This window comes from Epinephelus lanceolatus, chromosome 6, assembly GCF_041903045.1.
Source record: "Epinephelus lanceolatus isolate andai-2023 chromosome 6, ASM4190304v1, whole genome shotgun sequence".
Classification (NCBI taxonomy): Eukaryota; Metazoa; Chordata; class Actinopteri; order Perciformes; family Serranidae; genus Epinephelus; species Epinephelus lanceolatus.
The window spans coordinates 31,216,298-31,288,386 of NC_135739.1; the positions used below are offsets into that span (position 1 = coordinate 31,216,298).

A 72,089-nucleotide genomic window follows, 5' to 3' on the forward strand; every position below is an offset into this window, starting at 1 on the left:
TCAAACTATTGTGTGGGTTATACTTAGTATATTCAAATTAATATGTGTGAACACAGCATTAGAATAATCTCTTTCTGGAATGCAATTACCGTAAATCACACACAAACAAAAGTTCCTATAATGACAGCAAAGTTGAATCAACATCTGTCAAACCAACACATTCTCACTCTAACCTCATCACATATTGATGTCTGGTCATGGACCTTTCACTTCCAGATACGATGTGAAAGGAACCCTGGGTGCACTGGTTATTGACATTCTGGGATACTGTGTTAAGTTCTGCCTGTTACATGCATTGTCTTCTTTCAAAATACGCTTCGATTTTCACAGGAAATGTACTGTTTACTACTTATTTCAAAATAAGCGCACTATGTCAGTACAACAACTCAAACTAATGTTTTTTTTTGCTCCAACAGCGTAACGCACGTGGTTAGGTTTAGGAAAAAAGAACAGGATTTGGCATCATAATCTTATGGTACACAAACACAGCTCTCCCGCGTGAAACTGGATGTTTGTTGGACGTATCCACCACCCCTCCAGCCCTCCCCACGCAGACTTTCGCCGCCTTAACTTTCGTTCTTGTCCTGCTGCATTTCACCCTGACGCCGCTTAGTGCCCTTAAACTATAACACCTACCAGGCGCATATCATGCCAGCGTTTAAGGACGACATTTTTCATCAGTGTCTGACGCTGCAAGTCACTGCCCTGGTGCCAGATTTAGCTGACTTTGGACTGAGACCAGGTTGTTCAAACAGACTCAACATTATGACCTTCATGAAGGTGGGATTTATTGCAGGTATGTTGTATTAGACTATTAGACAACATTACTGTATGTTTGTTACTGAAGATGATTAATGTTATGGAAGAAAATCTTGCCATCTGCTCTAACCCAGACCTTTAGGGAGTTGCCCGAGCACTACAAGTTAACTAGTCATGAAGACTACTTCTTAGTCTGTGAAATAAGTTTTATAATGTCTTCTGTGGCTCTGGAGAAGCTTCGTCAAGTCTAAGAAAACAATCACGATGGTGTTATCTTATTTTGGGCTTAAACACAGGGGCCCAAATTTTCAGGACCCCCAGACTAACGTCCAAGAACACAAAATTGAATCCACAAAGTATACTGAACAAAAACATAAACGCAACACTTTTGTTTTTGCTCCCATTTTTCATGAGCTGAACTCAAAGATCTAAAAAATGTTCTATACACACAAAAGACCATTTCCCTCAAATATTGTTCACAAATCTGTCTAAATCTGTGTTAGTGAGCACTTCTCCTTTGCCGAGATAATCCATCCCACCTCATAGGTGTGGCATATCAAGATGCTGATTAGACAGCATGAATATTGCACAGGTGTGCCTTAGGCTGGCCACAATAAAAGGCCACTCTGAAATGTGCAGTTTTGCTTTATTGGGGGGGTCTGGGGGGGTCAGAAAACCAGTCAGTATCTGGTGTGACCACCATTTGCCTCACGCAGTGCAACACAACTCCTTCGCATAGAGTTCATCAGGTTGTTGATTGTGGCCTGTGGAATGTTGGTCCACTCCTCTTCAATGGCTGTGCAAAGTTGTTGGATATTGGCAGGAACTGGAACACGCTGTCGTAAACACCGATCCAGAGCATCCCAAACATGCTCAGTGGGTGACATGTCCGGTGAGTACGCTGGCCATGCAAGAACTGGGATGTTTTCAGCTTCCAGGAATTGTGTACAGATCCTTGCAACATGGGGCCGTGCATTATCATGCTGCAACATGAGGTGATGGTCATGGATGAATGGCACAACAATGGGCCTCAGGATCTCATCACGGTATCTCTGCATTCAAAATGCCATCAATAAAATGCACCTGTGTTCGTTGTCCATAACATACGCCTGCCCATACCATAACCCCACCGCCACCATGGGCCACTCGATCCACAATGTTGACATCAGCAAACCGCTCACCCACATGACGCCCCACACACTGTGTGCCATCTGCCCTGAACAGTGAAAACCAGGATTCATCCGTGAAGAGAACACCTCTCCAACGTGCCAGATGCCATCGAATATGAGCATTTGCCCACTCAAGTTGGTTACGACGACGAACTGCAGTCAGGTCGAGACCCCGATCAGGACGACGAGCATGCAGATGAGCTTCCCTGAGACGGTTTCTGACAGTTTGTGCAGAAATTCTTTGGTTATGCAAACCGATTGTTGCAGCAGCTGTCCGGGTGGCTGGTCTCAGACGATCTTGGAGGTGAACATGCTGGATGTGGAGGTCCTGGGCTGGTGTGGTTACACATGGTCTGCAGTTGTGAGGCCAGTTGGATGTACTGCCAAATTGTCTGAAACGCCTTTGGAGACGTCTTATGGTAGAGAAATGAACATTCAATTCACAGGCAACAGCTCTGGTGGACATTCCTGCAGTCAGCATGCCAATTGCACACTCCCTCAAAACTTGCAACATCTGTGGCATTGTGCTGTGTGATAAAACTGAACATTTTAGAGTGCCCTTTTATTGTGGCCAGCCTAAGGCACACCTGTGCAATAATCATGCTGTCTAATCAGCATCTTGATATGCCACACCTGTGAGGTGGGATGGATTATCTCGGCAAAGGAGAAGTGCTCACTAACACAGATTTAGACAGATTTGTGAACAATATTTGAGGGAAATTGTCTTTTGTGTGTATAGAAAATTTTTTAGATCTTTGAGTTCAGCTCATGAAAAATGGGAGCAAAAACAAAAGTGTTGCGTTTTCACTACGGTCTTTTAGCAAAGGACAGCCCAACATGTCTGAAGACTTTGAAATTGAGGAGGAACAGCATTTCTTTGTTGAGCCGTTTTTGTTTGAGCCTGAGTATACGGATGGACGGAACAAAGCAATGCCAACAGATGAGGAAAGTCTTTGCTGCTCAGACTGGGAATTGGCGATGCCTGCACTTGAGAATCTGAACATCAGTACTGACAAGACTGCTGCTCTTCAGAGACCGTGCATCACCGATCACCCTGAGCGCACACACGTGAGCGCGGAGCACAGAGAAACAGTCAGAGCTACAGGCTACAGCGAGGCTAAAAACAGAGTTCAAATGATGTTTTTCTAAACAACTTTTTATGTTGGGGCTTCAGGACACTTGGATCACTACAGATGAGCATGTTGGAGATATTTTGTGGTTTCAATTTTGTGTTCTTGGACGTTAGTCTGGGGCGCCGTCAGCCATTAGGTGTGCTAGCCGCTCCTCCCGCCGATCTCCGCAAGGAATGTGAGGACTCTAAAACTTCATCTGATCCTCTGTCGGCATATGGGTGAGTAGATAATGGCTGAATTTTCATTTTTGGGTGCACTATCCCTTTAAGCACGACAAATTTTAACATGGAGCCTGTAATATACACAGGTAAGCATGAAATGTGACATTTACAGGTGGGAAGACTTAAAGGGGAACACCACCTAAATTAAGAACTCCATTTCCATAGTCTAGGAACATTCAATCAATATCTGTAAGAACTACGTCTTATGGAGCTGCTGCACAGACAGTAAATGAGAAACTGATTTTGTTGACTCACAGAATGTTTTTCGTCATCATAGCCAAATGACTTTTATGACAGTATAATGTTTTCAGTTATGAAACAGAAAAGGTGCCCAAATACGAAGAACATTGTAATCTAGAACATCTTTACCTAATTAGTGTCTACGGAGCAGCTCCAGACTTTATACGCTATAACATTACATGTTTGAGTTTTAGCTCTCTAGTTTTTGGATTTGGGAGAGAGCTGTTCAGGTTTACTTGTATTTCTTGACTCTCTCAGACCATAGGAATAACATGTATGAATTTTGAAAATGGGTTTCCCTTTAAGGACAATATGGTACTGGTTGCATTTTGGTAAATGACCCATAATTAAGAAAAAAAAAATTGGTTTCAAATTTGACAAGTCTAAACTGTATCTTGTGAGTCTCCAAACTTTATGAAACACTAAATAACCGACATATTACTTTAAGATGTTGTCCACCTACTGATTTATTTATGACTACACCACAGTTAGTGGCTGTTTCCTGAAGGTAAACTGAATTTGTCCTGTTTTTAGCTGCTTTGTAAAGGAGTGTGAAGAGAAAAAAAGAGTGTGGAAAAAAGAGCGAAAGAGTGACATAGAGGTAGGAGACTGAGGAGGTGTAGAAAGACTGAAAGCGTGAGAGTGAGAGGGGAGACAAACACAGAGGGAGACAGAGGGACAGAGACAAATAGAGAGATGTGATTAAATGCCTGGGAGCCAGGAGGGTAAATCCATTTCACTTGTCACCAGACAGTCACACGGTTCTGGCCAATGAGAAAGCAACACATGCTAATTGCCAGTTAGGGAGCCTGTCAGTCATCTGAAAATGCCGCCTGAACCTCATTTGCATAATTTCCCATATACCCTGCCAGCCGGCGCTGGATAACACTCAGCGGCCAAAGTGGAGGTTGAGTTTTCGTTGTCACATTTGACTTCGTTGGACAGCGATTACCCTCCAATCCCAATTTCCCCGTTTGAAATATTCTCATCTTCTTGTGTCTCGTTTGCATTTGTGCCCGCATGAGTGAATATGCATGTGTGTATGTGTCAGTGTGTGTGTGTTATAGTGTGTGCACCCCAGTGACTAGTGGCTGGTAATTGAGAGGAGGGGGCTAATAACAATGGTGTCAGACAGGCCTGAGTGGACTCCATTATTAGTGTCTTGTTACACTGGCTAAATGCTGGGCAAACACACACACACACACTCATACACATCCCATTCTAGTTGTTGTTGTTGTTGTTGTTGTTGTTGAAGATAGCGAGGGGAAGATGAAAAGAGGAGGAAGCAGAGGAGGAAGTGAACAAACTGAGTGAGCAAATTGACTCTGGGCAAGTTCTGTGTGTATGTGTGTGTGTGTTAGTGGTTAAACACATCAAGCTGTGTGTGTCTGTGTGCATACATTTTTGAATTATGCTGTCGTCTGAGTGTGTAGCAGATGCCTGCAGGTGCAAATGTGCCCTATGCTTTTTTTCCCCCTGGTTTGACAACTGCAACAAAGGCATCCGCCCCAACAGCTCCCTGTCTGCCCATCAAATAATGTCACCTCATTCTTCCCTCGTGACCTCCACTCTGCAAAATCACTGTCAACACCACCGTGACAAATGTTTCTTTAGACATCCAGGACTGGCTAACTATGATGGGTACACCCTCATATCATAAAGGAGAATGAACCAATCTTAAACCAAATGGACTTAGGGGGGAGGAGATGAGGCAGAGCCATAAACACATTCACAGCTAACTGGTTAAATTAAGATTTTTTTTCTGCAGGCCTCTGGTAAAATTAACATTTAAAACACATCCACACAGGGAGGAGAGGGAGAGAAATTTAAGTAATGTGTATGACCAGTGTCTCAATTTACTCAGTGGTTACACTGTCACCTTATGTTTTTTATAACTGATATGTGGGGGTGACTCCTTCAATAAACCTAAATAACCCCTGATGGTTAGGGCAGTGTCTTGCATGGTAACCCTGACTTCATCAAGAGGCAAATTTTACACCCCTTTAATAAAGAAGTACATATGTGTACACCATTCTTCCTGAAATGTATTTATCAGTATATACAATATCCAACCCACACACCCCTAACCTGAGGCAAACAGACACGTATGGAGGACACTATGAATGACACATCATCTATGCAAGCATAGAAAATACAACAAGAAATAAGATTTCATGAGCCTACGTACATACATACACACAAACACACTCACACTTTCATTCACCAGAAGCAATATTATAACACATATCTTAAGAAAGCTAAGCCTTTTTTATAGGCCTCTGCTCGAAAATTGCATACCCATAATGAAATGAATATATCTCTGCAACCACAAGGTCTATCTGAATACTTTTGGTGTCATTGTAAAGGGAACACTTGTGAGATTTGTTAAGATGTGTAAATATCAGCATATGTGTTATATGTGAAGAGTAAATGAAGATGGCACACAGCACAAATGAAACATTTTGAGGTTCGCCTAAAAAAAAAAAAAGCATTTTCAGGATGAGTATCCCTTTGGAATGATGCAGCTGCAGCTCTAAACCTCTATCACATCATAATACAATATGTGAACATTAATTCTGCAAAAGTTGATTCTGATAAAGTGAAGCAAAAGAATATTAGAGAGGTTTTAGTACAGAAAATTCAGACGAGTTCTCCAAAATTGCACCATGTTTGCATGTGATTTTTGTCACGTACAATCCTATATCTTTCATTTTTTTGTTTCTGTAAATCCCTACTGATGTTTAGGGTATACACATAGAACTGTCTGTTTCCTTTTTTCCTCTCACTCCAAACTGACCAATACACACCTACTACATTTGAAACTGAGTTTCTATTCTGAGCTTCGGAGGCCCGTATCTCCGTGACGGCTTGGCCGATTTGCGATAGAATGACGCTATACTCACCAAAATGAGATTGACAACACTGTAAGCCAATCAGAGTCAGCAGAACGCATTGTGGGGAGATGTCAGCTGCTGTGTGTGATCATTGTTATGCTAACCCCCGGAACCTCCGGCCATCAAGTTTTCCGCCCAGATTCATTTGAATGACAGACAACATGTCGGTCAACGGGAATGAAGCGTGAATTAACGGCAGAATGAGCTTTTCACGGCAAAAACAACAAGGTAGGAGAAATATTACAAATATATTTTGGAGAAAAGGTTTCTGTTGTTGTTGTTCTTTGGCCTCTAGCTCTCTGGTGGTTTGTGGTAGAGTGATTTGGCGCATATGTGTGGAAACAGCAGGAGTCTCAGTCTCAGCGGCGTGTGTTTTGAATAAGGTGTAGTCAAGTTAAATATATTGAGTGGGTGGGATATTGGTGCTGTATGGAGTTGGATTTGTTTTTGTTTATTTAGTTGTTGTTTGAGCTGTGTTTGGGGCATGTAAAAAGGGTTTTTACAGCCTTGTAGCCCAGGTTCTGCTGTTTAATTTGATGTGCAACATCACTATATTCTTCGTGATCAGTGCATTGTTTCACACTGTGTTTGCAAAGTTACTCTCAAAGTCCCCCGACATGGGGTTCCTGAACCCCTTAATATGACTGAATGTGGGAGTGTTAGCTGAGACACATCTAACACTTCCCAAGCTGTACAACCAACAACAAAGCTACTAAACCATCCAAAAAAATACATTACCACAAGGCTGATAAAATGGGTGTTTTCCTTCTGGGCCATGAGAAGATGACATCCCGGAAGGGCATGGTTCTCATATGACGACTACAACATACATATATAACTTCATGCATACAAACACACATACTACATACAGAGTTCAATATTGATATTCATGTACTTCTGAAGCCCAATTTGTAGTTTCTCTTCTATACTAATTAAGACTGGCTGCCAGGTGAGCAGGTAATGGACCATTTTGTTTTTATTTATTTATGATAACCTTTCAAGTGGAATTAGATTTGGATTTACGATTTTTTAAAACCAGACTGAAACATCTGGAGATTTATCACAGTGAGAGCAAAGCTGGAATATTTGAATAGGAAAGTGATGATGCAAACAGGAAAAGAATCTAGGCACTCCAAACAAAAATGAGAATGAGGAAGGAAAGATTAGATTAAAAAGCCTTTAATATAATTGCCAACTCATTAAAAAGCCAACATGTTTTGACCACTGTTGGTCTTTTGAAGACCAACAGTGGTCGAAACATGTTGGCTGTCGCCTAAAGTTTTGGGAGGCACGTTCCGAGCTAAAGTAAGGGAAATGAGAAAGAGCCGCAGCAAGGATGCACACACACACACACACACACACACACACACACACACACACACACACATTTGAGAAGAAGTGCATGCATCAAGAGCAGGGGCGAAAATCCCATTTCATAGTTGGGGGGGACAATAAACAGTAAAATTTTAGAGAATAATTCCAGGGGGGGGACAAGGAAAAAAAGTTGTAGCCTGTACAGCATCTTTTACCGCAATTTGATGCTTTAATCTTCTCTCTATCTCTCCAACAGGCAGAGTGAATGTCTATACTGACTAAACTAAAACTAAAACTAAACATTTCCTGCAATTAAACTGGTAAAGTGGTTTATAAACAGTGTGCTGTGAGATCTGCCGCTGCACATCTCACAACCGTGCGTAATAGTCGCACGCAATGACCGCTCCTCGTCTGCACGTCTTTGATGTTTGTCTCACTGACAGGTGGAGAGCCTACAGACAGGTACCCATTGCTCCGCCACTGACTGCTCTTGTCCTGTCCTCTCCCTCTTCTTTCTCTCCTGTCCTCTCTATCACTAAACTCTGAGCTTAATCATTAGCTTTTAGCTTAGCAGCACTCGTAATTGAGTAGGCTTTTGAACAATGCAGGAGAAATGTTGCAGACAGTTTATATTATCAGCCTGGGCCTGGGGCTTGTTGTAACAGTAAATGGGATGTGTTGTAACATGTGTAGCCTAAGTTAAACTGTGTCTGTGTGAGTGAACGTCTTACCCTGCGATGCACGATGTGGGCAGCGGTTCCAGCCACACGCTGCTACTGCTGCCAAGCAGCCCCGCCCGTTGGAAAGAGTGTGGGATATACCACTACTAGGAATGGGAGGGGGGGACCAAATCTTTTAAGATTTAAATAGCACATTATTGCGCGATTATAATGAGCACTGCTTACATTGTGCTTTTAATAAATACTATTGCATTGTTCAAAAATTATTAATTGTGTCTCAAATGATTCTAAGGGGGTACAGCTTTACTGAAGGGGGAGTCATGTCCCCCCTGCCCCCCCAAACCCCCCCCCCCCCGGGATTTCCGCCCCTGATCAAGAGTGTTTTGAATTGGATACTATGTTCTCTCTTCTTCTACCTTCAGATGAAACTGGTAGTTGCCTGTCTTACCCTGTTTACTTTAAACACAAGGACTCACCATCATTCTGGTGATGTTGGTACATGTACACAACACCCAGGAAAAATTAAACTTTCCAAGTAATTCTCTAAACAGAGGATGAGGCATAAACACTTTTAAGGCTTCTCCACTGACACAGATGCCAGTGCTGACACAAGTGCTGGGCCATGGGACCACATTGTGGCGACGTGACAGTTTTTGCATGACAGCATTTCTCCTCTTGTCAAACTTCACAACTCCTCTAGTTGCACAAAACACTTCTGGTTGTTCAGCAATGAGGTTTGACATTGTGATGACATTCGTCTGATGTCACAGGTTTCTTGTTGTCATGACCATAAGGGATAAGGAGCTGGAAAAGAGTTGATATTTCTGGGATGTGAACCAGTTTAATTGCAATAAAGATATTTTAAATGGTTAGTTATTTGATTTAAGCACAGCCACTCATTTGAAAAACCCAGACAGACCTAATGATTGATGACAAAGGGCAGCTCATCATATATGTGGTTTCAGGGCATCAGTGAACTCCTGGACAGTCTGTGGCGGTACTTGGCAGCGTTGGCACCCACAGGTGCTCAATTGGATTTAGGTGAGGGGAACGAGAGGGCCAGTCAGTGACATCAATTCCAGGAGCTGCCTACACACTCTGGCAACATGAGGCCAGGTATTGTCCTGCACCAGGAGAAACCCAGGGCCCCACTGCACCAGCATAAGGTCTGACAATCACCTCTTGTTATCTAACAGCAGTCGGGGTACTGTTGGCTATGACATGGAGGTCTGTGCAACCCTCCAAGGATATGCCTCCCCAGACCATCACTGACCCACCACCAAACCGGTCATGCTGGATGATGTTATAGGCAGCATAAGGTTCACCACGGTGTCTCCAGACTCTTTCAAGCCTGTCACATGTGCTCAGTGTGAACCTGCTCTCATCTGTGAGGATAATGGGGCATCAATGGCGGACCTGCCAATTCTAGTGTTCTCTGGTGAATACGAGCTACACGGTGCTGGGAGACACAGCAAACCTTCTTGCAACCACACTTATGGATGTGCCATCCTGGAGGAGCTGGACTACAAGTGCAACCTGATTGGGCTGCAGGTACCACCTCATGCTACCAGTAGTGACGAGGACACTAGCAGAACACAAAACTAAAGCAGAATCAGTCTGGAAGTATAAGGAGAGAGCAACTGTCACATGCAAATCCATTCCCTTTTTGGTGATTGTCTTGCTTTTTCCTCCATTGCACCTGTCTTGCTAAATGGACAGATTGATATCCCTGAAGTTTCCTTTCCTTTCTTATACCGTGACTATTAAGTGTTCCCTAAAAAAAATTTTTGAGCAGTGGGTATAATAAATAATGTTGTACTATGCCTTTGGCTGTATGGTAGATGGTGTCAGCTGAAGAGACAGAGCGGTAGAAACTCACATCTTCAGCACCAAAAAAAAGGATATAAATATGTAAATTATGTAGATAAAATATGATACATGGAAGGCTTCCTTTGGAAGTACAGTCATTACAAGGCAACAACTGTTGCAATATACAAGTGACAGCACGCTGGTCATAAATGTCCTGAGGGATATCACATCTCAAAGTAAGAGAGTCAGGACTTTGTCTCATAGATCACAGTCAGAGGCAATCTCAGGCTCAGCACTGAAATAATAGCTTTCTTGAAAACGAGTCATTTTTCTTTCCTTTCCCAGTAACTCAGTTTTTTTTTATTTGTCTGTGAGACTTGTTTGAGACTGTTAGTAGTGTGCATTTGAACTTTGTGTTTGTGTGTGAGTTAGATCATGCCTGTAGGGGTGCTGTGTTGAACATGACTTACCACTGAACTGGAAAATGAGTCACCTTGTACAAACATGCAGCCTGGTACACAGAGTCATGGGTGTCCCTGTGACTTTTAGTCTGTTATACATTTCTTTCTCCATCCCCCTTTTTAAGACAAACACAGACATGCAAATACACTCAATATTACCCTCCTTACTTCAGCCTCCATCCCTCCTTCTTTTCCCTATTTGCTACTCGTCTCTTCTTTTTATCTTCCTCACACAGTTTCTCTTCTATCCAGTGTGACAACTAATAATGAATTGTATTTTCAGTATTTTAATACTTAAAAATATACATACAACTTGATTTAAACAAATAATGCAGATGCCATATTTGAAGTGGAACAATCAGGTAAAAAAAATCCTATTGTTACAATGCCCTATCACTACAATAAGGTAACTTATGGACCAATAAGTCAAAATATTAGTCAATATTGCCAGATAAATGGGTTATACTTGTGTTTGGTTTGCTTTAAAATTACATTTGGGAACTCGAGAGATTTCTCTGCAGCAAAAAAACAAGATATTCTGACCCCTTAGCGCTACCCCTTGGCCCTACCCCTTGGCCCTACCCCTAGATTTGCACGTTCCTGTGAGGGGTAGAGGTGTCCCGATTCCTTTTTGCATGTAGGGGTAGGGGGCATAACGAGGGGTAGTGGGTATGAAACTAGCCCTTCGGAGCGAGGGATTTCAGATGCTGACTTGCCAGCGAGGGGTAGACGTCACCATGGTTTTTATTGCTATTCACGATGTCTAGATTGGAGTTGACAGAAAGCTGGCCAGCTAGCTAACGTTACCGTCGTCAGGTTGCGTGTTAGCTAGCTAGCTATCTCGCATTATCTGGCGTACATATCTTATTAATCTAATGGTGCGTTAGTAGCAAGCGTAATAGTAGCTGACGTTACCATTACATTGTAGATGCCAGTTGGAAATGTAGATGGCTCGCAGCTTCCTGTTTAAAATAGTTACGTATGCGTGAATGTAACCGACATGGTGACGTAGTGAGTGGTGTCCCAATTTCTAGGGAAAGATTTCCACCCATACCCCTCATTGCTTCATTTCCAGAGACACGTTGGATCCTACACTTCCCATAATACAGCACAGAAGTGTGTCTTTGTCCCTGCGTGTTAAAAACACACATCTAATAAATATGTTCTTCTTAAGCACCTCAATGTACAATTATATATCAGCTGTAAAGTTTATTTAAAAACATTCTTAGGTATTATGTATTGTCATTCACTGGAGGTCAGCTCTGGAAAAACTCAACTGATTTGCTTCATCAGGACTGTGTGGGTGTGATTAAGCCAGATTTAATCAACAGCAGCCAAATGTCATCACATTTTGATTCAAATTTTGCTAATTCCTGACTGGTGCATGTGTGCGCTAATCCCATGGGAGTGCATGACATCACCTTTTTCCAACCAAGCCCCTTTTTCATCAAACCAGTGAGAAACGCTCACACAACACAGACACAGAAACCTCTCATGTGAAATAACCAAAAGTGTTGTAACTTTGGCAGAAAATGTCATGTTCATACAGTATCTCATTGCTCATGCTAAGAATGTGATGTAGAAAATAGGTTTTTCAGTTCCTTTGAAATTTGCTGTCTTCAAGCCCAAACCCACATAATCCCAATTAAACCACTGTGGTTAGTCTGTCAGACTTGGGAAAGCCTCCTCCAGAGACACAGAGGACATTATACCACAGAGTTCTCTCCATGATTAAACCAGTAAACTGATGTTGATGTGTTAAACTGGGGTGTTTCCCATTCATATGATATTCTACATTAATTTAATTAGCAATATTTAATATGCTACAATCTCAATCCATTAGAGGGATATATAATGACTTCCCAGTTACAGTATTACTTTATCCACACCAGCAGCTGCTATACTATCATAGCCTTCGTCCTCATCTATGCAGCTTTAACCGATTTCCAATTCCTCCACTCCGTGCATCTGTTTTACCCTTCCTCTCACCATCCATTCACAGTAATTACCCTCCACTCCATCCGTCACCATTCCTCATTTCATCCTCACCCTACTGTTCCCACCTACCCAAGTCTCTCTAATGGTATTTATGAGTGGACTGCAGTTCTTGTCTTATCCATATTTCAGCGGCGCCAACTTGTCCAAGTTATTAGCAGGCCATTACAGCCTCCTCCTCGAGCAGTTCAACCACCAGCCTCAGCTTCAAGCCCCTTCATCTCTCCATTCTTATCATTTTCTCTCCCTGTGGATTGCCCCTGCTCTGCTAGTCTCTCAATTTTATAGCTCTTGCCTTATTTTCATTGCTTTTTGTTCTTCTTTTTTCCTCTGCGCATTAAAGATGAAACAGAAAGCCTGCGATGGGATCAGTACCATATATCAGCTGGTCCAATGTCTTTGCTGAGGCAACATTAGCACATAAATACTTTATTACATATGTATGTAACACTAATACAGTGTTAGCTTGTAAATGTATGCAAACACAGCATACACAAGTAAACTCATGTATGTTTGAATAACACTTCAGTTTAATCCTCCCTATATCAGCTGTATATAAACAATTTATTAATAATTTTATAACACATTATAGGGAAGATGTAGCAGGTATATGGACATATTGAAGTCTTTATGAATACATTTGTCAACAACTGTAACTCTTGTAACAAATCTGCTCTATAAATAGGGAATGAATGGTTGAGAGCTTAAAAGCCACAAGATGCAGGTGAAAGAATGCGAGTAACAGATCCTTCAGTAAAGAATAGGAATATTTTACATATATACACATAAAAAAAGATAAATATTAAGATATAATATTATCTATATTTCGTCATGCGTTTCCCAACTCATGAATAACCCAGCCTGTGAATGATTTGTACAAGTGTATAAACAGTTCATCAATGCTTGTTTATTCTGTAGGATAACAGCTGTGTTTAGTGTGTCATCAATCATTTTTTAATTGTCAACAAACTAGTTATGGCTGCTACAAAAGGAAAAGTTTTAAGGGCTGTCAAAATAGTGAGTTAATTTCGATTAATTAATCCCAGAAAAAAATAAGAAAAAATGACGCTGATTAATCGCGTTCCATGGTGCCCTTTGACCTGGTACGTTACTGTAGGCCACAGTGGCTTTGTCACATGATGGAAGCAGACAAGACGCCACTGCTCGGCCCCATAAATGGAAGGTTCTCATTTAAAAAATGCCGAGATGAAACTATTGATAGGGGCACTATCTCTTTAATTTCTGCAGTAAGGAATTTTTGTGCCATTGGAGTAAGCCTGAAATATCATTTCAAATATCAGGTCCGAACTACTACCTCCACTTGCAAAATGGATTGCAGTGGACTGCAGACCAGATTCGGTGGTAAAGGACAGGGGGACAATTATGTCCAAAATCCAGCAGCTTTACTACGACACGTCTGCCAAAATTCATTCAAATTGAAATTTTAAATACTTTCACAGCAAAAGCTGATGTTTGTGATTAATTTAGATTAATTAATCACAGAGCATGTCATTAATTAGATTGATTTTTTAAACTGTTTGACAACCCTACTTTTAATTGTTGACCAAGACATTAATAGTCACTTAATTATTTTCTAAAATCTACTTTCTAACTTATGTAAAGTGTCTTTGAGTACTATTAAAATCACTCTATTATTATTAATACATTAAAATGTTTTTATTAATGTGAGAAGATAATTTTATTTCTAACATTTCTTATGTTCATTTATTTATTTAGTTTGTTATTCACTTCTATTTGATTGCCACTTTTTGTGTATATTTTATTTTTTTAATATTTTAATATTTCGTATTTTTAAAAATATTTTATATTTTATTATATTTAGTATTTCATTTCAGTCCTTAAATAATAAAATAAAAACATGAAAGAAGCAGGGGATTTTATTTTGACAAAATTAAACACAATATCACCCTAATTGATATATCAAGCAGATTTTATGGAACAAGGTGGGTATTTATTGATGAATTGGATAATTTTTAGAGCAGTTTTGTTTCTCATTTATTTTGTTTTATGTGATGTCTTTTTTCCCCCTCCTAATTACTGTATGTATTTTTAGTCTGAGATTGTCTGCATCTTGTTTATTTTTTCTTGTGTGTAAACACCAAGGACCATGCTGGAAATAAGTATTTTACTTTAGCATGTCATCCTTTGGATTACTGTCTTATCGTCTTCCAGAAATCAATCAATCAATCAATCAATCAATCAGTCAATCAATGCAGAAAACACACAAATCAGTGACTAAAAATTCACCAGAGTGCAGGATATTGAAAGTGTTTCATATTCTAAATCTCCTGGGGGAGCACCCCCACACCCCCCTTCCATATGATTCTCCCCGCCAGTGTTGAGACAAAACCCATGTCCTTGTAAAATGCTGTACCATTGTACCTTCCAGGCCCCATTGTCCTATGTCTCGATGATGACGGGGTGTTAAACAGTCTGTATTACCGTGCAACATAATGGATTACAGTCCTGCATATCCTCATACACACAAACTGACATTCTGTCACTAATAATAGCCAGCCATGTCTCTCCTGATGAGGAGTGGCCCACCCTTCCTGCTGCGTTCCTGATAGAATAAGCCACATCTATCAACTATAATATCTCCCTCAACAGAGCTGTAAAACTTTATTTAAATGCTAATGTCTGTATGACAGATTAGCAGACGTACACAGGTGCAATACATTCTCCACTGTTTGACTTGGCTCACAGCAGGGATATTTCAATCAGCAAAGATTCACTCTAAAGCAGCAGCTCGGCTGTCTGCGGCTTCATTTGAATAGAATGACTTTATATTTGTTGTGTGATGATCCATTACTGCTTGTGGGAGCATTTCATTGAAACCATCCCATCTTTGAGCAGGTCAGAGGTCAGGTTCAGCCACTAAATTGTAGGAATTCAGTGTATCAACTAGAATACAGTCTGTGAGCCAGTTTAATATCTACACAAATGCACCTGCATTGCTGCATGTTCATTTAATTATGAAAAGCCAAAACTGTGAGCCAGGATTATTGCCAAATTATTCCGTATCATAAATAAATACAGAATTAAGTGATGAATAGTTGATGAATCTGTCTCTCCTGGTTGAAATAACTGACGGGGATATGTATGTGTGCTGTAGATGTACTTGTGATCTGTCTAAGTGTGGGTGAATTAGCTGTTGAGCCAGTTGGGAATATGAATCTAACATCAGAAATAAAATAGTGTTTGATGTCTACTTACGATTGAAGTATTCACTTTTAAGGCAGTTAAAGAGTCTTGAAAGATCGATAAAGCTCACCTCAACTACTTCAAACATTATGAAATTGTGATGAAATTGTTATTGTCTCTTTATTTGCCAGAATCCAGATCAACCCATATTATCCCCGAGATTCTGATGTCTTTGAAACCAGGATCCATCAAAGGCCCTTGAAGGCCTCCATGCAGCTTCTAAGCCAAACACCTCAGGTAAGGCTTTTTTAGCCAGGCGGGGCAAACTGTGGCCAGGATGGGGGAGGGGCAGGAGTGAAGGGAGTAAAAGCAGAGGTGCAGGTGCATTAACATTACGCCATCAGTGCTGTCTTCTTGTGATGTTTACAGAGTGCTGCTTGTACAGAGTTGTCTCCTGTTTACCATTTTGAGTAATTTAGATGTGCCAAAGTTGAAGTCACCTGGTTAAACAGGACGTGGTTATGTAGGCTATGAAACATTACTCATTTTTACCGTAACACCCAATAAAACTCATATTAACTGCATTAGAGACCCAGGTTCAGCTGTGGGCATTTACCCTGAACAAAAATTTAAATACAACACTTTGTTTTGGTTCCATATTTCAAAGGTTTAAAGTAAAGATGTAATACTTTTTAATGCACATAAAGGACCTATTTCACTAAACTTCTGGTTTCAAATTATAGGCACTTCTCCTTTTCCAAGATAATCCATCCACCACAAAGATGCAGCATATCAGGTGGGCCAATATTCCAAAGGCTACAATCAAACCTTGTCAACTCTAAGTGAAAGAGATGTTTAGTTTAGTTTAGTTTATTTACTTTATTAATCCCCCTGAGGGGAAATTCAATGTTTTCACTCTGCAGTCACACTGCATGAGGCAAATTGTCATAAAACAGTCCAGGGAGGACCCAAATACAGACTAACAGGCAGGTTGAAGTTTTCACGAAAAGCGAGCTTTAATGCAGCTGATAAAAAAAAAAAATCATCCAAAACAAGCAGGTAACTGAAAGTTACAACAAAAACTAATCTGAAAACCAACCAAGATAATTTGCTGAACTCAGGTAAAAAAAAGGTAGGATATTGAGCATGGAACAACACCTGGAACAACACCTGGAACACAGGGATGACTCCAGGGATGTACCCAGGACGAACTGATAAGGAACAAAGGGACACACAGGAATATTATACACAGAAAACTAATCACAAGAACGAGACACAGCTGGAGTAGAAGGACACAGGCAAAAGGAGGGGAATGGGGATTGGCTAACAACAAGGGTGTGAAGGGAAACACTAGGGTGGAGACTAATTCAGAACAGGTGTGAAGGGAAGGCTCCTGGAACAGGGAAGAACTAACAAGACAGGTGGGATAGAAAACAGGCGGGAAAACACACAAAGACAGGAAGTAAAACCAGACACAACACATGAGGAGAGAATTCACAAAATAAATCAGGAAGCAGATTAATCATGAATGACATGAAACAAGAAACAGAAACCTCCAAAACAAAGTCCATCGGATAGCAGAATATAAACAAAAACCCAGGATCATGACACAAATAGTTGTCACGGCAGATACTGACCAATTCATTGGGGGAATTTGGGACCAAAATAATGCATTTCTGTAGTGCTAGTCATGTAAAATGCTAGGAAATGTTGTTTTGTCTTGATATACTGCACATTTAAGAGTGGCCTTTATTATTGTGACCATCCCAGGGCATACCTATGATGGTGTTCAGGTGGATGGATTATTGTGGAAGTGCCCACAAAGATGGATTTAAACAAACTTGCAAACAAAATTTGATAGAATTAAGTCTTATGTGTACATAAAAAGTCTTAGATCTTTAACTTTAACTAAAAATATGAGCAAAAATAGTTATAGTAATAGTTTTCAGTGTAGTCTACTTCTCTGTGTAGTATCTAATGCTGCTCCAAAAAAAAAAAAATCTAACTAAATTGTAACTGTAGCACTGTCACATTATAAAAGTGATTAACAGTTTGGGGCAGTACCTATAAATGATGTCGTCCTGTCACTGGAAATACCGCTGATGTCTTGCTAAAAAATAATGGGTTTTGTGCTCTGCAGCTTTGTAGCCATAAGCCACCGTCTTGCATATGTGTCACACCATCCACCATCTCCTCCACCCCCTGAGTCAACTCATATACACATAATCAGAACTACGTCACTTTAAAAATGTTGATATGATATGTATGAAACGCACAAATGTAAATTATCCGTGGTGTCGACTGGGTTGTGCTGACTTCTGCTGGTAGGTCAGGTATAGATGACAAGAAGAGACCAGTTGCACAAAACACCTTAATTTTTTTCCTTAAGTATGACACTTAAGGCTTAATGTCTCCTTAGCTGAGGGACTTACACGGTTGCATAGAATTCCTTTAAAGGTTTTCATAGTTAAGGAAAAATGTTAACTCATTCCTGTGTTGAAAGACATTTTGTAGCAGCATAAGTGTCCATGGAGATTGTAGCTTGAACTCATGCTCGTGATGCCTGTTTTTGTCTCACAAAGTTGCCTTAAAGTTAGATAGAGGAAGAAATAGCAGAAACAAAAGAAGACAAGAAAGCCATATTGGTCAGGGGAGGAAAAGATTATATTTCTGGAGGAATACAATCATAGAAAGCACAAACTACAAAGTAAATTTGAAAACAGAAAAACAGCTGTAGGTAGATTCAATGGAAACGAATGCAGTTACGTATATAGTGTAAAATCAAAAGCGTATCCATTGGATTCTCCTGGCCTCAGAACACTCCTCTCAGGATACATTAGTTTTTTTTATTTATCACCATAAAGTCGGTCATGTTGCAGTTAAGAAAAAGTCAGAGGTACAATGAGTTTTTTTTTTTTCCTTTTCTTTTTACCTTGCTTTGGTTGCTAAGGTCTTTTATGCAATGGTCTATGAATTCCTTAAGTATAATACTAAGAAGAGGAGAAAACCAAAAAATACGTATGTGAACATTTTAAGGAATCCTTAAGGAGAAGACCTAAGGGTGTTTTGTGCAACCAATTTTATTTTGAAGAAACCTTAACTAGGACTTAAAAGAAAATTTCAACTTAAGGGGTTTTGTGCAATCAGCCAAAGATGTGGCGTAGCATGAGTTTCTGCAGGCATTACCCCTTCCCACTGAAGCTCCTCTCTAGCTGCTCTTTCACCTCCATATTTTATATTCATCCTGTACTTTGATACAAACATCAGCAAAAAAAAAAAAAACACTCAAGAACCTTTAATTGACATTTGAGTCATGCACTTTTAAATGACAGAAGAAGAAAGCATGCAACTGAAGGCAAAAAAAGTATATTTCAGTTCACCTCCCAAACCTCTACATTCTGTTTTCCACTGTAGCGTACAGTACACACCCGCTGCATGTAAATTCTTAATGCAAAATATTTGCACATGAAGGAAAATTGTCAAAGATGTTGTTGGTTTGATGCATTAGCTTCTGAAGCAACTTACAGAGAGAAAACATTAACCAGACTTTCATATTGTTGACACGAAAATGGCGATTCCATTTCTAATTTCAGTTGGACTTAAACATCGGACACACCATCTTTTGACAAAGACAGGGACTGGAGATGTGATGTAAAGGGCATCTACAGACTGAAATGTATAAAAGATGCATTAAAGCCCAAGTGGCTCTTTTTATAGTGGGAATGCATGCAGTGTTGTTTTTGGCTCAGTTGACACCTATCATATATTTATTACTTCATTTCTTTTGAAGCTGGAAGAATCCTAGCGGCTCCGGATGAGTCCCGTCTGTAGCCATCTTCAAAGTAAAGTGCTGTGATGTCCAATCCTCTATGTCTTACGCCATATTTATTCCATTTCTCCTCTCTGTCTCCTGCTCGCACACTGGAGCCAGGATACACTTTGTTTTTCAACTGTCAAAAGAAAGATGGTGGGGGAGGGGGGAGGTGTAAATGAACGGCTTATAGTTTCCATTTCTTCAGTGCCCATACTCCCTATGTCTTCCCTCTCTCCTTCTCTTTCTTCTCCTCTCTATCTCTTACTTGCTCTCCATATGGAGGATGGTATGGCATCATTATCCAGGGGGAGGCAGCCATCCAGTCAGAGAAATCAACAATTAGGACGCAATAAAGTGGAAAAGAATATTTCTGTATGCTAATGAGCTTTCCAGCAGCCACAGTAGATGTTTATTAGGCTGTACCCCCCCACCCTCCGAAATATCACTATTATTATTATTTATTCTATTAATGTAAAACTCCACTTATTCATTCCGTCATAGCATTTATCGGGCCACAGTATGAGGCTAGCGCCTTTGGTGGGCTTTGAAAAAAAAAAAGTGACAGACGAGGAAAGAAAGCTAATTTGATTCATGAGTAGATTTAATGGAAGAAACAGTGAAGCGTGAGAGCATCTATTATGTACCCCCAGCGACTGTTCTCCATACATTCTCCCCAGCTGTCACAGGCAGTCAGCAGAGAGCAGAGACGAGAAGATGCTAAGCTTTCCAGTCTGCGAGAAGCAGCAGGGGCAGACGCAAAAGCAACGCAGCTTGTGCAGAGAATCCCAACCTCTGCATGCCTCTGACGCACATATCGTAATCAAACACGGGGATGTGAAGAGTAGGCTCACAATTAGCATGTACTCATCTGCCTCTCTCTTCCCACTACCTGTTTTCTTGCTTGTCAAAAGCAATTTAAAGCCAAACGTCAATTATTATTCTCTAATAAGTATCTGACGACACTTTCAGAAGAGAGATATATGAAGGCCATCTGTTTGTGAATAACGCTGATGTTTTGGACTGTGTTTTCAGTGTTTTTTTAAAGCCTACAGAGTCGTGATTATCTTTATTAGATTTTGTGTACTTGTGTAGTGTGTGCATCCCGCCAGAATAAAATGACATTAGAAGCCATTTATTACAGCTCCCTGGTGCCAAAAGACATCCAAGAATAATCTCACATTTTGTCATAATGATGTGATTTGCATTGCAAAGCATCTGTCAGAGGCCTCTGCTGAATCTGCCAGGGACCTCATCACCTCCACCGTAAGCAAAATCCACTGAGTTCCTGACTAACAAATAACTTATAATAAGTACTGAGGAATTCAGATTCGCCTCTTGCTATTTTAAGCAAAAACAGAGTGTATTTCTTTCTACTTTTCAGACCTTGTCATAAATATAGTTGAGTAATATTTGGAGGATTTGAATATTTGGAATATTTATCTCACCCACCTCAAAAGTGGGCTCATCTCTCTGGGAAAAGTGTGAATTAAGCAAGAGAAACGGAGCACTTGTGGTTATTTTTAATTAGTCGAGACTTATTCAGCTGTGTTTTTGCTTATGCTTCGCAGAACTGTGTTTTATGAAATGCTGTTTAAAAGGGGCTTATTCATCTGGAGGCTCATTACACTACAGTAATTACACAATACAGTGCTTTGCTTTGTGTCTGAAGGGATATTGCTTACAATTCATAAAACCACACCTTCAGTGAGATAGCCCAAGACATCCTGGAAGACAAAAGAGCCAATAAACCTGTAGAAACAGATCCAATCTGATACGGGAGGTAGAGGGAGCGACTAAATTGGGAGCCTCTTGTTCTGCTGTTATTGCAGCACGGGGTATCTCATCTCTGGGAGTAAGGTGTGCCTTTGAATCCCACACCAGTCAGGAAGACAATGGATCAGAGCTGGCGAGATTGGAAGGAAGAGGATCGTGGAGGGGGTAGCCCTCCTCAGCCTACCCCGATGGATGCTCAGATGTTGTCTGCCAGAGAAAATGAATTTGGGAAAAGAAGGGAATGCTAATGAGAGAGGCAGGGAGGTGAGGAAAGAAGAAAAGACCAAAAAAAAAAAAAAGTGAGAAAGGGGCCTCCGTGGAAAGGGGGGCGGGCATGAGATGCTGTGTACATGGCGCTGCTGTGTCTGCATTATTTAAAAGCTCTCATTAACCTGAGCCTGAAACAGACTAAATCAATAGCCAACGCAGAGACACAAAGAATTTCAGGGTGCTCCCTGTGCAGAATTCAGGAGCATGGTGAGATATAATGGCAAAGAGGGGTTAAATTCATTCAGCAGAGATAACAAACTGCTGTGTCTGGGTCAGGGATCACCTGTCTTGCATTGATTCAGCCTGAAACCAGACGTGTTAAATAGAACATTGATCACGGCCTGTGAGTTTGTGTGATGTGGCACGTCCCCGGATCATTGGCGGTCCAGAGGGAGCTTTGTTTGTGTTCAGAAAGTCACCTTAAAGAGGAATCCAGAGTGCTTTGTGTGTGAATCACATGTGTCACAGAGTGGACGATGTGCATTACGACTTTTAAGCCAAATATTTTCCTCTAGGTCAGTTAATTTGACACCGCCTCATTGGTCTTCATTTATGCTCATGAGATCATGACAAACTTGTCACAATTCATTAATTCCGTTTTCATTTATTTCCTCTGCTGTGCAATCCAGCGAGTACATAATCTATGACGGCACACTGTGATTCATTTTGATTGAGTCATTCAAACAGATTTATGTATTGCTATGAATAGAGATGCCTAAATGTCTCTCTGCTACACCAACAGTGGTCAAGTCATTTTTATTCACACAGCCCAAGATCCCTAATATCCCTCAGAGGGCTCCGCAATCTGTACAGCGTACAAGCCACTCTATCTTTGGATCCTCAGTGTGTTTAATTGCTGCTGGCTTTGTTTTGTCAAACTCATTATTGAGGCTAAAAAGACACAATCACATTTTCAATTTATCATTCTGCTTCAAATAGAAACCAACATATTCTGACCTTAGTGAAGATGTGAAATTAAAAGCCTATTCTGTGAAGGACAAACAAGAATTATCTTTTGACTGAGAATGAGTAAATAATATATTTTTCTTTTTACTATACTGCCGTTTGGCTCGATGGATGATGAAATTAGCGCTGCTTAAATTATTTCCAGCACACAATATATCTCAGATTTCTTTCTCTTAAATTGAGCGATTAAGCATGACTGATTCGATGATATATGTTCAATACAATAATGACAAAGATCCAAAAACAGAAAAATGATAGACTATAAACATGGAGATGAGGAACAAGGAGAGAATAAAGGACAGGATGGACTTAAGGGCAGAAGGAGATGTTGAAGCCAACAGCGCAAAGTGTCTGCTCAAATGGACCGTGAGGGGGCAACTTCTGGCTCCTGGAGGATTTTCCGCGGGTCATCAAGCATCACGTCATCGAGACGCAAATGTAACTATGGTCAGAGCAGCTATAGCCACAGACACACCCACTGACACAGACACAGACAAAATCCTTCTCTGTTCTTAAAATGACTCATTCTAAACACAAAGTCTAGTCTCTTTCATTTTTTTCGTTTGCTTAGGTTGCCATACCAGAGCCTTAACATTCCATTCAGCATGACTTGGGCCTGCATTAACGTTTACACAAACACAAACATGTAATCTTTAATGAAAAACCAACAAAGGCCTGTTCCTGCTCCAATTAAAACGTCAAACCTTCATCACATTATCTCTGACCAGATATATTTTCTGCCCCACTATCTTATGTCTCTTGCCCTTGCCCACACTTGTGCAAACATAATTCTGATATGATAAATCAGGTACACCCTGTACCTTAGACAAAGCATCATCCTGTCACCAGCTCTGTTGGGAGCTGCTTTGCCCTTCTGTGATGTCTAGACATCACATCACAGAGTGTGATGTCGACCTACTGCTGGTATCCACGCCCAGTGTTGTTCACTTTAAAACAACTAACTAACTAAACTCTGACTGTCAAGCCTGCTACCGATTGGTTATGATGACTATAGCATCAGTTTATTTAAGACAATTTAATTTAAGACAATACATCCAAAATATAAGAAGGAGAAGAAAGAGAAGAAGACAATGAAGGAGAAATATAGAGAGAACAAGGGGAAGGAAAAGAACAACATGCAATATAATGAGTAGCAGTATGATACTGTGAAAACGGTTCATTAGTGCTGAAAACAAAATGTTCCAAAGGTGAGTTTGAGGGTGATATTTAGTCTGATGCATTATGGTCTACTTGCAAACCGTTGCCGTTCAGAGACGCTCCTCTTTGACCACAATTTGACCTCTTTGAAGGGAGAATAAAAGCCACAGATCTTCTCTTTGCTGTACTGCCCGCCAGGCCAAGCATTTGGCAGTTCACATGGAGAGTATTGCCCGAGGCATCGATGCAGTTCATCTGTTGCCAGAGTTTAATATTTATATAAAAACTTTATTGGGACAAGTTAAAGTCGGTGATTCTACAGTATTTGAGCCCTCAGTGTTTGTGTTGTTGCGACACTTTTAATGCTGTGTGCTGCATATTTAAAAGATTCCCCCAAAACAACCTGATTGTGTCTAATATGATGAGGTTAGAAGTGCATTTATTTAAGCAAGCGTTTGTTCTGTCTTAACAGGCTTGACAAACTCAAATACTCTCTAAGGTGCAGGTTAAACCTCCCTTGGAAAAACTGTCAGCTTAATGGCCTCTGCCTTACTCTGATAAGTGCCAAGGTGTCTCCGGCTCTTTGGAAGTGGGTGGATAAAGGTGCTAAAGCCTTTGTGTAAAGGCACCGTGAAACACAGCCCGGTGTCTTTTTTTATTTCTCTCTTTGAAGTGAATTGACATTCAGCTCAGGATTTTGTTTGAAAATGCACCCTGCCTCCCAGCTCCTCTGTTTTCCTTCTCTAAACTTCAGCACATTACATAAAGTTGGTGCAGCGCTCTTGTCCTTGAGTGTAACTTACAGGTTGTCTGCCTTTTGTGCTTTGTTTGAGTTCCTTCACAAGTCGATTGAGGGCGTCAGTCATAGAGGGAGACGCAGATGGAGGAGGACACGCTGGCAGGTCGAACGGTGGGAGCCCAGGAGTCTGTCAAACTCCATCTCTGCCACGAAAATGGAAGTAGATGGACACAACTCTCAGTACAACCGCAGGACGTAGAAGAGAGTGCAGGGAAGAGGAGGAGGGCGTGTGACAGGAATGCCAGAGCACCATGTCACTGCTGATGACAGTCAATTTGTCTGTGAGTCAACAGGCTTTGAGAGATGTACTCGGCTGCAGGCAGCAACACAGCTGATGGTATTAATAAGAGGGGTACTTACCTGGTTTTCGTGAGCATACTGCACAACATCATGCATGTCCCAACCATTATGTACCAAGCACCCATTCATCCATCTGTGGACTGTTCTCTACAGAAAATTGAGAGCATCTGTGGTCTGCTTAAACACCTTGTGCCAAGGCACATATTGTTCTCACAAGCAGTAGCATCATGTTGTTATACCTCTGCGCAAAAGAGGCAAAAAAGCCTGAAAGGAAATTTGGACAAAATGTGCCCAAAAGTGTACAAAATGTGCGGCTTTGTTATAGGACAGCACGATAACATCCCACCTTCTACTTATCAGTTTGTTTGATTCTGTTTTGCAAGTAAGTACTTTTAACCATAATGTGTTTACCATGATCAGACGTTTTACTTTAAGTCTCTCATTTCACATTGAAAAGAAGTGTACCTTTAAAGGGGTTCTATACAATATTCAGAGCATATATGAGTCAAAGCCTGCACTCGGCTTTCAACAGGGAGGTCGCTGGGCCAGCAAGTTGTAGCTAATGGTGCTAACAGTGCGAGCAGTGCTAACAACAGCAACAGTACTGACAGAGCTAACGGTGTTAACCAGGCAAGGAGCACTGGAGGGTGAGTGCTATGCTTTCGAGACAACACCGTCCCAGTATCAGCGGTATCCACTGTAAAAGTGCAGTGCAGAGCGGTGACAATTCGCCAGCCAGTGGAATACACACACAGGACTCATGTGCGCTAACATGCACACATAGCCGGACTGGCTAAGAGAAGCTTAGAGTAAAACACACAGAGGGAGCGTGACTTCATTCTCTGCTCTGGACGCTATTAACTACTCTATATCTTTACACAGTAAATAGTTGTTTGCTGCTATATCAATGCTCTGATTATCATATAGAGCTCATTTAATAAATGGTTCCATACACTATAACACACTGTAGTGCAGCTACAAGGACATTTTAAATGTTTATTATTAATGTGCAGTATTTGTCCACAATCATACCTTTTCCTATTGAGTCATATTTTGTGTAATTACAACAGTGTTTTACTATATTGGTATTCATATATTATCCTGTGGATGGCAACAGGAGGAGTCATAGTTTTACCAAATACATATATATATATGTATATATATATATATATATATATATATATATATATATACATAAAAAATAATATTTTCTTATTTATTAAATGTTTATATTCTGCCCTAATGGATGCTAAATTGGGGGACCTGCTAAAATAACTGTTATAAAGTTATTTAATGTTTAACAGTATTTTTTTATTAAAATAATGAATTCTACATCAGGATGAAGACTGAATAAAATTCTGCACATTTTAATTTTTTTAATGGAAATGATCCAATTTTAAGATTTTGCCTTAACTGCATAAACATTTCATTTGTACAAAGTTAACTTCTGTTTTTTCTGTGTGGAATTTGCATGTTCTCCCCGTGTCAGCGTGGGTTTTCTCTGGGTACTCCAGCTTCCTCCCACAGTCCAAAGACATGCAGGTTATTTGGTGACTCTAAATTGTCCGTAGGTGTGAATGGTTGTTTGTCTCCATGTGTCAGCCCAATAGTCTGGTGACCTGTCCAGGGTGTACCCCGCCTATGGCCCAATGTCAGCTAGGCTCCAGCACCCCTGCGACGCCTGACAGGATACAGGGTTATGGAAAATGAATGAATAAATCTTTATTTGTTGTCTTCATTGGATCCAGAAACTGCAATGTCTGTAACTCCTCTCAAAGTGGGGTTAAATTTTTATGAATATTTAGTACTCACATGAAGTCCAGTGCAAATTTTGCTAGAAAACTTTTGCAGAAATAGATTGCGACTGCTTTAGACTGTATGAAAGACATCATTCTTTTTTTTCTTTGTGAGAAAATTCTTTGCTTGGTGTGAAGGGTCTTTGGTTATTATCAATCCCCCCAGGTACTGAAGTCCACCGAGGAAAGCTTCCTTTGATATTGCCTCCCTTGCTTTCTTTGAGTGCGTCCTTTGATACATATGGGGTCAGCGTGGCTGCTGCTTTTCATCTGACAAGGAGGAGTTTCACCAAGAGTAAAATGCTCTCAGGATCTTCTGTAGATTCCCTTTGAGTTTTAGCTGGAGCACTCTGGAAAAGTGAAGGGATACTGCCACTAGTTGAATCAAGTTTGCTCCTTTTACCCTACCACTGTTTTATCTCTATCTGCATAATGACATTTGACATTAACAAGACACAGTATATTATTGTGTCTCGTTTGTAAAATAGATATTCCTCTCATATTTACCGCTTTACCTGCAAACATCCATCCTTTAATGTCAGTAACCAAACTATGGCAGACCTCCAGATTACGTAGAAATCCGATGTCAGTTTATTGAAAAGGACGAAGTGTCAGATCATCACAATATAGCTACACTGTATCAATTGGTTGTATCACTTTGGTGATCATATTCTGAGGCTCAGCTGGCTCTGGCTCCTGCCTACATCTTTGATATCTGATCGTTTAACTTTTTACGAGCTGACAACATCCTGAAATCTCCTGGCAGGGCACTTCTGGCCATGGCTAAGTCTAGGATCACGACCAAAAGTGATGGGCCTTCGCCATCTGAGCCCCTGAGCCTGAGATGCTGCGTAAAAATAATATACACAGTAAAGGCCTGTATATATATGTTTAAAAGCCTTCAGGGAAGTCACACTCAAAAAAAGAGACATTCATATAATATTGACCTTGTTGGTGCATTTGCAGTTGTTTTAACTTTGTTGTAAATTTACTCATGGAATAAATATTGGTGAAACCTTGACCTTTACACACACTGTATACTTTGGTTCTTTGCCCTTATGGTGATGTAGGCATCAGTTAATAACACATAAGCCCCACAATGACAGAATCTGAAAGCTAAAAATATAAAAGCCAACAAGAATCAACATTTAAAACGTTTTATTTTAATGATTCAGTGCATCTACATATTAAAATCCAAACTTTGCATATATTACATACAATATTTTTTGAGAGAATATCTCTGGAGTAATATATTGTGCAGCAAGCATGTGCAATTCAAACACCTTTATAGCTGTTTCAGTCATATACATAATGAGTTAATAATTGTTTGCCTGAAGCGTAAAGTGGAAATTGTGATGATTAGTTTTCTAAACTTGTAGGTGCTGCAGTGGAGAAGCACCTGAGTTAGTCCTGTCAGGATCCTCAGTGATAAAGCCCTGAAGCATCCCGTGGAGGAGAGCAAAATAGTGTGCTTTGCTCAGTCTAAAAAAATAACTTGAATACCTTCTTCCTGTGTCGCCTTGGATGATGATAAAAATGAAAATCAGACAAATGAGTTATCCCTGACTGGTTCTACCCTGGAAAAACTGCCCTGGGTGTAATTACAGAACTCAACCAGTAGGGAGCACACTTTTCATACCATCTCAGTGGAGTCTATGGTGCTGTATTTTAGGTCAAGGAAACATTAGCTCTTTTTATGCACAACACTACACTGCTCTGCATTAGCATTAAGTGTACGCTGGTGAGGAGGTGAGTGCAGCAACCTCCAATGAACTCCGCTGTGTGCGTCATCTACTCCACACATGACAGTCCAAGGGCAGCTTGTATCCATAATAAACAATCAGTATTGGTAATGATTACTACCATCAAATAATAAATGACCTGACATCAGCATACAATTATATTATTTTTCAAAAAGGTGAGAATTAGAATAATTCGCTCTCAGTAAACCGGTGTTAAAAACGCTTACCCAAACAAGTTTTAAGAGGGAATATTTATGTATTTCAATGGTTCTGATTATTCAGTTTTAGGCCCAGAAATGGTGACACTAGAAACATCAAGAGAGCCATTAAATCATTGAATTATTTAACAGTATAATGAATAAATATGAGCGTGAGTGTTACTCCTAGGTAATATGAAAATGTATTTCTCTCTCTCTCTCTCTCTCTCTCTCTCTCTCTCTCTGTCTGTGTCATTCGCCTCTGGCCTACTCTCTGAGGCGCGTGCGTAATTAGTGCATATCGTATCAGGCTGGTAAAACACACAGCTCACATATATATGCATCCTTACGGACATATAACTGTATGCTTTAAAGTAAGCCTGCTCTTAAGCTCGCCTGGTCCCTCTCTGAAAGGATTATTACTGTTATTATAATAATGATTTTTGTGGCTGCTGGTGGTTGTACTCCCATTGTTGTAATTTGTAAACTGTTGAAATGTCTACACGCATTTGTTCGTCGATTAATCTTATTTTTTCCTACTATCTTCAAACGAGGATTTCTTGCGTAGAAGAATTTGGAGATGTGGGTCTGGCAAGATCCCAAATCGCCACTGAAATATGAGAAACCACTTCGAAGGTGGGCATGGCAGGGCAGGGCAGGGCAGGTACAGGGGTTTATAGGGAGAGGGACAAACGGGCTTCCCCCAAATCTTTGCTCACGGGTCCCGCGCCAGGAGCTCGGCATTGTGGCCCGGTCTATTATCCGCCTGTTCTTGGAAACAGCGTCAGAGAGCAGCTGAGAGAGGCTTAACATTTCAAACGTCTGGCGGTAGGCTGCAAAGTTTCCACCTTGAAAACTCTGTCATGTATCAGCAAGCTGGAGCAGGACACCACACCTCACGGCTTGGTGTTCAATAGGATCTAGTTTGCTGCAAAGTTGTGGTGCACAGCCTCTCTTAGCCCGGAATCTCACTCTTAATGCGTCGTTTTGGTTTAAGTCTACGGAAGGTGATTTATTTATGTTAGGAGAACCTGTTGTATACCATCTGTGTTATGTTTCAGTGAGGCAGAGTTGAAATTGTTATTTTTCTACGTTTAAAATGCGTGCGTAAAACAGACCAACTACTGTCAGCTCTCCTGACTTTTTAACAGGCGACGAGCGTTTTGGCAGACAGTTCATTTCGAAGAGTAATTCTACTTTAATAATTAATTACCATAGTTACGTTTGCTCAGTTGTATCTTGATTTAAAATCCATTTAATCTTGTGCGTAAAAGTCTGGTCAGCGTTAGCAGCCACGTTGCATCACGGATTAAAAGTGAGATTCCAGTGTTATTAGTCATAGATGTCCTCTCAGCTGGAAGGAGGCCCGCAGCTGGAGACCACAGCAAAACTTGACGGTGTACTAAAATCCGAAGAAGTTGTTGACGTGACAAGTCCTGACGGATGCGCTGGGCAGTGCGGCCGCCGCGGGGACGGAGGGGAGAATAAAGTGGCCCCGTCTCCAGAGCGCCACCAGCACAAACCACGCAAGATGACCCGGAGCCCCAAATGCGCCCGCTGTCGGAACCACGGCGTCGTTTCGTGTTTGAAAGGCCACAAACGCTTCTGCCGCTGGAGGGACTGTCGCTGTGCCTGCTGCCTGCTGGTGGTGGAGAGGCAGCGCGTCATGGCAGCGCAAGTCGCTTTGAGGAGGCAGCAAGCTGCGGAGGTGAGGAGAGCACAAGGGCAGGTCAGTGATGGAGAAATTATGGAGAATAAACAGATGGGTACACCATGACCTCCAGTAAATGATTATCAGGGGGTGACTCGTCATTAATAGCCAGATTTATAACAAACGAGGCTTCAAATATGGGGTAAATACAAGTGGCTCATACATGTTGGTAGACTGAAGATCAGGATGTAAAGCTATGCTGTGTAACACTACATTATTTTCTCAAGCTGTATTGAATATTCTGAAGAGAAATCGCAGATACATATTTTACACTGTACAGAAGTGTTTAGAAATAAAGCTGCAAATCTGAATTTGCACAATTATTATTGTGCTAATTATCCATATCCATACAGTTATCCATACTTTAAACTAATCTGACAATATCATGGCCCAGGGCAGTTCATACTGTAAGCTCAATATTTTGTTTACCCAAGCAGGATGCAGAACTTCAGACTAAAACTCAAATGTTGTTTTTTTTATAATTTATTTTATGTTATTTATTAATTCAAAACACATCCACAATTTTTGTACAGATTTCATCAGATTTTAAACACTGAAGTCTTGCTGAGATATAGATATTTTTTAACAAGAAAGATTTTATTATATACAGTATATAGATATACATAACAAAACATCTCAAGACAATTCAGCCTCATAAAGCAGCCATTAGAATTAAAACATTCATAAAAAAATGAGTAAGCACAAGTTTACACATCCCTCAAAGAAATGATTGTCTCCAGTCTTAGTTTGTGTTGTAGTTCATTCCAGTAATAAGATCATTTGCAACAGAAATCTGCATTCTGTCTGCAGAAGTTTCAAACTGAAAGCAAAATGTTGAATTCTTAAATATAAAGTGTTTATCATCAATACATATTTTCAGATTGTATCATATAAATACATTGTTGTTTGTATAATATCAATATAATATTATTATAAACATTAATTTCGATGGTAAGTATAGTACATGAAATGGCATTTAGATGCTCCTTTATTCAAAATGACTTAATACTTTTATCTATATTCTTCCAGTGTCAACAGGATAAATATCTCTCCGTCTGAAATCTTCGAATCACAAAGAGCTCTACTTGTCTCTTACATAATGTATTATTTCTCTTTAATTACCTTTGGGGCACCCTCTCAGCATATCATGATTATGTCCAAATGTCTAATTCCTGTTCCCATGTTTCTCCCAGGGTAAGAAGGGGGTCAGGTGTGCAGGTCCGTTGCGGAGGACGGCATATCAGCGTTACAGCAGAGCAGCCGAACCAAGCGTACTGGCTAAGAGCATCCTGCAGGGTAAAGTTTAATTAACATCTCCTTTCTCATTAATGTCCTCCCTTTTTCCTAGACTGTGATAGAATGTGCAGTTAAATTCTCTCAGTAAATCAAATGAAACTGTGGAAGTCAACTTTGACTGTTTGCTCTGTTGCTGTTAATGCACTGAATGGTTAGAATTCATGTAACATTATGAAGTAATCAACTTGGTCTGTTGTCTGTTAGTGAATGAAGTGATTCAAAAACATTTACATGTCATTTTACATAGGAACATTTACATGTCACAGTAACCTCTTTAGGAGTAGAAGTGCAGCAAAATTCACTTGAAAAAAAAAATACAGAAATCAGATCACTGTGTCATAGAATCTTTTAGGACATTGATTTTAATGGAAGTTTAGCTTGACATTAAACAAAACCATAACCCACCCGCCAAGCCTTATCTCAACCAAGAAAACAGTCTTAACCCATAATAAGTAGTTGAGTTTATGGGGACCAGCTGTGTCCTCATGCAGACGTTAGTCCTCACAACGTCACCAAACAAACCTTCCATAACACACATATGCATTTTTCACATATCCTCTGACTTCAACTGCATACTGAAGGCCTGCTTAGGCCCACACTGCCAGTACTTCATCTTGGATGTCATTACCCAGCATTACACATGCACTTAATTTATCTCAACCAACCTGATCACTGTGCCTTCACTATTTCACAACAACAGGCCATTACTGTAATACATAGCGTGTATTAATACCTGCTGGCTTGCGGTCAAATCCTGCTGGAGGCTTTGTCTTCTTTATAGCTCTCTCAGCCTCTCTGTGCTCTCAGTAAAACAAAAATGACACCGCTAACCAACTGCGTAATTAAAATAATAAAGAACAAAGTACCCAAACATAAACATAACAATTAATTGGTTGGAACAACTTCATTATTTATAAATGAATTAAATATATTGATACATAATGGCTGGCTTTGGTTTTTATTCAGGCCTCAAACCGGTGGTGCCGCCGCTGGAGGACAACACCTCCTCCTGGTCAAAGCAGACACAGCGCGACCATACACACGTCACGTGTCCCCCGATAAGCGCTCGGATGAGGAAGAGGCGAGCCTTCGCAGACAAGGAGCTGGAAAACGTGATGCTGGAGCGGGAGCTGAGACAGAGGGAGCTACAGAGCGACCTTTCCTTCTCTTCCTCTTCCGCCCTCGTCCCCATGCTTCACCCTCCGCCCCTACCTGTCTCCCCAAGCCTCCACTGCTGTCTTCTCAGCAAGAACCCCACAGCTGCAGGGACGCCCAGTTACATGCCTGTGTATAAATACAAGCCTCTTTATGAGTGTGACTTCCAGTTCTATCAGTTCTTCCACCTAAAATGTAGGTCTTCCGCAGATGACTATAATGACTTCTTAAGCCAAAGCTCAGAGCAAACCAGGGAGGGTGAGGAGGTGCAGAACAGCTGGAAAGACTGTGAGAAGAAAGACAGACCAGAGTTGATGTCTCTACCATCACAACAAAGACTCAAACATCATGGCAGCACCTTGTCAGGTCTAGACCTTGTCAAATCCCACTCAAAAGCAACAGAAATAATGGACTCAAATGGCTCTTCAACCATCTCACACTCTATTTTTGGAACAGATCAGGGTATCCCGAGCGGGCCAGACGTCAGTGCACCCAGCAGGACTTTTGATCCCAGGCCTCTGACAGCTAAGGGCTGGTGCTCAGACACTCCTGCCGACCAGGCAGGTCCACATGCCGACTCTGTCAAGAGCCCTCATGGCAGCTCAGTCAGGACTCCCGCTGTGAGGCCATTACCTTTCTCTGTGGAGGCTCTACTGAGGGCCTGACAGGCAAATTGAACGCAGCATAGTGCACTTTGTTTATGTGCGGACTATGAATTCATGTTGATTGAATAAATATAAAAACTGCTAGATGTATTACCGGTTGAAACCCCTCTTGACAAGGACTGATTGCTTTAAAGTGAAATATTTATGAACCATTTCCAGAACACGAATTAGTCTTTATATTGTTTTCTTATTTTCATATAAATGTATTTAGCTATATTTTAACTATAATTAAAAACATAACAATGAAACATATATGTGCTTAATTACAATATGTTCACTTGTCTGCCTACATTGCTCATATTTTTGTACAAATATACAGTTTTAAAAATGCAATCCTTTCTTATTCTTCTCTGTCAGCAGTGCGGTCCCGAACCACTCTGCTTTGACCCCCCACACATCAATCATATTATATTCTCTTTTCCTGCAAGAAGAAATATACAGTACATCTATAAAACAAAGTTGATGAAAAAGTCAAGTAGTGTTTGAACTTGTGCCCACTTCTTACTTTATGCATTGATCTTTAAATCAAAGTGTAGATGTGGCTGGCTGGCTCTCGGGCGTTGCTGTGTCAAAACAAACCAGGTGCTGCTTAGAAATCTCTTTTAACTCTTAAGAAAACTAACACTGGAAGGAGGAACATGAGGGGGAAGCAGGTGGTTTGCCAAGAAGACAGTTAAAATGTGCAAAGAGTTTCCCAAAAACTGTGTGTAATAGAACAGAAAAGTCTGACTGAAGCCAAAAAAAAGAAACATAACTGATATTTCTGCATTTGTTCTTTTTTTTTCACAAAGCGAGAAATATGTCGTCATTATTTTTTGCTGAGCTCTACTGTTGACATTTTGTCAGACTGCAGTCTATCATTATGATTGTACAACCTTAAATTTACTGATCATATAACGCAGTTTTATATTTCATAGAGTATCATTTCATCTCACCAACAGAATGAGGGAAGATGAGGAGCATTCACCAAGTGTTGCCAGTGTTGCCTAGGCGACATTGTTCTTTATTGTATGCTAAGCCTGATGCAGGTTAAGTTTGTTTGAACACGCATTTGATCTCTATCCACTTTCCACTTCTTCTCTCCCTCTATTTTTTTTCCACGCTGTAATCTCGCAGAGATGGAGGTCAGATACTTTTGACAACTCTGGACCTTGTGGCGTCAACACAGAGGTGATAGCGCGCTGCTCCGTGTCTTTGTTTGCTGGAATCTACCAGCATATCAGAATACCTTTCTCCTCATCTTTCCACCGACAGACAGAGAGGGGAGATTGGCACAAAGGAAGATGAGGTTGTGGGCCTGAAAAGCACTGAATATGTGCCATTGTTTTTTTTTTTATGTACACTATCTGCAGTGATTTTTTTTTTCTATATTAAAACATCTTCCTTGCAGAGACTGCAATTGCCATTTTCACTATGATGATAAAAAGATGAGCATCAGTCATAAAGGGGTGATAATGACTTCTGTGAAGAATAACACAGAGGATATAAATCAATTTTCCCCCGGGCAAAGCTTGGGGAGAAGCTCATTTATCCAATTCCCCCATGTTTCATCCTGGAGTGCCCTTAGACGAGGTGTGTGGCGGCTTAATAGATAGAGACCCTGCGTTAAAATGCCATTCACGTTCCACTGTTCTTGTTAGCACTGTGCCAGGGACGGACAGATTAGCTTTATTGTTCTGTGCTCTTTGGAAAGGTTTGATTCGATCTGCGTTTGCCAGTTTATTAACATTTTCCTTTCAAGCGATGGAAGGAGAGAGAGAGAGAGAGAGAGAGAGAGAGAGAGCACATGAACAGGGGAGGGGGGGTTATTGGATTCAGGCCAGTTTGCTGACAAAGCAGTTTCAACAGGTTGAAACATGTTTTTGGATTTGTAACAGCCCAAACCCTCCTCTTCCCCCCCACCCTCCTGCCTTTTGTCGCCCACCTCTGGCGCTCCTGCTGTTCATTCTCTCGTTGTGCCTCATTTCCATTTCAGCAGGATTGATTTCACTGTGTTCGGGTGGAGAAGCTTTGCTTTGGCATTTCCCTGTAACTCTGATCTTCATATTTTCATCATAGAGACTATCAGCAGCAGCAACTGGAAAGATTGGGAGAAAATAAAGAGACGAGCTGGCGGGTGGGTGAGACATGACAAAGAGCTAGTGCACAGGTTACATGTGCTCCCACTCCTTTAAAACTCTTTTCATTCACCTCCACCCTGTTATTTCAATCAAGGAGGTTCTTTCCCCTCCCTCCTCCCATCAATAACCAAGTATTGCGGTCTTCACCCACGCCGCCATAGGCCTGTTCCTGGCCTAGCATGAAGCCATCACACTCCAGCTGCATGGTGCAGAACTATCGAAATGATCTTTGTTTTCCCATTGCCTTCATTTCCTTTACCACCTTGCAGTGTTTACACAAGCTGTGTGCAAAGGCAGACGTGCAGGGAAGGTGAATTGTCATTCAAGTAAGTTTTTCGCAGGACTCCGGCCTCCCTCCAGGACCTGACTGAAGCAGCCAGACCTCTCTAGTTGTTTGGTATGATGTACGTATCAGTCTCCCCTCGGCCAGATCATCAGCAACATTTAGTATCAGGGTTCAGTGGAAAGCCTTTGATCATCCTGCCAGTTCTCCTCATTACAGAATGATAGTGGACTAAAAGCATATGTCTTAGTGTGGCAAGGTCATTTCCCTTGGCACTTCTGAGGGAGCTGCTATCTGAATTTAATAGTGTTATTATGGGATGTTTGGACAGTGCAAAGAACTCTCCAGGTTGATGAGGACCCTATTTTGGGCATACTGAGTTTGAATAGAAACAGCATGCCTGCTCAAATTATCTTTTAATGGTTATCTGGTCGGTCCAGTTGGAGGTGTCATAGTAATTGTGTCTCATGGAGGTGGTGTATAAGTGTGGCAAAATGTCACTGAAACAGCAGCCCCATTAGTGACTGAAGGTTTACGTGCTATTCATTTTTTCTTAAATGCTCTCATACCTTCCAAACAAGGTAACATTAACAACTAATTACAGTTTAAATTGTACTTTATTGCAAATATTCAGGTGCAACCCTTTTTCTGCACTGAGAGATGTAGGAGTGGTTTGTTTTTGTCAATTATATGTTTCTTTCCTGTTAAATTCTTATGTTAACAGCTCAGGAGAGTGATTAGTGTTTTGTTATTCTTAGCATTAAAATCTAATTAAAATACAATTACACATTTCTTATAAATACTGAAACTAATTGACAGTAATGAATAAATTCTAAAGGTACAGTAGTGTATGAAATATAGCATAAAAACACATTTACTCACAGGATTAAAAATTCTTTATATTTTGCTAGCTCATGCACACAGTGTTAATTGTTCAGTGTGAGTTGTGTCAGGGTTGTAATAAACTTGATGGGTAACATTAATTGGCTTTTTTCACACAGTCAAGATAATTTTAAAGTCACTTTTCCCAAGGACAGATATTTCCTGCACGACTTAATTTGTTAGCTGTTGTGTTTTTATTTTTTATTTTGTTTTTTGTAAGGGTGCTATCTTTGGTGTGCTGATGGATGTTACCATTAAACTCCAGGCAGTATTCCTTCTATGTATTTCAACAAAGTCACTGCAACATTGAGTATGAGGGTTCATAGCAGAGTGTTTGATCTTTATGCCAGCTTGCCACGCACTTTGGATTCTCTCCTGTCCCACCCTGCCCTGCAACAGCCCTGCATGCTCTCCGGTGTTTGGTAGCCACTGGTGTAATGTTACGCTACAGCTGTGTGAGTGTGTGTGTGTGTGTGTGTTTGAGACATGGGTACAGCAATCTTGCTTTGATTTGTGGATACAGGCCGGTAATGAAAACATCTCCAGTGCGGCATCTCTTCAGCTACCGCACAATCATTTCGATGCCATGCAATGACCTCGCGAAATAAAAAAAAGGATAAGTATATAAAAGTAAACATTGTTTCTCAGGTATGACTCAGACACAGTTAGAGCCAAACGGTGAAAAAATGTTCCTTTATCTCTTAAACGCTCATCAAAAATGAGCCTTTTGTTGTACAGCCATTCAGAGTTTGAAACCTTTAATTATACTGACGCCCTCCAGCTAGTGACGTAACTCATGTAGACACTAGGAAACAGTGCCAAGAATCATTCATCAAGTTCGGTGCAAGTTTGACAGTGATATCTGAGAGATGTTTGTGCTATATATTTTGACCTTTAGTGATCAAATAAGAGTGAGTTTTTGGAGTGTGGAAAAATGTGTACGTGAGTATGCAAGTGTCAGACCAGCAGTGCTCAAGATATAACCTGAAATGACTCATACAAATGATAGATGGACAGACAAAAAAGACACGATCAATAGATCAAAACACCAGACAACCTAGTTAAGTCCGTCTGCACAGCACAGACAGGTTCCATGCGGTGCAGGTCAGGCTGTGCTCTTAAGTCAAGGATGATGATTTCACAAAAAAACAGACCAAACAAAAGCAAAGAAAATAGAACCAATGTGGATATTTCATGGATGATCATGGCATTTCTGCTTCATTCCAACAGAAAAACAGTGTGAGTGTATTATGAGTCGTAATGATGCTTATAGTTTGGAGTTAGGAATAGTTTGAAATTTTGGGATGCTTATTTGCTTTCTTTTATTTGCCAAGATTTAGATGTGAATATTGATGGCAATCCCATGTCTGTATGCTAAATATGAGGCTACAGCCTTAGCTTAGCTTAGCATCCAGTCTGTATGGAAACATTTCAGGGGATCAGGGCTGGAAGTAAAACATAGCATTTGCTTTTGTTACTGTTACAAAGACAGTTTGAGTACTTTGATTATCTCCTATCTCAAGTATTGTACTTATACATTTAAAGTCGCATCCTGTACTGTGTAAGAATAAAAGCCACATGAAAAAGTCCTGTTAAGCTGTGTGAGCAAGTTGGTCTGAGAATGGACCAAAAGAAAGGAGTCAAATCAGCCGCAGCAGCAAAAAAGATAAATATAAATATAAATCCAGTGTTTTTTTTACCTGTCCATGTAAACCAAGCCTCCTCTCTATGTAGTGCTCTCTAAAGGAGTGGTAGGCTATACAACATTTAGAGTATTAATTTAGCAGCAAACAACTGTTTACTTTTTAAAGATATAGTGAAATAATGGCGTCCAGAACAAAGAATGAAGTCACACTACCTCTGTGTGTGTTGTAAACTAAGTTTCTCTGTTCTGTGTTGTGGTAGCTGGTCCGTTGGCATGTTTATGTTAATGCATGTGAGTCCCTTGTGTGTGTGTTTGTGTGTGTGTGTGTGTGTGAGTACCTCAATGGTTAGCTCATCGCTGCCACTTTGCACTGCACTCATATGGAAATGTAGCACCAGCCCGTTCTCAATCCCAACTCATCAAATACCACCACTTTGCCAGCGACGTCAGCGTCAGACACCAACGCACAGAGGCACCTTACGGGGCAGTGTGATAAGCACCAGGCATGTCAGTTTTAGAGGCAGCAGGCAACAACCCAAGATGTCAAATGTCTCTGTCAAATGCCTTTGTCAGTGGACATCGGCATCAGGCACACAGAGGCAACCTTCATGGCGGTATGATAAGCACCAGGAAACTACTGTGATCTAAAGAGCGAGAAAGTCCATATAGGGCGGGTAGAACAGGTGGTGGATGGGTCAAACAAACTCTGGACTTTCACCCAGGACCCCGCCGTTCATTTCCCATGTGAATTTTGAGCCAAACCCTGATGTTTTTTTCTAAACCTAACCACAGACTTTTGTTGCCTAAACTGATGAAATACACCTTAAACCGAAGAGTTTTACTCACATTGTAAGTTTATTTTGAAAAGGATGCATGTAAAAGACACAATGCATGTAACAAGCCATCTATAAACATGAAACACAGATGCAGGAGGGTACCTCTCCTGTTATATTTAGACATGTAGGTCCATGGACGAAGCAGTGGTGCTTGACGAATTGAGATGAGACTGTGTTAATAGCACTCATCCTCCTGTAACCCCTACTCAGTTAATGGTCAGCTCTGTCAGCACTGTGGCTGTTGTTAGCACCGTTTGAACTGTTAGCACCGTTAGCTGATAGCCACCAGCTCAGCCACCTCCATCTTTAGAACCATGTGCAGCAAACCTGAATCAGACTCTAAATCATAGGCATGCTCAGACTGTTGTATAGAGCTCCTTTAACATCATTACCTGACTTCCTCCTTTGCTCCTGTCATAATTACTACAGCCACTAGAGGGCTTTGTAGCTTAAATGTAAACATACTGGTATGTCGTTCTGGGGCACTGAAATGACTGATGTCATGTGTTATTGGTGGACAGTGTCAGGAGTTAACACTAAAACAATGGGCTGGAGTGTTTAAGGCTATAAACACTCCAACATGTTTGTTGCACCAAACAAATATCTTTTTTACACCATACAATCAGTCTAAAGTTTGGCCCATTTTCTTTTAAGACCTTCATCTATTTGTAATAGCAACAACAAGGCTTTAATAGAGAACAAGCGTCTGGTCTGCCCTCTGACAGAGACATTCCTAATTGACTGTAGTTGGGTTCCAGTCTGACCACCGCCACCCTTCATTTAACAGAAGAACAAACACACCAGCTCCGGCTTTAAAAGACAGCCCTGTGTGTAACCGAGCCTGCAGTGGTCGGAGTAGAAATTTCACAGCTTTAAAAACATCTTTGAAACAGGCAGGGTAGAGTTCTCTCCCGCACCTCCCCACTTACCCCCATCCTGTACTATTTGGGTTTTTCCACACACTGGTGTGTGCATGTACAGTATTTGTGTGCTCGAATGTGTGCGGAGCTGCCCTGTCGCTATTCCAGCAGCCTTGGGGACGACCGGTGGTGCCCGCGGCTGCAGCTGTGTTGCGATCCAGTTACCGTCACATGGTGCCGCTTGGCCTCTGAAGAACTACCTCTGCAATATTAGAAACCAAAGCAAACCACAAGACCACATTTTCTCTCACCTCTCTCCTGCTAGATGTCTCTCCCTCCAGAAAACATTACAACATTGCAGAGATGTTGGTACAACAGCTCAGAGCTACCTTGAAAATCTGTGTAATTACATCAGTTTGTTAAAATGACAGCTTTTTTTGGCAGTATTATTTTGAAAATCAAAACGGGACATCAGTACCTTTCTGAGGTCAAAACCCTTATTGTGCCATAACAGTACAGCATGTCAAAAATTTGTGTTCATGTGGGCTGGTGTTGATCTTGCCACCTCCTGCAGGGTGCCATCTGTTTAACACTTGTTGGCTTTTGTTTTTTACTTCTCATTAACATGCTTTCTCAATACTTCTCTCGCTCTGTCTCACCAGTACCCATCCCTCCCCTCCCCTCACTGCAGAGAATGAGGCACTTCTGCAGATGTGGAAGCAAACAGAGCGAGGGAAAGAGGGGAACAGTACAGTAATCTCTTTCATCAGATATGATTATTTAGCATATAAATACATTGTAATGCAGGTTATAAATGTCAGCACTTTCCTTAGAGACGTCAGAAAGATTCTAGCTGTGATCAGCACCTCACAGCTTTAGCACAACCTTTACAGCTTTGTACCTCGGCCTTAGAGCGCTCACCTTTATAAGCTAAAACCAGCACATGCCAGGAGAGTTCAGGAACTCTATAGACCAAGGGTGGCAGCAATAACATCAATGCAAAAACAGCTTCAACTGTCTGGCCATTAAAGCAGTATTTACCCAGCTTGGTTCAGATTTTATTCTATAGAAAATTCTGCAAACCCAAACTCAAACAATCCCCTCGACCACATTCTGGTAATCCGATCCGCCCTGATGTTATTCATGTCGTGATCTGTACACCCCCCATATGCTAACATATTGGCACCCTCTTACAAGTGATTGATTATCTCTGAGGCCTAAAAAGGAGAGGATAGTGGAGTTTAATGACATATAAAACCGTGTTTTGATGTCAGGTTCACAGACCTTTAAGAATAACAGCTGGCACAGGCAGAGTGCTGGGAGGGAGTCGCGAGCATTCAAGGAAAAGTGTGGGCAAGTTGAGATGGCGTGATAGCAGGAACCCTGTAGCTTGTTATAACCCATAACTGTGATACAACCTGCCAAGATCAGCAACATGTTTTAGAGCATTTTACTTTCCCTTTTAGTCAGGAGAGATTATGCTCACAGACAAACCCCTCGACCGCGCCAGTGCCAAAACTAAGAGATTAAAAACATAGAGGGGAGAGAGATGACATTTAGTCTAATAGCTTTTATAGTATAAATAGTGTCAGTAAAAAGATGTTATTATACATCTCGGGTTCCAGCGGAGCACGTGTTAAAGCCATTTAGGGGGAACAAAGCGTCTGTTTCAGGTCTGTGTTGTGACTGGTGGTGGAATACATGGGGGATGAGGCAAAGCCTGTCACTGTGTCTGTCTGTGTGCTCAACTCCCTCATTACCTACGTAGAGCGTTCTGTTTTGAAACGAAACACTTCGCTGAACGCGGACATGTGTCCTGCTTTTGACACTCGACCTTGACAGATCCCAATCCTGTCTCCCTTGCTTCCTCGGAGCCGAATATAGCTTATTTTACAAATTCCCTGAGAGATCGCTCCAGGGAAAAACATTCATATAAAAAATCGTCTTCCTCTGGAATGCTATATGAAGAATGACAGGCTGTTTCCATGCGCTGTGCATGCATTTTCCTACGAAAATTAATGCACCATTACATATGTACATATTCTACGTATATTGAGCCAGTAAACCCACGTATTTTGGAAGGCTGCCATCACGTGACCAGTGTGATGACTGGAGAAGAAAGGAGGCAGTCTCTAGAGATCCCTGTGCAGAGACGAGTCGGGGCAGTGGATCGGTCACAAAACACAGGACTTTGCCCCAGGAGGCCAGTGTTCAGAACCATGTGAATTTCGAATCATTTCAAGGTAAAATGTCACCGTGTTTTTTCTTCCTAAACCTAACCACAGTAACTTTACTTGCCTAAGCGTAACCTCCGCAATTTTACGTTACTTACATGACATCATTTCTGGGGTGCTACTTTGTAGAGTATCATATGAAGGATACGTTGTGAGGGATATGCGCAGACAGTTGATGCTAGAATATGGTCTAACACATTGTAAATTCCCAAGTGTTTTAAACTGGAATTAACAATTTATCTACAATCGCTGTTACATAGAAAATTTATGTACAGCTCCACATTGCAGACGACTGACCTTATTCAATTTACATCGCATTATTACTCTCCTGACCAGGGATATAAACTGAATAAGTGCTAGTGGTGGGCATACTGTGAACCCACTGTACATATAACATATGGTGACTGGGCTGACAGAGGAGCAGGGAGAGATTGTTTCTTATACTCTCGACTGCACTCAACCACAGTTTAAGGCTATCCAATTTGAATCCCTCTCTGCTCTGGTTGGCTGCCCACTTTCAACCTGCATGGTGCAATGAATCATGGATCTAAATTTAATGATGCTTCATGAACAGCTCCTCTAAATAGGGTTCAGTGTAAGGAGAAGCAGTTTGAAGATATAAACAGGTGAGGTACTGGATGCAAAATGGACGAAGCACTCCTCGTAAATCTTAAGAACTTTTCTAGCCTGGTGCTTGATTGAAACTAAAAAGGGAAGTGCATTAATAGTTGTCTAGCTGTTCTGGACTGTCATCGCAAGCAAACCAAGAAAATAAATGGACAAAAAGAATATCTAATAAATCATTCAAGGCCTGACAAAGTACATATAACCCAGATTTTAAATTTAATTAATTTACTATTATTATCATTATTGTGCTGGTTACAGTTTAGTCATAAATTTCATCTTAACATTCTCCCTATTAAAGAATGTTGCCCTATCTTAGAAGGACACTGAAGAGCGCAGACCTCCACCAACAAAAGTGAAAAATAATTTCCGCTTTTTCCTTCTTCTTTCTTTCTTTTCTGTACCTTTATGGTCTTTATGGTGCAGATTTTGCCATGATACTAACTCACCCTCACCCAGGTACTTCCTGTATTTATACTACAGACACAGGTGTTTTCACCACAACCCACTGAAACCCATTGATTATACACAGGTGATATCCATTCAACCAATCAAGTGTCTTCCAAAACCAACTGGCTGCACCAGTTATGTTTTAGGTGTGCCATATTTCAACATATCTTTTCTTTTTAATTTGTATTTGTAATTAATTTAAATCACTTTGTAAAGATTGTCTTTTTCTCTGTTAATAAGTATTAAAAAATCACATTAAATCCCATTTGGTTCAATTTTGTCAAACAAAAAAAATTAACTTCCAAGGGGGTGACTACTTTTGACAGGCACTTAAGCTTTGGGTGTTAATGTCCAAATTTGAAACCACATGATTTATCACGTCTGAAAGAAAAATAAGGCAAGGTTTTTTTTTAATGACAGTGGCAGTAAATTATTTTCTATACTAAACCTTAGGTGACTAGGTATATCATGTGTCTATAAAAAAATTGCAAAGTACTGAACAATAAAAGCAAAAAAATTAAATAATTTAAAACAACAAAAAAAACAAACAAGTAGCAACAAATAAAACAAATACACATTCTTAATTCAAATAAAAAACAACTTGAAACAGATCAAATAAACAAACTGCTTATAACTAATTCAGGAAGCAAAATGAGAAAATGTTCATCACAAAATCTGTTTTAATGCCAGAGCCCTGCCTCTCCACTGCTATGATTCCTGACGAAAAGGCAGCCCTTTCTCGATCCACTTGAGTAAAATTGCTTCCTGTTTCAGAGTAACAAGATTTTCAGGGGTGGGTGGGATTTGGAGCGAGCGAGGGAAAAGGCAGCATCTGTGGAGGAGACATCGTGGATTTCCACAACCACAGTTCAAGTGAAGTGTGTTTGAGCATGTTTGTACTGAGCACGGATATGTGAGCATGACTTTGGCTGTCTTGTTTTTCAGTCTCTCTTAGACGCAGTCACACATACACACACATACACACACACTCACATGCATACATACACTTACAAGCACACAAAGCTTCTCTCTAAGACAATAATAGGAATGGAACAGCGTGGAAACAGAAGTTCTTTTTAACCAGCAGGCTACATGTCAATATTACTCTTTCCCCCTCGATGATCACACACAAGTCTATGTCTCTATTTCCTTCTACATACTCACAGCCAGTTCCTTAACCCAACACACACAAAACACACACACACACACACACAGATGCACACTACACCTTTTTTTTTCAAATTCCCATTAAGCTGAAAGTCTAAATATCCCTTGTGCTACACGCACACACACTCTCACACACACCTGACTGCTGCCTTCTCCAGCCACTCTGCACTCATGCCACTGATGGATTTTTTCCCCAAAATATTTGCTCTGTAACACAAGCTAGCCTGTCTTGTGTTTTCACTTCAAACAAAGCTATTAATCACCTTAATCGCCCTCAATTAACCCCCTACACCAGATGCTCGCTCCGCACGTCAGACCAGTAACCGCTCGCTCAGTCGCTCATGCAGTCACCTCTGCCAAACAGGTGATGAATTGCTACCACAAGGCAATCTCCGCCACAGGCTAATTCACATAATATCACAGCTTCAGATGACAAAACATTAGCTGGAGGGAAGCGATGGAAACAGCCTCGGGGAGGCCAACAGAGATCAGCGATACGAAAGGTGCAAAAGCATGTGCCCAGAGCTGTGTGAGAGCACATGCACAAGACCTGTTTCTCAGGATGAGGTGTTTAATATCTGCTCACTGAGGAGACAGGGAATCCCTGGAGCATAGAAAACAAAACACTCAAGTGTGCAGCACTAAAAGAGAAAGAACAATTTCAATTTCTAAAGTCTTCAAGGCAGTTTAGCTCCGATCTGTACTGTCCCATGAGTGGAATTATTTTTCATTTTAAGCAAGGTAGCATGAAACAAAATAAAAGGAATTAAATTAAAGAAGACATGTACAAACACAAAGAGTCAATGATGTGATAGAAACTGCAACAACTACAGGAGAGCAGGTTACTCGGTGGCACTTTATGGTAATTTTGAATCAAGTGCAGTAGAAGAAAAAGAATAGAGGATGTCAGATTTCTTAAACATTCTGCATCCAGCATGCATGTATTCTCTCTCAGCTAATCGTACACAACAATGGCTGTAAATCATCAAGAAACTAAACAGTCAAAAGTTAAATTTGAGCAACCAATTGGTACATGGCTCTATTAAAGGTTCCTAAAATTGTACAAAAGAACCAGTTGAAGTGAAATTAAAGTTTATTTTTGCTAAGAAATCTGTATCTGTGTTGTGTTCAGGGATGACGTTTTTTCTTTAGGTCGACACGGAAGTTAGCATTGCCCTGATTCCCTTGTCGAAATGCCTATGGGATTTTCCCATTGGATTTTTGCTCATTGCAGAAAATGAGTTCTGTGGCAAACAAATGTTTGTCCACATTTTATCCAGCAGACTTCGACCAGAGATAAAAAGCTAATGTTACGCTATAAACAAATTACACTATGGTTGCATGTCTTAACTTGCCCCCACAGCAGGACTAAGAAGATGTGTGTAAGAAGTGTGATGATGGTCTGTTGTCACATTTAGCAACTTGTTAGCAACTGCCTTTTTTAAGACACATAAAAGCTTCAAAATAAAAAAGTGGAGTATTTATTGACATATTTTATGTCATAGAGCTAAACGAGAAAGTTTCTCAAGCTTGTCTTAACCACAGACCTTATTTCACATGTCTATCAAAAAACCCACCGACTTCAAGACGAGGGAACCAGGAGTGCTTTAATGCTAATTCATTTCCGGGTTTTAGGACTCATTCCTGGATAACTCTATATGTTCCCTACATTACTTTATAACTATGCCTACCAAAACATGGCACATGGGAGGAGTTTGCATGCGGGGCTTTCTGCCAGAAATTGTGTCATTTTAATCCAAACAATGATCTTAACCAAGAAAGGGCTTTCTGACAGAAAGCTCTGAAGGCAACTTCTCCCCAAACAGCCAAAGCATACGAGGTGCTGAGGTTCTAAGACTACTTGTCGCTCTGAGTTTCAACAGTCAGGTCATTTTTCATCACCACAGCTGGACCCATGAAAGACAGACAGCTAACACTTACTAGTCCCCCTGTTTCTATATGTGGGACAAAGACAACATAGTTTGCAGGAGCTTGATGATGGCAGTCTGTGGCTTATAAAATAAAAAGTGACGTGTAGTGTACCGTGATCAAGGTGGACTAAGTAGCCCGTTAGTCTAGCTTGCTAGCTTCCACTTTCCAACTCACAGTGCATTTCAAACCCCAAGGAACAGTGCCAGGCTTTGAAGCCAATTTAACATAGTGGCCAAACAGTGGAATTACAACCTCCAGGTCCGTCATGCCCTGCAACCCAAAAATATTTTCCCCCATAGACTTACATTGTGAAAGACATGTCTGTCAATCAACAGGAAATTTCTTTTTGAGGTACAGCAAGTTCCCAGTGTGAACACTTAAATAGCCCTTATCTAAATCATGATGTCTTAAATGTTTGAAAACTCACTAACCTCTGTCATTTACATGAGCAAGCTTGAGACCAAGTTATTGGGAGGCGGGATTAAAGGAAATGCTAGTGTGCTTGCTCTGCATGCCCCTCGATGCGGAAGATCTTGGTAATTTTACACCCGGAAGTCACATTTTTTTGGCTTCATGCACCACTGAGCAGCTTTTAAAGGAATGATCGGGGCCCCACCTCCAATGCTGTCCAGTTGTCCTTATACATCCATGGCGCATCCCCTAGTAACAACAGCTCTCATATGTCAGTCAGCCATCGCCATGGGAACCCCCCCCCCAGAGACTTGAACCGAAGACACTTGACAAACATGTCCAAATATATCTGCTTTTGACGAATGGAAAGTCTATCATTATTATGGTTTAGATTTTCCAACAGAAAAAGTAAGGACAATTTTGAGTTTCAGTTTGACTTTAAGAACAAACTTATGGATCTTAAAATAATGTATCAGTCAATTCATCCTGTAAAGGAGCTCAGGATAACCAGCTTTTTTTAGAGATTAGCAATGCTACTAGTGGGGTCAGCTTTTATCCTTGTACTGCCGATTGCTGATTGGGTTACTCGCACTGGGTCCACTGCCAAATGTTTGATATCCAAGATGGAGGTATGTTCCTTTGAACACAGCTTGTGGCACTCATCCCTTATAGCCTTGCACGAGCTGGATCACAGCAGACGATGCCAACCGTGCTTGTTGACAGCAAGGAGGACAAGTGCAGATTTTAATCAGACACACTTGTAGCTGTCGCTGGGTCATATCTACATCGTAGGGTGTTGTCTTTCTTTGTGAAACACGAAGGGGAATTAAAAACGGGTGGATGAGTCGGGTCTTATCGTGCTGCAGCAGTTATGGCTTAAGATCAAAATCTGCCGAGGACAAAGAATGTTATAAATTGGCTGCAGAGAAGGTGACAAGAACTCAAAGTGATAATTAGCGACAACTTAAGAACATCATATTGAATTAAACATGATTATATTACACTGATGTAGTCATTATGTGGTGAACATGAGCTGCTCCTTGACCTCTGACCACTGACCAAACATGTTTATGGCTTTTGGGAGCTGCACAGAACAACTACAACTTCAGTAAAGCCGTGACTTGTTCCATGAGATGTTAACAATTTCTTCATAAACAGAGCATGAACTTGCAAAAACTCACTGAAATGTACTGAAATCTTCATAGTTTAAGAGAAGCTTTGTATCCACTTATCCCAGCTGAGATTTGAACCATATGTCATAACAATCACACAATAAATACTCAATCCAAAATTAGTAATGACATAAAAGAATTGGAAAATATGAGAATTTATGAGAAATGTTAATTACAGCCCAGTGTCCAAAGGAATTACATTCATATTGGAGGATTCTGTAATGCAAAATTCATGTCCAGTCCAACATTCATTGCCAAAGTAGAGAGTAAAGTATGTAGAAAGGCCACAACAAACAATTATATTGGCTTTTTTTAAACTATTAAAAATACCCGACCAGTAGAACAGCAATAAAACACTGGTTTATATTTAACATGTACATCAGTGATTGACTGAATAGTGAGGGGAGACATTTAGCTTTCTTTTAGCTTTTGGAGGCATTTGATGACATTACAAATCAATACAAATACTGGGGGGTGACAAATGTCCATATTTTCCCCTTCAATATTTACGTGCCTGCCCTAAAAACATCTATAGTCAATTGGCTTCTTACAGTGAGCGCTGTGGTCCTACATAAACATAGTTTTCAGCCCAGGCAAAAACAGTTTTTTGTTATTTCATGCAAGAGATTTCTGTATTTTTGTCTTTGTCTGCAGACCCAGTCGCCACCGTACGTTTCTGCAAACCACAGATGAGTTACATTTGTATGTTTCATTTGTTAGATTTGTACATTTCATATGTAGTGGATATGCTGAAACTTTATGTTTCTTTATGATCTTAATGATTTGATTTTATATTATGGCAAAGGTGTGGTTAGGTTTAAGCACAAAAGCCACTTGGTAAAGGTAAGGAAAACATGTTTTGGCTTAAAATAACCAGCCTGGTTGTCACAAACACAACTGGAAATGTGTTGTTAAAAATACCCAGTTTTGTCACATCAGACATGACTGGATTTGTCCCAAGGTGTCATAAAAATGCCTGGTTTTGTTCTGTTTGTAACAGTAAGTAACAGTAATCTGCAGTGGTCTGCTTGGCAGCTGTCTCACCCAGAAGTCATGCCATTCACCATCCCCTCCTCCTGATGAGAAACTCAGCTCATATACATCATAACTATGTCACTTTAGAAATGGTGATATGATTCATATAAATTCATATAACATATCCATGGTCTGCAGAAACATACAATGCCAACACTTTATTCTGGGTACTGGACATGTTGCCTACTTGTAAATCAAATCAAGTCAAATCAAATCAAGTTTATTTATATAGCACATAGAAAAAATAACCTCAGTTGACCAAAGTGCTGTACTACTTTAAAGAATGACACACAAATATATAGTGATATAACATGTACACAAATATAAACAGAATAACACCAGTAAGAACAACTACATATGTAAAAAGATTATAGAATATGACAATATAAAAACCAACACAAACAACCAAAGGCCATTAAAAACTTGTATGTCTTAAAATTTGTCCTAAAAGTGACAGTGGAGGGGGAGCATTTGATTGAGAGTGGAAGGCTATGCCAGAGCTTTGGAGCAGCTACCACAAAGTGCATGTTATGTTATACAGTGAATAATCACAAAAACTACATATAAATTTTGATAAATATATAATTATATTTCCCAACTTTAATTTTGGTGTTGCTTGTGGTCACAGATATTTAACATTATAGAGGATATTTTAATTTTAAAAGTTTTTTGCAGGCTGTAAGAAATGTGTTGATAGATAATTTAATTCCTTAAGCAAAAAAAAGAAAATCTTAGTTGTTGAAGGAGAAAAACCGTCCCCTCCCCCACCAGAATATTGTTAAAGTACCTGTAAATACAACATAGATTCTGTATATTATGCATTGTATAGTAAAGTATCTTCACAGTTACAATTGTGCAGTATTAGAACTGTGTTCACCACTTGTGTTGTTGCTCGTCCCTTCAATTGTAAACTGGCAGATTTATCCAATGAAACCCAAATAAATCTGAGTATATAAGCACAAAAAACAGGGAGCAATATTGTAGCACATGCTTGAGAAAACCTGTAGGCTAATAGTACTCGACCTGTCAAAAAAATCCAGTTGGGGGACATGCAATCCAAAAATTACAAAATGTTCTCCTAAAGCGAGCTATTGCTTTAAGTGCATTTCAGAATGGAGTCAGTCTATGTCCAATTGAAACTGATGTAAATTTAAGGTGGCCTAAATTGGCCTGAAATTGCAGCGTGTGGTCACCACTATTTTCTAACAATCCATCAAACTAATGTGTTGGCCAGAAAAAGACCCCGTGTTGAACAGAAATGCTTCAGTCATCACAGAGTGGAAGCATATTCACAGACAGTGGCCGCACTGTTACAGGCAGAAAGAAAGAGACAAAAAAGACAGAGAGAGACAGGCCAGTGGAAGGATTTAGTCGCGTGTCTCTCCTCGCTACGTAAGCGGTTATTACAGCGGGGCAGTGAAGGCTTGGAGGGCCCCCTGACTATCATTTATCAATCATCATACGAGGACAGAAAGCCATTCCTTCCCTCTGTGAGTTTCCACTTGAAGTAGTTAAGTTCCCGAGCACTAAATCACTGCCCCATAGCGAGTCTCCCGCAACAGAGTGAGACTGAACGGCGAATGAATGAACGGCGGGAATTAGGTTTGCCGTTAACTCACTGAGCCGAATCACTGACAGACAAATGAGAAAACACAGCGGTGATGGTGCTGACAAATGGGGCTACTTTCCTTTCAGAAAACGAGGGAGTATTATAGTTTGTGGATGGATGGGCAACAGAAATAGGAGTGACGTTAACAAGTCCTGCTTAACTTTTCGAGGGTTCACGCACCAGCAAGGAGAGCAGCAATCTGAGGTTATATTGCACTAAAATGTACGTTTGAGACGTGCTGAGTAAACGCTGTTGCACTGGATCTACTTTAAAAGCTTTTTTTTTTTTCATTTTAAATCATTTTTCTTCTAACTAACAGGATGCGAGTAAGATGTAAAAGCTTACCTGTACTGGCAGAGGACCTGTTTGATCCTATGTGTGTTTCTACTTTGAGTCATGGCATTCATCACAGACATAACAGGCCAATATTCTGTGTTTAAATAGTCCTTCAGTATCAGTCTGCCACCTCAAAGAAACTTTAAAAAACAGACATTTACACCTGACCAAAAAAAGAAAACACATTGTGTAAAAAAGAAAAAATGAATCATAGCTTTTCATAGCTTTCAGACTCCATAAAAAGAAGTGTGTCTGAGTGCGTAAGCAAAAGCAAAGGTGGGAGAAAGATAGAAACAGAGGAGGCAGACATTGCGTAGACAGAGCGAAAGAGACACAGCAGACAGACAGATAGAAGTAAAGAGAATGGAGACAGCAAGGCTGCTGATTGTCAGACTGCGTGTCAGACCTGACGCCTGCACCTCTCCTCCTACTCCATCCCCTCCGACATCTCACAATCTGCCCATCACTCCCCAGTCTCACACACATCACAGCTTTGTGCTCCATACTGATTTTTGTGTAAAGCAAATATATATTCAGCTCAAGAAATAAGACATGAAACATTATTTGTTGCTAATTAATCATTTTACAATATCAGATACTTGCACAAAGTCTGAAGAGCCTAAAGCAGGAGTACCATCAAGATGTGCTCCTGTAAGAAAGAGTTGGGATTTCGGTCTGGCGGAAAAGTAAAAGAGACGTACACAAGATTAGATAATCTGAAATCGCTGCACAATGTAAGTCTCTCCGCTTCAAAGAAATGCATGTTTGTTGCCTGGTGCCTGTTTGTTTTGTATATATATGAGGCTGATACTATCCAACCTCTGCGCTCCAGTCTGTACTATATCTGTCTCCAGGCTCACAGCGAGATGGTGATTTGTTCAAAGTTGGTGAGGAAGATGAAGGACAGATAAATAGTTGTAGTGAGTACCACAGCACAGAATATATACAGGCGAAACTTGAGTGTTTTGTATATAGTGTAACTTTAAATGAATCTTTTTTTACATGAAGCATCAGCGCAGGGACACGGGGAGTGTTTTTGAGTCTAATGAAGAAAGATATTTGTCAGAGGGAAACTGCTGATGCCACAAGCTACTACTCAGCGATGATGCATGAATGTGAGTGTGCTTGTCGCCGCGTCCTGCAAAAAGTTAATGTGCCACGAGCACACAGTATTCAGAAACACAGAAATTCTGCACATAAATTAACTTCAGTAACTTATACATAGAGTGGAGTTAGTGTCCCAAACGTTCACCGACACACACGCACACACATAAACACGCTGTGTCTGTCCAGCTGTGTCAACAGGTGCACATTTATTTAGTTGTACTGTGGTATTAAACTGTGAGGCGGGGGGGGGGGGGGGGGGGGGGGGGGGGGGGGGGGGGGGCTACACAGTGAGCGTGTGTGCATGTGTTTGTGTGTGAATGTGTGTTTCTAGGGCGATATGTATAATGACTGTAATTAATGATCCTGCTACGTTGGCAATGCGTCATGTTGTGTCACCCCCTACCGCCGTTTTGTCCAAATACAGCCCATATAACTAATCACACTACGGTAGGAAAGCACTCATCAGCACAGAGAGTAGTGTGTGTGTGTGTGTGTGTGTGTGTGTGTGTGTGTGTTTGAGAGAGAGAGAGAGACGTAGATCTGGGACTGAGCTCACGACATCTGTCATTTTGGAGAGCGTCACAGCAGCCAGGGGGGAATGGATGATAATCCATGTGGGACAAATTAGGACACTGAAAATGAAAAAAACAAAAACAAAAAAACAGAGAGGATGGAGACAACAGCTCCCAGATGAAGGCATTTTTGCTGAAATGTGCCAGTGAGCTGTGCTAATAAATAGATTTTCCTTTGTTTTTTCTAATTCGTCGTGCCCGGGAGTTCTTTTGGGATTCAATACATGTACTTTGTTGTTCCTCTGGGAGGAGTTTGTTCCGGACACATTACTGCTGCCTGAAATCAATGCAGCCACAAAACAGTACGACACAATGTAAATAATACACTGTAACACAATACACATCACCCCTGACGCAGACTTTGAATTATGGCTTTTGGCTTTTTGAGGGTGAATTATTGCGCAGTGATTTATGTTCTCATGTGAGATTGCTTTTTACAAGTTCAGTTTTTTATTCCAATGCAAACAGAGGGTTTTCTCTCATGTTGTGCGTTGCTTTGGTTCGAGGTGTGAAACTCCACCACAGTTTTTTTTTTTTTTACTTTATACTGCTGTATGTTTGAACCAATAAAATTGTCTTGTTTGCTTTGACACACTCAAGAAGACCTGCTTTAATGAAACCTGCTCTATGTGTGTATTTTTAGTCAATCACGTTTTATTTGCAGCCAAATGATGTTGGTTTTACAGCCATCCAGAAAATAGTTTGAAAATAGAACAATGGGAGATGTAGGTTTGAATATGAATGTGTGTCTGCTTGTTTATATGCATAAGTCCTCTATATATGGACTGGCGAAAGTCCTGATAGACTCTAGGGCTCACATTCACCATCTCTGCGAGTACAAACTTGCACACTCACACAGATCCAAAGGGGATGTGATGAATGTGTCCCCCGCTCTCCAGAGAGATTCACACGGCAAGATGTATTCTCTGAGGACACAAACCCCAGCAAGCTGTCACATAACTGGCTTCAAGCTGTTACTTGGCAGATAAGGATTTTCAATAAAATGTTTGCATTACAGAGAAAAAAAATGCATTAATTTCAAAAACCCCTCAAACTTCAAAGCTCATCTGAGAGCCAAACTATGCTATCAGGATTTCAAATCTGCTCAAACTAATAACAAACAACTTTAAGAAAGTGCAGAAATCCTGCAGACTGAGTTTCAAAGAGTGTGCAAGTACCAGTCAGTGTTGTATTCCTCCGCTGGTGTCAGAGAAGGTTAAAAATGCTTATTTAGCTTCCCTGAGATGAATCAGGCAAAAATATAATAAGCTTGATTTTAGAATTAAATAGACAAGCCACCCACTCTGACAAAAGTGTTGCTGAATACATTTTCAGTATTTGAAGAACAGAAGCCTTTGATGCATCTTGACTTCTATTTTCAAACCTGTTTCTGGAGATGAATCATCTCAGTGTGACGCTGACAGTACTTATTCAGTTACCTGGATATAGGCTGCACAGCTCTGTCTGCTGTATACATTACTAATTTGGTTTGCAGAATATGTTTAGGAGGAAGTATAACGGCTGCCTGGATTACATTCTCTGGCAACTTTCCCCTCCTTTTATCAGTCTAGGACGTGTAGCATTCCCAAACCACTGAGAAGTCATTGGTAGGGTCAGAGAAAGTTGGTAGGGTGTATAAAGAACAGGACTTTGACACTGGAAATCATAGTTTAGTAGCCTAAACATGCACTGGGAAAGGGGAAGATGGTGGTTTGGGCTGAATAATCAAGGTCATTTGTTTCATATTAGTTGTACTAGTCCATACCCATTGAGTGCACAGTTGCCCACATACAGTTTCACATGGTATGTGTTAGGGATACAGGTCATAGAAAATTGCAGATTAAATAGTCAACTGAAGAAGAGCAATGTATTCAGACATTGTATTGTATACAGAGTTTTTGTGAATTTCATAGTACGATTGCAGCCACAGCGATCTGTTGCATTTTAGCCATTTTTCTGTTGTTATAGCGCCACCCAGTTGCTAATTAGAGTTAAATTTCTCCAGTCACCTTGAGGCGTCCTGTTCTACATATCTACCAAGTTTAGTAAAAATGGATATGGCGGTTAGGCCTAGATAAGAAATTAGCTCTCTAGCGCCCCCATTTTGTTTGATGGGGTCAATAATGGAGGGGTCCCCTCAGATTATGTGTGGTCATATGTCTACAAAGTTGCGTGCTGATTGGTGAAACCTTTGAGATGTTATACACCTTTATGTGATGAGCCACGCCCTCCACAATATTCATTGCCTTATAGAAGCTCAGTTTTAGTAAGTTTTCCAACTTTTGCCAAGAGGGAACTTTAGATATTGGTCCCTAGATTATGTTCACCGAGTTTCATGCAGATCGGTCAAACTTCCTAGGAAGAGATCCATTTTAAGTGTTTTTCAAAAAATTCAAAATGGCGGAAAATCTGTATAACCAGAAGTGATGGGCTCTTGAGGCAAATTTGTTCCTCATGAGGAGAGGCATCTCTGTGCAAAGTTTCATGTCTCTACGACATACGGGGCATGAGATATGCCAATTCAAAGTTTGCAATTTCAATCGGTTGCTATAGCGCCCCCCTTTGGCCAATTGATGTAATATTGCTTCATTCGCATCCTCCCATGACCCTCTACCACTGTGCCAAATTTCACATGGATTGACCAAGTCAGTGAGGAGAAAAACGTGGAACAGACACACTGACACACACACAGACAGAGTTTTCGTCATTATATAGTAAGATAAAGATCATCTCAAAAGACAAGCCAGATAAAAGGCAGGAACAGTCAAAGACACATGCAATAATTAAAAAATGTGCTTGTTTTTTGCTCATTAAATCAGAACATGAACTGTTAATCTGCTGAAGCTGAAAACCAAGAAGAGAACTGTGACCCTGCAACATGGCCTTCAGAGAGTAGGTTACACCGCCTGAATGCCCCTTCTTGTACATTATTGCCCCCCAGCTGTAATTCATTATCCTTACACTGCACAGAAGCCAACCCCAAAGCATTTTTGCAAGTCACACCAGCTACTGCTACTCTGTGTGTGTGTGTGTGTGTGTGTCTTCGCTGTGTTAAAAGTCCAGTCGTGGCAGAACACATACCTGGACAAAGGAGGCCTCTCCAGCTGACTGTGTGTGTGTGTGTGTGTCAGTGTGGAGGTTGTTGATGTCGGCTGTAACTAGATCTCTGTGTCTGGCTTGTGAAGAGTGACAGACAGCAGGATGAAGTGGCGGGAGGGTTATCTCTGTCCAGCTATCCCAGAAAAGGCAAATGTATTTCTGTCTGTGTCACTTGTTGGCTGCAATTAGTCATTTTCATTGTTGCTTTTCCCCTCCTTATTTGATAAATCTATTTATTTTTTCCAATATTTTTTATGTTACTCTTTTATATTTATTTATTTATTTATCTATATTTACTTGTTTTCCCATTTATCCCAATATGTCGGTGAAGATTCTCAGTCATCCAGGCCATGGTAATCTTAAGTGCTATATCGTAGGCAACTGGACTTTGCTCGAGTTTCCTGAAGACGTTTCACTTCTCATCCAAGAGGCTTCTGCAGTTCTCTTCACTTCTTCAGAGGACCTACCTACGATATAGCACTTAATATTTATCCCAATAATGATCCCATTTTGAGAAGATAGAGGTCATATCCCTCTTTCTAGGAATCTGAGGGTTGCCATGACCCAAGAAAATATTCTATAATTAAACACACATTACGCTTGATTTTAAAAGGAATACTTCACCCACAGAATGGCCATTTGTAAATCAATGAGTCATGTCGGGTCAACTTGAATTCATGAAGATAACTTTGTTTTTCTCAAATGCCTCAATGGAAAGCAGCAAACATATTGATTCATTGGTTTTATTGGTTTTGAAAGCTCTGGCGAAGACCTGTGGTGGTCAAAACATGTTGACTCTATTGATGATTTAGCCACTACTTACTTACTTACTCACTTAATCCTCTTCTTCCCAGGTGGGAAATAAGGCTTAGACGATTCAACGCCATTCATCTCGCTGTTGTGCTACTTTCTGTGCCTCTCCCCATGTAAGCTTCATTTCTTTCAGCTCCCCTTCAACTGTTTTCTGCCAGGTGTTCTTTGGCTGCCCAGGCTTACATTTTCCAGGTGGTGTCCATCGTAGTGCTACCATCGGTATCCTCTCCTTGTCCATTCTTAGGACGTGGCCTAGCCATCTGAGTTGCCGGTGTTTTATTTCAAGGACCACATCTTTGCATCCTGTTTTGCCGTACAGCTCCTTGGTTGTTATTTTGTTTGGCCAGAAGATTCGGTAGATTTTTCTCAGGCACCCACTGTGGAAGGCACTGATTTTATTCATGTCTAATTTCACCACTCACCAGCATTCTGAGCCGTACATAAGGACAGATTTTACATTGCTGTTGTAGAGCTGAATCTTAGTCCTAAGGTTGTACTGTCTAGACTTCCAGATTGGCTGAAGGCTTGCGAATGCCCCTCAAGCTTTGGAGAACCTTGCTTGGATGGCCTTTTTTTACTCCATTGTCCTTGCTGATGAGGTTCCCCAGGTATGTGAAGTCCTCTACAAAGTCAAGTGGCATGCCATTTAGCCACTACAATAAAGGCTTTTTAATATTTCCTTCCTCGTTTTTCTATATTTTTTCGCAGTGCCTGGATTGCCTTCCTGTCAATCCTGTTGTTTCCCGTTCTGCACAAGCACCCGACACAAGATTTTGATCTACATTTGTGTATACAGAGCAACCAGTCGTCTCTTTTTCTATTGATGTATTGATTGACTGTTATCACTTTCAATTCAGTTTTAAAGTCAGGTTTTAGTGAAAATGCTATTGTTTGGGATGTACTGAGCATACAGCTAGATAAATTAAACTTGGATTATGTTGTGGATGTTTTGATGTAGTTTTTGCTGTTGTTAGACATGGTCCCCAATCAATCAGTGAATCAATATGTTCACCATTTTCTGTGGAGGCATGCGAGAAAAACAAGTTTTCCTCACGCATTCAAGGTAACAAGCAATATACAATTGCTTGTTACCTTGAATGCGTGAGGAAAACAAGGTAACAAGCAATATACAATTGATCATTTTGTGGGTGAAGTAATCATTTGAAGATGATTCTGGTGTTTGAAGATATTGACAATATCTACATTTATTTGAAATTGGACTGTTTCAAGGCAACAATTAAATGTAAGTCAAAAGTTTCCTAGAGGTGATGGGTAGGGTTGAGGAAATTTAGACTCATGTCTGAGTAGTCTTAAATCACTGCTAAGGCCCTGAACAAAGTCCAGTCATGTGTTCCCAGAGGCCTTTGGTGGTATCTTGAAATTGTTTTATCCTAGTTGACTAAAAATCCCAAAATATTACATTTAAAATAAAAGAAACATCCTCACATTTACCATTTTTGCCTTCTCAGAATAGCTCTCATTTTCTGTCCATTTTCAGAACTATTTAATGTATATCGTCATCTGGCGCCAATGTGAACCTAAACTTTTACCTTCTCTGTATTCAAAGCATCAAAATATAAATGCCTATAGAAAAGAAATATATCACTGGCAGGATGTGCTGTTGTGGGAACAAAAGTAATCAGTTAAAGATGAAGCCTATTACGAGAAATGATGTGGCTGGAATGAGGCCCTCTGCGCATAAACAGCCTTCACTGTTCTGTGGCTCGGTGCATGTGACTCACTTTGCCAGCACTTTATTTTCTGACACATTACCATATTAGAGACATACACATTATCACTTGTGCACGCACACACACACACACACACACACACACACACACAGGCACATTTTAACAGGAGAGCTGTAAAAGGATGGACTGTCGAGACACTGCCAGGTGAAAAGTGTGATGATGGGTTGTTGGCAGCAGCTGCTGGCTGAGGACCAGCACTCCATGTAAAGCCATGTAAGCCTCCCAGGTGTGTGTGTACAGTAAGTGTGTGTGTGTGTGTGTGTGTGTGAAGCTATATAATGTATATGCTCTCCATCTCTCTACTGGAAAGTGCCAGTCAGCAGTTAAGCCGCCGCGGGAGAGCACAAGGGAACGCTTAACCAACAGAATGGCGCTCCACCTCTCCTTTCACTTCACCCACTTAAACACAGACGCACAAATGCATCCTACATCCTGTCGCCACACATTACACAGCACAACTACACAGCGTATGTCAGCTAAACTATGTTTCTCCTAAAGTTTATGTTTGAAGTAGATCTGGATGCACATGAGACAGTTTGTCCTTTCTTTGCAGTCGAGCCAGCAGGCGTGACGTGGAAAGGGCTTCTGCATCAATCTAGAAGGGCGTGTGAAGACGATAGAAGTGGAGCAATGGCCGACCTACACGTTGAGCTAAAGATGAGCAGAGCTTTCCATCAATCAATCGGCAAACTCTCATGGATCTGGGGTGCAAATACACAAAAGCACCTAACAAAGTTTAAAGAAAAGCAAAGGCAAAACAACATTTCAGGACACAAAGAAGGTAAAGTGGATAAAAAATCCACCAAAACAAAATGCACAGTAGCATTGTATGCTCATTAGATTATATCTTGTTGACCATCAATGCACAGCAAAGGTTCCATGACTCACTCAGACTGCACAAGTGTTTAACTCTTTTCATTTATTTATACTGAACACTTCAATAAGAACTCAGACACCTCTCTCCAAAAAAGTGAGGAGTTATTGGGGCATGTTTAACCATTTATGATATAGCATCACCTTGACAATATAAAAAAGTTTGACAAATACGTCCATTAAGTCTTTTTTAAGGCCTGACAGCTGAAAAACAATTGGAATCTTCTTCTTGAATGTCCTCTGTTTCTTTATGATGGACAAGCTCGATTTGGATAAGCTGCTACACCACTGACCTGCATTGTGAAGGGCTCCAAACACTGCAGTCTTAATGAGCTGTCTGTCTGGGAGTCCGTTTGGATTTAATAAGCTCATTAATCTCTATCTGCTCTCCTCCAGGCACGAACAAATCAAAAAAGCGAATGTAGTTCCCATCTTTCACCTTACAGCCAGACTCCTATTGATAAATAGTCTAATTGATGTCCAGAGCAGAAACTGTTTACTTCTCTCTTTTTTTCGTGTCTCATTCAGGCTCAAGGTTTTCTGGTTGAAATGTTTTGGAGACAGGAAATGTCTGAATGGTGGAATATGAAAGAGAGGATGATAGAGATAGAGGGTGATGCTGAGAGATGAGGAGGAGTAGAAAATGAGAGGAATTACATCAGAGTCACGGCAAGCTTTACTGGCTGATGTAATGGCTGAAAACTGGAGGTGATGACACCATACCTTAATGTCTTTCAGAGGACGTCTGATCGGTCATCTTCTCTGTACGCGGCAGACAGCGATTAGTCAAACAGGGTCTGACAGCGACTGTCACTCAAGTATCTCAACAGAGACCATTAGAAAATGTCTCCTGCCTTGACATATCCTGTATTAGCACAGACGCAAGTTTCCAAACACTGAAGCGTCAGTGAGGCAAGCATGTGAAAGATTTTCCATTTTGACTTCACGTATTGCTTCTTCACTTGAAACCTTTCATTTTACATTTCTGCGTCAACTTTAAATCAACTTTCAGCAAATGTTTAGGAACTACCATGAAGTCAGCCTGTTCACAGTTCCTCATAAGGTTTTATTTGATCATTACAATATCTAAACAACCACAGTATTTGTTATGTTTAAGTGGTTTACTCATACAACCTATTGTTTGAAAGCTACACTCCTTGCGGTTCCATTGATACATAACATTTCAAGATACAACCACCACAGCAGGTTCAATAAACATTTCTGTCAGCCCAAACAAACAAATAAACAGTTTTTACTCACCAAGGAATCCAAAGATTGATATTAACCCAACAGGAAGGTGCTGACACGGTTGTCATACACTCCCAAAGGTGTGGACTATCTAAATCCAGCAAGATATTTAGTCCAAACACATTATTACATCCATAGATATCCACACACTGCCGTTACATTCTTAAACATTCATATTTCTCCACATATTATCCTTAATTTCTACCATTCGCAAGTAAATATGCCAACTTCTCATTGTCAATATGGTGGCAAACTCCTGACCTTTTGATTGACACCTCACTTGAGCCAATAGGAGCTTCCATGCCTACTCTATAGCCTGCCATCGCCAACAAGGGCCTGTGTTCACTTCCTACGTTTTATAGCCAATCAATAGCCAGCGACTGGCCCGATTGTTAATGGGTCTTGTAGTCCTTTACACCCTAAAAGAGGTTTGAACTCCTTCCTTGCACCACTGTTAAAAATGTACAAGAAAGATAAACAATGGCTCCTCTGTTGTCCTAAAGGAAAAAAACAGTCTCCCTGATCAATTGAGGTTTTCTAGAAGTACTTTTATGAACAGTAAGCTCCTAAATAGATATTTCTGTCTGTGTTGATTTGTTTTTCACTTATAATCACATATTTAGTACAATGTTAAAGCACCTAGAAAAAAACCTGGAAAAACGTGTGCAAAATATTTTCTGTGAAACCGTGACACATATCTCTGACAATAGTTTTATGTTATTCCACTGATGGACAGTTGGTCTTAGTGACATGCCAAAAAGCCAACACGTTCTCCAACCCAGACGACCACATACATCATTTGCTCCTACCCTCTAATATGTTCCTAAATTAGCAACCCTATCAGTGTGGTTACGTTTAGGAAAAGAATTATGGTTACACCCTTGTCATAACGTGCCATAACATGATAACATTATGTTAAGTACGTAACGTGACATTACATATGTACATAACTTCAAATAAGTGAAGTGGTTTCATATGTGATACAAACAGCAGTCTCATGGATGAAAGTTCTGTGTTTGTTTGACCAATCCACCACTCTGATTGCCTCCCTACATGGACTTTGCCACTCTCTTTGTCCTTCTTTGTACTACTAAATATGGCTTGTAATAAGCTGTTTGTACTAATGAACTCTGCTGTAGTTTTAGGGGAAGGACAGTCTCCAAGAAACCAATGCATTAGAGAGGGAATAGAAGAAGAGCTCTGTTAACCAAAGTAAATGTCATTTTAAATAAAACAGGTTTTATGATATTCAAAAAATTAGCTTTCAAAATGTTTGTGAGGGAATGCATCCAATGAGTTTGTGAGGTCACAAGGGTACATTATGCATTATAAACGATAAATGGATATATTAACTTAATTTGTTTACAAGAAATCTCCATATATAACCATTAATTCAGGTTGAATAAGAGTCATTAAAGGCATTCCAGCTCTCCCCTTATTGGTATGCTTTCATTTGAGATTTTTTTTATTAATGCCTGCTTTTATAAAAGAATTCACTGTAAGTTGAGTTTTAAAAACACAACTGAAAAGAAAAAGCTGACAGTAAAAGTGAGAGCCTTACACTCGACAAAGTCAGAGCAGGTTAAATGCGTGTCAAGATTAAACACAAATGTTGTACTAGAGTGAAATATCTTTAACTTCAGAATCCATCCTCTCATGTGTCAAGCTTGTCCCGGTTCCTAGCAAACACTGAACCACAGCAGCAACCTGACCCCTCTTTTGTCGCTTGGGGTAAAGTGGTAGCCGCTGACAGATCTGACATTTAGCTGGACTGTCAACAGGAGAAAGAAGGAGAGGGCTGGAGCAGCAATTTAGTTCTGATTTCTCAACCTTAAAAAATGATTCTGTTCCAAGCGCAGGTGTGTAGTAATCATTCAAGGACAGGAAATATTTTCACATGTAACACACCCACCCAACAATTTATAAAGCAGAGCTTGTCTCCAGATTTTCAGTAAAGTAGCAGTGAAGAGGTTTTCTTTCCGGACATTATGAGAAATCTCACTAACTTGTGACTAATGGAAATCAGAGCTTTTGTTTTGCAACATGCATCACAGATATCTGATATTTCTGATACATTTGAAACTTCCTTTAGCCTTATGCTCTTGTAGGCTAATGTTACATTAACTCTTGTGTGAGTCACTTTTTCTTGCAAAAAGTAGCACATAGAAACATAATCTTCTCGGTGACCTTAGCCATCATCACACCTTATTATATCTGTGCTCATACACACTCAGTGATGGCAAACTACACCTTGAACCTTTAACTCCCTGCCAAGTTATATATGGCCTGTTTTAGGTTTCCTAATTGATGGCTTGACATATTTATCATCCCTGCATGCCACGGCTGGTTTGGAGTCTTTCACTGAGTCAGTGTTGGGAGTGATTGAGTGGCCCTCCTCACTTTCAGTGTCTCAAGTCAGTGCCAGATGAAAATCTCATATCTCCAAACAGCGGGCTTTCCAGAGCTTGTACAAAATGTTTTCTGATTGATGACAGTACAAATCATGAGGTGGATTATGAATGGATATGAATGTGTCTAATGGGCCAGTGAGCCATGACACCTACTGAACACACAGAGAACCAAAATTTCAACAGTAATGAAATAAAATGTTATTTTGGAATTACAAGCATTTCTTCACTGCAGCGACGCTTTCTTTTGAGGTCTTGTTCCGCTATCTTGAGCTCCTTTCACTTGAGGGGAATGAATGGCTGCCAAGCCGTGACAAAGCCAGATCCTTTTCCCAAACAAAGTGGCCACTTTGGCCAGGAATTTGACATGAGTGATAACCTCATCGCTCTCTCCCAACAATCTTCCTATTCATGAGATCTGAGCCATGGACACTTGGGTTTGTGTTATTAGCCCCACAGCTACAAAAGGTTAATGATGCAAACCAGTGAGGCAGTAAACATCACAGAGGGGGAGAGAGTGCTGCTGATCTGAGGGTTAGAGAGTGCCAAGAGAGCAGAGTTGAACATAAACGTTTATTTAGATTTTACGAGTTCTGATTCAAATTTTGATAATTAATTTAAATTCTTATGGACTCCTGCTTTCAACTCTTGGAATATTATCTGAGCAAAACACCAATGCGGCTTAACTATTTCAGGTTCAAAAATTATCATTTTCAGGAAGGGGGAGACATATTAATCTTTGAGGTTGATCCTTTGGTAACCTTCCAAAAAAATCTAACATGAATTGGTTTGCTTTTAATTTTTATTCAACATAATATATATCAAAATAGCATGGACAAAAATGATAGGACCTCTAACCTAATATTTTGCTGCACAACCTTCGGCAGTCACCAATCAAACATTTTCTGTAGCTCTCAATACGTGCGTTTACATGGAGCCATGTATTCCTTTTGCATTCGGGTTGGAAGCCCTACCCGAATAGAAATGCTCCTTGTAAACACCTCAACCCAAATGAAAACAGCCAACCCGAAAGAAAATCTAATCGGGTGCACAGGGGTGGAATATTCCTTTTGAGAACCCGAATGGAAGAATTTTTCTGTCTTGTATACACCTCCTACCCAATTCCAGCCATTCTGTTCTTTCTGCGCATGCTTATTTCCTTGCCCTTCTGGCGCGATGACGTATACAGCGTGCATAGCAACGGGCTGAGATAGAGCGGTCGGACTTGTTGCACTCACTGGTTTCCATTCGCCACATCACGGTCCTCTATCTCCCGTCTTCGACCTTCTACCTCTCTTCTCCTCCTCAACAAACAAAGTATTAGCAGAACAAGGTTGTTGTCGTACTGCTGCTTCAAGAATATAAGCAAAACAAGCCCGAAAAAGGCACTAAGAACAGCGTCGTCAAGCATCTTGTTATCCAGAACGAGGACTACAGTGTTTTCATCCGGTACACATAACATCCGCCCCGCCCCCTATCCAATCAGAAACCTTCCCTGCCCCAAACCATGCGCAGACCTGAATAAAGGCGATTAAACTGATCTCCCATGTAAACCCTCATTCGGAATGAATATTTCCCATGTAAACTACCTGGAAAAACTTTAATTCTGAATGATTTCATTCAGATTTATTTCATTCTGAATGAGAAGCCATCATGTAACTGCACCCAATGAGACTTCTGTACTTCTTAACAGGTAGTTTGATGCACTCTTTCTGAGCAAACTGCTCCAGCTGCCTCAGGTTTGATGCATGCCCTCTCCAGACTGCAGGTTTCAGCTCTTTTGTTTGATGGGATTCAGATCAGGACTCAGAGAAGGCCACTTTCTTACCCATTCTTGGGTGCATTTATATGTTTTTGGGGTCATTATCCTGTTGGAAGACCCATAACCCCACAACTGAGACAGAGCTTACTGACACTGGGCAGTACATTTCACTCCAGAATGCCTTAATAGTCTAGAGATTTCACTGTGCCCTGCACACATTCAAGGCACCATGTACCAAGCGAATTACGGCAGTCCCAAAAAATAACTAAGTATCCAACATGTTTCAGTGTTCGCTGGTCTTTCCTTTGAAAGCGATGTGATGTGCCAGTATACTCCAGGTTTCACTCATCTCTCCAAAGGATATTCTCCCAGAAGGTTTGTGGCTTGTCAATGTGCATTTAAGAAAACTCCAATGTGGCTTTTTTTTTATGTTTTTCTTTCTTAAGTGGGCCTTAATCCATGGAGCCTTGCCCTATATCCTTGCTCTTTTTCTACCATTTGCATCATCCTTCTGTTCAATCTGTACATTTTTCTCTTGTGACTGCACCCAGGAAGGGAAGACACAGTTCCACGAACCTTAAACTTCTTAATAATATTTGCAACTTCTGTCACAGGAACATCAACCTGCAGGAAGATGGTCTCGTGGCCTTGACCTTTACCGTGCTTATTTTCTTTCTGATCTCATCAGACATCTCTCTTCTTTGCTATCTCTAGTCCATGCTCAGTGTGATGCACATGATGGTACCAAACGGCACGGCAGCTTCTTTTCTCTATTTAAATAAGGTGAATGACTGAATACGAGATTGGAGGCATGTGTGTTACTAATTGAAGAAACTAATTAGTTTGAAATATCACTAATCCAGTTATTTATTATTTTTTTATAAAGGGTACCAACAAATGTAGGCCATTTTAGAATATCTTTGTAAACAATTATTCATCAGCTTTCCTTTGTTTTGTTCGATGACATGCCAAAGGTACGCAGGTTTACATGACAAAAAATCATCACTTTTCGGGGGGAATGAGGCATTTATTCAGTGAGTCGTAAGGGCACCAGCAAATTTGAGCACGTCTGTTGGTATTTCTATTTCAGATGATGCCCACCTCTGTGCACCCTTTTAATTAAATCCCAACAATGGCCATGAGAGTATCAAAATAACATTTCCCCTCACACAACTACTGCGGTCAGTGTGTTACTGAACAATGCTTTTAATGACCAAATTTATATCTTGGTACTTAAAATCTAAATTCTACATGAATAGAGCTTGTCAGCCCATTTGTAGCGTAGAGACAATATTTGGCATCACTTTGACATCCATTAATGGTGGTTTTACTACTGTCAAGCCCACCAGCAGTTTTTTTTATGGTCAAATTCAAGGATTTTGTCCTCATTGTCTCCTGACATTGCCTGAAATAAAGGACGGCATTTTGGACTTAACACTGTGATTACCAAAAGTCTATTTGAATGGCAAAACACTTAAGTACTGGGCTGAAAACCAGTCATAATGGAGATGAATGTATGAGCAAATGCATGGACAGGGGATTCATGGCTCATCTCACTTTCCCAAGCAACATTTACTGATGTTCTCCAAATTATTATCTCACAATATATTTTGAAAACAGGGAGGGATGGGCTGCCATTAAAGTCCCAGTGTGATCTATTCTGTTATTTCACAGTGGCCATAAAAATAAGCACATTAAGACATAATGTTAAGTCATTAGAAAAAGGAGGATTGCATCATGTTGTAATAAGGTTTTAGTCAACTGTCAGACCTCTGTGCTGCAAGGACAAGCTGTAAAAATATTACGAGGTATGAATTAATTTGGATAGAATTCCCCCAAACAATTTTAAAGGTTGGATAAGCCTGCAAACTCCTTTAAATTTACAAAATAAGACTTTCACTGTTCATGATATCAGTATGCATGGCTTTTCGCAACTCCTGTCTTCTCCCTCTGTCCTCAAAAACATTGTATAGAAGTAAAAAAAGAAAAGAAAAATGCTATGTGTTTTGGTTTGAGGGACACATTAATTCTTCTTTAAGATAACTGTGGGAGTGTGAGAAACAGGATTAGACAGACAGGATGCTTTGAAGCTGGCAACAGGTAACTGGACCGAAATGCAGACATTGACATAGTAAATATGATGAACGGCGGTTCATGTACTGTAAAAGTAACAGCAGTAAGATAAGGAACGCAATCAAAAGGGGCTGAGGCAGGGGAGCACGTAATCGGACAGGTAGTGAGGCAGAAAACTGATTAGAGAAAAACAGGTACTGACTGCAACAGCTGTTTGGCAATGTAGACAATTTGGCAAAGTGGTACTGAAAACTGGTTCATATTTCTACAGGGCAATAACAATAAGACCATTGTAGTCTGTATTGTAAACATGGTTGTACTATGATGAGGGAATTAGGGATGGATGAGCAGGCAGTTGAGTGGGTCCTGATAGCTCAAACAGGACCATAGAGGAGTCACAGAAGACAACCACACACTTGCACCAGACTGTTAGTTAGACCTCTAGGATACACACAATGAGGGTAAAACAGAAATTTGTATGTTTTCAAGAAAACTCTACAGTGCATCTTTAAATTTGTCTACATGCAGGCACCTAATTCGATATGAGAAAGATACAGTTTTAAACAATTAATTGAGTTTACTGTCCCTTACACTTAGCACCAAGTCACATATTTATTTCTGAAAAACAAAGAAAGAACAAAAGGAAAAAGGCCTGACCTCATTTTTTAATGCTGAATAATTGTTTGTGAAGATCTCAGATGCTTAACTTGTTGATGATGTCAGTGATTATAGATAGCTAACAGGTGGTGTGTGTAGCCTATATTCATAGTTGTATTTGATGCTTGTATTGCCAAAAGACCACATGAAATATCTGTGATGCAATAGTATGCTGTGTGCTGCTCATGTTGTTTTGGTGTTTAAAAATCTATCAACTTTAAACCAAACTGCTATTTTTTCTCTAACTTTAACCAAGATGTCCCTTTCCTGGTAGAAAGCCCTCCAGGGAAACGTCTCCCAACAGCTAAGTGTCATAGAGATCTGAATGAGTGTGTGTTCGGGAGCACTTCCAACAAATACACTGATCCAGTAACACACCTGCCCACTAACACGAGCGGCCACATCTGGAGCTGTAATACAAACAGATTGTCATGAGATTGCTAATACATAGGTGTGCTCTGGACATGTATTTATGTGCAGCACTCCATGTGTTATAAACTCCGGGTGGTGTTGTCTTCACCAAAGGCCAAACACACACATTACTGAGGCAGGTAATAAGTGAGGCATCGGGGCAGAGAGCGAAAACATAATTTCTTCAGCAAATCGATGGGGTGTGAGTCTGGGTGTGCAAACAATCTCTCACATTCAAAAACATTCATGTTTCATCTCACATAGCCATGCAACCTGCCGCTCTCGCGCACACACACACACACACACACACACACACACACACAAACAAGCACACACAAACCCAAGGGTGTCCTGTATTGCCACCATTTACCCAGCTAACAATGAGCTAATCACTTGCTCATGCTAGCAGGCAAGGCAGAGAAAAACCCATCAACCTGACACACTCACTCCAGGCCATTGCTGCTAATGAAGACAAGCTACTGCGGTCAGGAGGCAAATATGAGGAAAAATTTGATTATGAGGCCCATAAAAATGTTGCTGGGCACACCTGACTTTCCAAGTCACACACAGTGCTGCCTGAGCGTGGTGTTATATCTGTGACTCTATCCTGAGCATATGAGGGGACATTTTAAGATCACAGTTAAAGGTCAGTTTATTAAATTCATAATCATAATCTCTTGGCCGTGTAGTGAGTAATTGTGAAGTTAGCTAACAAGTTAAATAAGTACTAACTAACCTACAAGCAGAATGTCATAAAGCTATATCACCAAAACAAAGGTTACACTATTGTAACCCTAGTTCTATTAGCACAGGTGGAGCCCTGCACTGGACTCTATGGATAATATTCTCCTTCAATCACATGCACGCCTGCTGAAATTTGCATTAACGTAGCTGGCTAATCAGGATGTTTGTCACCAAATATGTGTGAAGCCCACAGTATATTAGCAGGAATTATGAGGCTTTCAGGTATCCCGGATTAGGGTGACCATATTTTGATTTCCAAAAAAGAGGACACTCGCCCCGGCCACGAGATAGCCTACTTAAATGATACTCGCAGTTTACTCAAAGATGCCTTATAATTTTAATATATTTAAAGTTTATATGTATGGATAGAAAATTCAGTTATATTACAAAATAATATCTCTCAAAGACAGAAATTTAGACTTGCTTTTATTATGCCTAAAATAATAATCTTTTTACAAGTTTCAATTGTACAAATATATATATAAATGTAAAATAAATGTAAATTCTCTGGAATGAAATAATGATAGAAATAATGTCTCTTCTGTATTAGAAAAATCAACTTGTAAAATAATAGCTATCTTTTCAAGTCTTACTGAACAAATAAATAAATAAATAATATGAAATAATGTTCTAAATAAGACCTCTTCTGTATTAGAAAATCCAACTTTGAGGTCCCCGGCACCTTTATTAGACACAGAATCATATGTGCCAGCTCTGCACACGGTGCACTCAGCCTCCCATATATCCCGACCGGGTCAGGACAGTAAGTTGGTACATTTTTTTCTGCAGTTCATCTATGAAGCTGCACTTGCGCTTCGGCATCTTGGAAGCTTAAAATAATGCTGCGCTGCAGGTGTCTGCTGCTTCCTCGTTGTGAGTGTTGGAGATCTGCCGATAAGGCAGCCTCTTGGGGATTACACGCACACACACACACACACAAGGAAAACCGGACATTATCATCAATTTGTAAATACCCCCCGGAAGCCCCGGACAGGACGTGAAAAGTGGACATGTCCGGGCAAAAGAGGATGTTTGGTCAGCCTAGGTATCCCACACTCTTCAGAGCTACAGGGCCCCTAGGTAGAGGGCTCAGCCTGTGCTAATAGAACTAGGGTCACAATATCATAACTATTCTATCTCACACAGGTTATGCCCTCTATTGGTCTCTATTGGTGCAGTCTGTGGAGCCCGATAAATGATCGCACTGTCTTGACATATAACATTGAGCCAGCCAAACTGATCCTGACTGGCTTAACGTTAGTTGCCATAGCCTTCCTACTTCTCTATAACCCATAGTCATCACAGCGGAGAAGTAGGGTGCCCCAACCAACTCAGGTAGTATGCAACCAAACTGGATGGAGCCATGGCCAAAAAAAAAGACACTCTGCACACCACATTTTCTGTGTCATCAAGGAGCACTGAAACACATAGGCGTGTCCAAAGGGGAGTAAGGTGCAATACAACTAACACACCCAAGAGGTCAGTAGACAAATCGTCAGTCGCTAAACAGAAAAAAAGATGTCTGACAGTATCCTAATGCCCCCATACATACCATGGCCTCTGTCCTGATTGGCTGGCTATGTTAATGCAAATTTCAGTGGGTGAATGCGTGTTCGTGATTGCAGAAGAGTATTACTGATAGAGTCCAGTAGAGAGTGGACCCTGTGTAAGATAAACCTTTATAAATGACTTGTGTGTGGCTGTGGTGTGGCTACTTGGGGCCTGCCCATTGTATAAAATGGCCCATAATTCCAAAGCCCCAATAGTCCAAAAAGGTCCCACTGGACCAAACAGCCATTGATAGGACACTCGGTTATCCCAAAAACAAACGCCCATTGCTGCGAAGGGTCAGTTCTCCAAGGCCACTCTCCCAAACAATAGCACATTATGCAGAATGACATAATCGGACCTTCCCACAATGGCTAAGGCAAACATGCCTCTGACTGGCTAGTACTTGCCTTTGTTGATTTGGTTGGTTTGATTTTGGCCTGAGGAGTGACATTAATTAGGGTTGGGGTAAGATTGTCCCTGTGTTTGAGAGAGTGTGTAACTGTTTTCGCAGAGATGGCCCTTCAGAGTAATGAGCATTATTTTTATTTTCATTTTATTTCATTATTTTATTTCATTTTTAATTTTTATGCCACCGAAGCTCCTGCTGAAAAAGTGCAAGAAAAGAAGAAATAATTTCAACGTTTAACACTTTCACTTTGTATTTGATGCTAAAACATGTTTTGTTTTGTTTATTGTTTGTTTGTTTTGTTCTGTTTTGTTTTTAATCTTTTCTATTGCAAACTGCAATGGCACTTACTTTGTTTTTTGCAGGAAACATTAAGAAAACTGAGGTGAAAAAGTGAATTCAAAGCATCACAGCCATGAAACACTTCAACAACTGAGTGTTCATCTCCACTGCAGCAGCCTAACAACAGCTTAAATGATAAAAAAAGTTTATTCCTCCCATCATTTTCATTACAAGTACATATTTCTCAGTCTATTCTAATCTATACTGCAATAATCTCTGCTGTTCTCTGTCCTACCTGGGAAAGTCTACTTCAGTGAGACAAAACAGGAGATTACAGACAACAGCAGTGGTGACACAGAGCTACCATCTGATGGGAACACAGCTTTCCCACGACCACGATGTCTCCAAGGAGCCCCAGACACCTACTGTATTATCAAAACAAACTGGAAAGCAAGTGTATATGTGCGTTCATACATGCACCACTACATGTGGTCCTGCTATCACCTGTTGTTTCCAGTGCAAGCTGAACAGATAGAACAGTCACACAGCAGAGGTGTGTGTTTGTATGTGTGTACCTCTGCGTAAAGGTGCCCTGATTCTCCAAACATGAGTTGTTTAAAAGAGTGGAGGATAAAATCCATAATCAGATAAGTAAACACCCACAGTCCCTCCACTGGGGTCCCCCCCAAAAACAAAAAAAAATCAGATAAAAAGCTGAGATAAATTATTATCGCAGTACGTGAGGAGACAAAGAGCTGAGATGGGTGGGATTGTATCTGCTGTTAGATTAGTGTTCTGGTTGACTGGCAGCCACAGACAGAGCAGGCGCGGGGGTCCAGAGCCAAACCACAAAACCACTTTCTCACGGTCTTAGCTGGAGATCACAGTACAGCTTAGTGTGCTCCTAAACAAATTCTTTCAGTCTTTATTGTTGGCTGAGAAACTGAAGCTTTGAATCGAGATTTTATTAGTGTGTGCAAACCAACATTTATTTTTCTCTATTAAATAAAGAGTCATATGATATCATGGTGTAATGTGCACAATTTCTTTGATGGAGGGGATAAGAATGTGCAGGAAGGAAGCCTCGTTGGACATGCAAATTGCCCACCACAGTATATATTATAAACCTCAACCTGCTTTCCTTGAAATAACATTTGCTTACTGATTTGTCTACTTCAGATATGTTCAGATATGTTTCCTTCCCGGATTATGGAACCATTTGCAAGTTATAGGTTGGGTATAAAAAGCCCAGGT

At 40.6% G+C, this 72,089-nt stretch overlaps 1 protein-coding gene across 2 annotated transcripts; it reads left to right on the forward strand.

Annotated features, from left to right (window-relative positions):
• The first annotated feature begins 29,336 nt into the window (after window positions 1-29,336).
• Window positions 29,337-33,815, forward strand: dmrt2b (doublesex and mab-3 related transcription factor 2b). Of its 2 annotated transcripts, none has more exons than XM_033621257.2 (3): window positions 29,337-30,384; window positions 31,560-31,662; window positions 32,629-33,815. In XM_033621257.2, the coding sequence occupies exons 1-3, from the start codon at window positions 29,998-30,000 to the stop codon at window positions 33,480-33,482; spliced, it is 1,344 nt and encodes a 447-aa protein (XP_033477148.1). In that variant the 5' UTR covers window positions 29,337-29,997; the 3' UTR covers window positions 33,483-33,815. The 2 variants fall into 2 exon arrangements, with proteins under 2 accessions (XP_033477148.1, XP_033477149.1); XM_033621258.2 differs by having other exon boundaries at window positions 29,338-30,363.
• The last annotated feature ends 38,274 nt before the right edge of the window (window positions 33,816-72,089 follow it).

What these genes read in the sequence shown, in the direction of transcription:
- dmrt2b (XM_033621257.2), top strand. Translation starts at nt 29,998, where the DNA reads ATGTCCTCTCAGCTGGAAGGAGGCCCGCAGCTGGAGACCACAGCAAAA. An exon ending in TGAGGAGAGCACAAGGGCAG is followed by an intron (nt 30,385 to 31,559) that starts GTCAGTGATGGA and finishes TGTTTCTCCCAG; the next exon opens with GGTAAGAAGGGGGTCAGGTG. An exon ending in GGCTAAGAGCATCCTGCAGG is followed by an intron (nt 31,663 to 32,628) that starts GTAAAGTTTAAT and finishes GTTTTTATTCAG; the next exon opens with GCCTCAAACCGGTGGTGCCG.